Source organism: Pocillopora verrucosa, chromosome 1 (assembly GCF_036669915.1).
Source record: "Pocillopora verrucosa isolate sample1 chromosome 1, ASM3666991v2, whole genome shotgun sequence".
In the NCBI taxonomy this organism is placed as follows: domain Eukaryota; kingdom Metazoa; phylum Cnidaria; class Anthozoa; order Scleractinia; family Pocilloporidae; genus Pocillopora; species Pocillopora verrucosa.
In genome coordinates this window covers 10,999,943-11,067,708 of record NC_089312.1, presented here as the reverse complement: position 1 = coordinate 11,067,708, position 67,766 = coordinate 10,999,943, and the positions used below count along the sequence as shown (strand labels likewise).

The window sequence follows — 67,766 nt, the reverse complement described above, 5'->3', positions numbered from 1 at the left end:
TAGCAACCGCGCGGAGAAAAATTCAATGCCCAAGAAATCGCTCAGTTTTAGTAAAGCGCTTCCTTATTCCTCGAGGGATAATCGCGCCAGTTTTTCGGTGTCAATCAATGACTTAAATTGTGTCCCTTCTCGCCGCCGGTCAAGTACCCTATCATTCGATTACTTATCAACCGGGAGGCGACCAGAAACCTTCCTTGAATTCACTTCCTTCCTCGCCAGAACTTAGATCATAAAAACACTAATACTATTGCCGAAGCCCTTGGAAAGGATGGCTCAAACATTTTTCCTGTTTACCGCAACGCTTGATAAAAAATACTTCATGACTTGCTCTTCATCTTTCTTAGGCAAACTCTTACGCCCCTCTCGACACATATTTGGTGACGAAAAAACTTTTAGTGTGGTTTTTTTCCACCGTCCTCATTTCCATCTCGTTATAGCCATAGTCAACTTACGCTAATTTCAAGGAAAGCATTCTGTGGAGGAAACAATTTAAAGGGAATTTTTCATCTTGTGAACAGACAACCAGCCACTATCTCAAGCCTCGTCGCATCAGCACACAAGAAAAGCCACCAGCTATGTGAGATGGCCTGCTTCTGTTGTTTCATCACATTTAGAGTATTTATGCTCCCCGTTACATAGTAAATAGATTGTATCGCCTGCATAATATGCATCACATCTCTCACATTTAAATTCATTTTTTTGGTTCACTAGAGAGGGCTTTTTTTTCGTAATTTGCTTATGACGACTGGTTACCATAGTCGGGTTAAGCTTTCCAGCTGAGGGTATGAGGCTCCTTTCTTAATAAGTCGGCAATTTTCTAGTCTTTGAGGGGTAAGGTGATTCCTACAGTGCTCTGAATCCACATGCTTAAGGGGAGTGAAAGGCGGGAAGGGGGGGAGTAGGGGCTCCCTTATGCTCTGTACTTGCCTGGTCCTGGTACTGTTAAGAAGTGTGGAATCTGTTGTAAATAAAAACTCTACATCGCTTTAGATATTTCAATTTCTAGTACTTCATCTCACTAGTGATCAATAATGAAGAAATGTAAAATGGAAACTTATCTCGTGTTCTCCCAACCTCCCAAGTGTTTCGATTAGGCTATGTAAACACGGAAACCATTTTACATTTCTTTTATAAAATAACTAATGAAAGAGGAACGAAAACCGTGTTTACATACGCTCATGTAAAATGGTTTTATGGCCAATCAGAGCGCGCGTACCATTTGAATTATTTTATAATGCAAATTGTTCACATGGCTTTGTTAACCTGGTAAAAGTCTTCGGTCGGTCTTGTACCATGATACCATAATATATAGTTAAGCACTCTTTTTATTGTAAAAGATGGATGACTTAGTAGGAACAGGAAATTCAGAAATCAGATGATAGTAACTTCGACTTATTTTGATTAGAGATTCCTGGGTTTGTGTGCAGACGTCTCCCTTAAAGAGAATGGTAAACTTGTTAGCACAAATTTCAAGCCTTAAATGCGATAAAGCGGATGTTTTGTGGCTATTTCAAGGCTGTGGTGTTATAATGGTAACCTAATGTCATAAAAATGATCACAATTTGTTGAGGCGGAAATAATTGGGCATTTTTACACTGTATTGAAGAAACAGAAAGAAAAGTTCGATCATGTCGAAAGCTCAGAGCCATCAAGAATGGAAAATTAAAGAAACCTGTGCGTGCTCCTTGAGGTATTCAACAGTTCATCTGTAGTCAGTTGCACTTTTTTTATTAAATAAAAATTCGATTTTGTAAACTCACATAGCTTCAAAAACAAGCTTTGCAAACAATTTTCGATTTTATATTCTTTTCTCAATATTTGCTTGCGAAAAGGTAAGCTATTTTGAAAATTTTCACAAAACTCCCTAACTCTTTACTCTGGACTTCGCCTCCTTCCTCACTTTGCTTAATCTAAAAAGTTGTGTCTTCGAGCTTATTTCTATGATTGTTAAAAGCAAAAAGAAAGAATGTTTCTGACAAGTGATGTAAGCAGCAACCCTTGTTGAAGAGGAGATCATAAACTATACAACAATTATTATATTACATTTATACTCTTTTCAAAGTCAACAGAGCGTTGATAGCAAAGAATGTTATGAGCTGCCTGAACTTTTAAATTTCGAAGTATTTTCTTACTTAGAATTATAGTTCTAGCCATTTTCAACATTCTTGGATCCAAAAAAATCTGAATTAAATGGAAATATCACCCCTGGTCTCTTTGTCTCTGTAAATAATTCATTAGGGGGCGGGGGAAGGGAGGTGTTACTTACGTGACGACACACACACAACAGATGACCTAAAGGTATTTAAGTCCATTTCAGAATATCGAACGTGTCTGATATTACTTTTCTGGGAATCAACTTTAATCAATAAAAGTGGATATCATTTACTCAAAAGCAAAATTGGAATTAAACCAGACGTTAGTGTCTTGTTCAATGCACAGCTTTATTGCTACTTTCACTTTAAAGAGGCTGATAAACACTCATTTATCAAAGAGTCAATTTTCACAAAAAATCCCTAAATCTAAACCTTGTTCTTCGATTATTGAGCAAATACTATCACTACACCAATGCATAAGCAGCTAAGACCCTTGGTCATTACGCTTTTAGTTTTGTGCCCCTATTTCTACACCCACTTGTACAAAGCGCTGTTTATGTTGTATTTCTGATTGTAGTGATTTGCCACTGCCAGATAGGTGTGACCTTTGTACTCAAAGGATGTCATATCAAACGCTCCATGGGTGGAAATCTCTTGATACTTAATAAACTGTGCTCCAGAGGCCTGGTACACAACTGACTGAGTGTTATGTTTCACGCTGCTGTCGTAGTGATTGGCCATGCCTAAGTAGGTATGACCGCTGATCGCGAATGGATACAATGCAACGGCTCCACGAGTAGGAATGGATTGGAAAAGAACGAACTTGGTACCATCCCATTTAAAAATAAACGAGTCAGCGTTATGGGAACTTCCAGAGTAGTGGCAGGCAAAAGCGAGGAATGTGTGACCATTGATATTTACGGACTTCACGTCATATGCGCCATAAGTTTGAAGAGACTGTAGTTTGGCAAAGTGTCTTCCTGACCATTTGAATACAGTGGACTGAACAGAATGCTTCTGTTGAGAGTTGTAGTAGTTGGCGAAAGCGATGTAAGTGACATTGTTTATTTCAAATGCCGTACATCCCATGGCACCTTCAGTTGCTATCTCCTGGAACTTGTTGAACTTGACGCCATTCCATTTGTAGATGACTGATTTTATTGAGCGGGTACTTCCATCGAAATAGTTTGCTACTGTGAGATATTTTTCACTATTTAATGTGAAGAACTTGAAGTGTGCAGCTCCTTTTGTTGGTAATTTCTGAAACACCACAAACCGCTGTCCATTCCATTGGAATACTACAGAGTCAAGTTGGTACGTACCATCCCAATGACAAGCCACAGCAAGGAAATGTTTATCAGCGATAGAAAAGTACTCAACGCCATATGCACCTCCAGTTTGCAGGGTCTGGTACAATGTGAATTTTTTAGTCGGTTCATCCATCTTATAAACCATGGAACTTGTCTTGTATTTGTGAATATCTCCTTTATAGTTCCCAAAGGTGAGAAACAGACTTCCATTAATGGTGAAATGTTGAACAGCTGTAGCTCCCCTGGTTGGCAAGTCTTGAACTTTCTCGAAGAAGTGGAAACCAGTGGAACATTCTTTGATAAAAACAAAACAGAGTTGACAGAGTTTACCTCTTATCCTTTGTTTCTGGTTATTAGCCTATTAAAGGTGGTTCAAAAGAGTTTCGTTATTTTTAATCACCGTATTTTAACGTACCGAAGCTTTAACAGTTTGCTCTTTTCGAAATTTCCAAACGACATGCGAAACTGTTATTTAACAATTCTTTCTATAAAATATAATGTTACCAAAGCAACACTCCATCCTCTCAAACAACGTCCTTTTTTTCACTTTATTTTCCTGTAACTCGAAAATCACTGTATTGCAATCAGCATATAAAAATATGTAAGTTATATGGACAATGGAACAACTTGACTCAACTGGTTTCTTTTTATTTGTTTTGTTCTTTTGTTTTTTGCTTCACTTAGGAACTTAATAAGTTCATTTCTGCGAATGGAGGGAATGGTCAATCTTAACATAACTGACACACAACGGGCTTCTAATTTGTCAAAAAATCTATCCTCTATTGTACTCCATAAAACTGGAGCATCAAAAAAGATTTTCCCTCAGAAGTTTGATGAAAATCTTACATTGGAACGAAAACCACTTACAAAGTATATGTCCACTCGAGACTTATGGCAATTTTATTTCTTGTCCGCGATTTCAGCTTTCATTTGATTATTCTTACGTTTTGGAAGGCGTTTTTGGCACTTTTTATTAATTATAACAAGAATTCCCTGAAAGCTTTAATTTAAGCAGAGGCAATATAAAAAAAATTGATTAAACAAAACTAGTGTCCTACGAATAAAAAAAGTAGCTCGTGTCTGATGTATACGGCTCGATGTTGCCGTCTTTGATTTTGCTGCTATTGTTGTAGTGCTATTTTATAAAAGAAATTAAATCTAAGTCCTCTCAATGGTGAGAAATTTTTTCATCATAAAATTTTTCTCGATAGTTTCCACGATGTGCAGATAAAACTTATCTAGATATTTTGCAAGGAAATGCCTTGTTTTTAATAACGTGCTGGTAAGGCTACTGTGAATTATTTTGAGGTGCTTATCATCTTTTGTAGCGTGACGGCAAGGACTGAAAAAAAGGTATATTCCGATCTACTGGGCATAATTCGCTGATTCAAACGGTAAGATACTCCCCGTTTAAAGAAAAAATTTTTCCTGTAGGTTTTCATGTTGCGCCGATCACCTTATGTGATATAGGAAAAACTTTGGTTATTTTACGCGCCATCGTGAAATTATCGTAAGATGTTTCTCGTCTTCTTTAGTACTTCAGAACAAAGAGTGAGTAGCACAGTTAACATCGGAATTCTATTGTAACCATCACTCACTCACTCACTCACTCATTTTGACGACATAAGTAGCCTCGCCTCCTGTAGGAGACATAAGCCACAAAAACAAGTAAAAAGTGACTCCTACCGACTTTACAACACCCACTTTTCCCGGAGGATGACGAGGAGGTCTGCAAAGAATCATTAGAAATCTCGTTATCATTATCGTTTCGTGCTTGTGCATGTCAAAGTACTTCACACAATAACTGCCAAAAAATAATAATAATAAATAAGTAGCAAATTACTTGTTGTAATATTTCATTGCTTTAGAAGTACACAAGGACTGTTGCACTTTTAAGTGATGATTTCTATCCATTATATCTTTCCGTACCAGGTCATCACATGTTCCCGGCATTCCTTTCTGTCCTTTTAGTCCTAGTGATCCTTTCTGTCCAACAGATCCTTTCTCGCCCTCGATGAAAAAGCAAACTTATAAAAAAAGGTTGTATAGCACGAACTTTTTCGCTATCCATCATGAAATAACTTTGAGAAGTTACTGGTTTTCAAGTTTATCTTTAAGCTGTGTTCGACGAAAGAATTTTTCATACAAACCTCATGAAACTTTCTTTAGAAGATCCCCCCCCCCCCCCAACTTAATAATGACCAATCCCTACAAAGTCCTACCAGGGGTTCCTAGTCCTACTATTATCACATTTGTCTGTCAGTTTTTAGTTGAACCGAATGATTCATAGAACTAACTTCGGAACTACAATTACCATTCTTTCCCTTTATTCCTGGCTCACCCCCATCCCCCTGAAGAAATCAAAATTTAACGTATGAGCGCAACATACCTCATTGTATTCATTGACAGTCAGATAATTCTCCAATAGGGTAAAATAAAAAGCAAGAGAACTCTTACAGTTCGGAATAATGAAATGTTCTCCTTTGCCAAAACCTAATTCTATAACTGCATCTTTCTAGGCTGGGATACCTGCAGTAATCACGATTTAAATATTCCAACCAAATAATTGGTAACAGTTAAAGTGTCAATCAGATCAAAACCAAAGAAAAATTAGCCAGAAAACCACTTAATTTTTTACCAACCTTGATGCCAGCATTTCCATTCACACCATGCATGCCTGGTTCACCTTTCTCTCCCTGGATGAGTAAAAGGAATGGAAGTAATCTATCGGTAACCATGACAACAGTTTTGATTGATGTACTCATAAGTTCACCACTAACAAGAAGAGATACGTCATATACAGTTCAATGCATTTGTATTCTCAAGTCCGTTTCAATGTCATTTTTTTAACGACGGTTACATTATCGTTTTAAAAATACATAACCTTTGCTCTAACTGTCCCATCGCGTCCATCTCGTCCTATGTTGAAAATGTTGGCGATCAGTACAAATTGTGAAACACAGATAAACGAAAACAGCAACAAAAGTACAAAGTCACGGTACACCTTCGTTTCCCAAAAAATGTATTATTCATAGTAATTTTCAGTCATCCAAACTCGTTGTAATGTTAACTTGACACAAGTAATCATCATATTACTAGGTTTTCGTTTTTCTCTCTCCCCAAATTCCCATAAAGGACCAATCAGCGGGTCAGCCCGAGGATTTTGGTAGTGTCTCGCAAAAATTTACCTGGTCCTCCCCAAAGGCTCTGTAATATTCTTGTGATTCCCCACCCCTACCCCCCCTTGGCAGCTAATTGACAGTCATTTTGCTATATTCCCCCCTTGATATTCTGTTGTCGACGACTGATCCCCCATCAGTACCCCCTTAAAAACATGTGATCTTCCTAAAGTCCTCCACCAACCCTCCCCCCCCCTCCACAGCAAATCCATAATAAGCCGTCCCTACCACTTGTGTTTATGAAGGAATTCACGTTAAAAAATTTTCCATCTAAATCAAAAATTTACTTTGAATAAATAACTACATCACCGTTTATTCCATCGCGTCCATCTTTTCCTGCATAGAAAGAAATCAATTTTCTTGTGTTAGAAAGGTAAGTAAACAGTTTATTTTTATGATGAAAAGTTGTTCGTTTTTAAGTCAATAACTTGATGAATGAACCATAAAGTAACTTTTGCACACTCACCGTTTTGTCCATCTTTTCCGTCTTTTCCTGTCCAGAAATTAACAGAAACCAAACATCAATGAAGAAACTCAGATTTCTTTCTTTCTCGCCCATATGTAAATAAGTAAATGCGTGTTACAAGTATTGTTATTATTATTATTCTAAGGTAATTATAAATGTGCTGAACAAGGTGGGATTTTTGTTTGAAGTTTTACCCACCATCTTTACAGTATCCAACTTGTGAAACGCAGCAGTTTGATTTTGTCGCTGTTCCATGACTCTGTTGAAGGTTTGAAAGTAAAAACGAGCCGCAGTGTACACATAAATTATGAAATCAAGGGGTTGTTTGGGAAATCACAAGCACGAACAAAACACAAACCTTCTCACTTTCACTCGAATTCCGATTCGAATATAATTACTTCAAGCCTAGTTACCAATTTGGTTACCTGATTTGCAGATTTGTTCTGTGATTTTGCGAAGGAACTCAACAAAAAGGCAAGAGCCAACACAAAGAATAAGCGAAACATTTTCACTCTCAGCGCCCTCCGATATGAAATGGTAGACGAATCTGTCAGCATAGAAGGAACACTTTCCAACTCTGTTTATTTTGTCCCACAACAGGAGAATTCAGGATGTTCAAGGGCTTGTGTTATGAATAGTGTTTACAATGCACAATGAGAATTTGTAGTTTATGGATTATGATATGCTAACTGACCGACTACGATGAACTTCTTATATCTCCTTAAAACATCGTTATCTTGTACAGTGATCTGGTATGGAGAATTTAGGCCCTTATCAGCGAAGATTAGTTGTTTGATCTTTATGTAAGTTCTCACTAATTACTGTAGTAAAAAAAAAAGGTTTTGATCTGTGAAAGGAAAGGTGTCCATAGCAAGAACTCAGCTCGTTTGACATAATTTTGAGAAATTTTTCAAATATATGATGGTTGATATGAATACTGTGAGTTGAAAGAAAATTCTCGTTTGCTTTTACTAAGTAGGAAACACGCAAATTCATTCAATATAAAATACGGTTGAATAAAAATGAAATAAACTTAAGATAGTTAATTGCCGTGGATTTAGGATATAAGTGTGCAACTTTTTGATAAAACTATTCTCGTGGAGCTTAATAGGATTGTAACGACGCCATTCACCGTAAGCGAGTTTGAAAGGAAAAAAATCGGTTGACTGCAACCGTAGATCAGAACAATGTACCGCAATCACAAAAGCGACTGACGAGACTTAGTTCACCCAATTATCATTTTAACTAGCAAAATATTATCAGTGGCATAATTCCAAAGTTTCCTTTGAATAAGATAATTTTTCCTAATAGTGCATCCCTTGAATCTTTCGGTTCTAGAATCAAGCAGTATCTATGGGCCAAGCCTTTTTTTAAAGGCTTTTCTTTATTTCTTGGCTCCTTAGCCTGGTTTATGAAAAAGATGACGTGTAACTCAATATGAAGTAACCTTGTTGATATTGAATGCTATATGCGTATTATCCTGGTTTAAAATATGTTTATCCTGCGAATAAAAATACTAAAGGGAGGGGATTTACGAGATAGCTTTGCCAAGATAAAATGACCCTGCTTACCAGAGTAACCAGGTGTGATGAAAATAGCAATTATTTTGAAAATATAATATTCTTCTTTTTTTACGAGGCAGAAGACATAACTCTAAGAACAACATTAAAGAGTAGGGGGTCACTAAGGAAAAATTATGACTTATCGCTGAAAGGGTTACTTCTTAATAAAGTTGACAAGTGAAAGTAATTACCTTGGTCCGTTGGAAATTTGATCAAGTTGAGCAAACGGCTCACACAGATTGTTCTATTACGTACCCCGTTGTGTTTATCCCGTGTAGCGCTATGCTGACGTGTCCAGATGATCAGAAATAGAAATTGCTTATTGTTTGTTAACTGTCCGTTTACTCGGTTCACTAAAACAGCCTTTGCTTCACCTCAAGAACCATGCTCTACATTCAACATGTAATGAAAACGCTGAATATATAATATTTAGAGAATAACGAAAACAACCGCGTTCTGTGGCAAATACAGTGTAGTTCCATGATTTACTTAAGTTGTACAGAAAATGATATTGAGGTCAAATTCACTTCCATGATAGCCTTTTTTTTTTTACTCTGACTCTCGATAAAGCTATATCTTCAATTTCTTATGTTTAGAAATTCTTAGACTGGCGATCGGCATTTCATGTAATCGGTTAAGTTTCACATTAGTGGACGAACCAAAGAGGAAGGACCTTAAAACACGATGTCAATTTGTTTAATTTTTCGAGAGTTCGATTAAAATTCTAAGAATTTGGTTTCGCAATCGATAGGCGTACTTATTCATGAAAGTGATATGTAGAAATAAACACCTTGTCCCCGTGTCGCGCTATGCTGACGTGTCCAGATGACCATCATAAAAAATTGCTTATTGTTTACCAATTGTTCATTCACTCGGTTTAATAAAACTGTTCTTCAGGATCATGACAGAATCGATCTTTTCGCTAGGTTCTAACGAAAGTGGGGACATATTGCAAAATTTTCAAATAATTGCCCACTTTTCTCGAATAACCATTCTCTTGTTAACTGCCCGATACTTTTTACCCATCAACCGCTTCAACACTGTGGCAATTTTTAAATAAGTTTTCCAAATATCTACAGTCAAGAAACCTTTTTGTTATCATTTTAAGAGATGCACTTCTCTGATCTTAAGTGTGGTAGTCTATTTTGAGAGTAAACTAGTCTGTGATCAGGCTAATGCGTTGTGATCAAACACATGAAATCAACATGCAAATTTGGTTTTTGCAGAAAATACTTTTTTCTAATTTCGTCACAGAAAATATATTCTATTTGATTTCACTATATCCTCAAGAACAGGCCTTTTTTTGGTGAGTGAGAGCTCAGTGTTTCTTCCTGAAAAATTTGACCGTCGCTTCACATTTTTTAGACAAAGGAAGGTTACGCAATCACGGCGACTTTGTTGGCGGAGAACCAATTTGCGTGACAAACTATTCTATTTTGTGTGTATCTCTGATGGATACTTAAAATAACACAAGTAAACATTGCTTGGTTTACTTCATATCCTAGATAGACCAGCGGCGGGTAATCAGGAGACTGAAAACAGCTGAGTTGACAATTTGTTCACAATTAGAAGTAAAATTTATGAGTTGTGTCTTTTTGATGCGAGCGAGATGAAGAAGAGGCATGAATGTCTGTTATATGTAAGTTTCTAAATCAATAAATCAACCATTTTTGTTTTAAAATGTCTGTTTAAAAGACATATATAAGTGTCTAAATAAGTGAATGAGGCTTTTAAAACGGAAAACTGAATTTCAACGGAAAAATAAAAAGTGAATGGAGATTTCTAACCACTGAGTAAAGAAGAAATGAACTTTCCACAATTACAAATACTTTTGACTATGAATTTATAATGATTTTTATATCATCATCGATGACGCACACTCGATCTATTCGTTTCCTGGAGGAATAACTTGGAGAAACAATTTGGAAAATATAAAACATGAATTACAATGGAAAAAAAGAGCATTCAAAACATAAAATTATTGTTCTATTACAGGAGTTTTGCTGCTTCAGCTCGAGAGCAGGGCAGCTTGAGAACATAACAATGCCTTTTAAATGTATAAGGAAGCATAAAACATTTAGAGCCATATTGTTTTATTAGAAGCCTCGTCGCTTTAGCACACAAGAAAAGCCATCGGCTACGAAAGATAGCCTGTTTCTGTTGTTTCTTCAGATGTAGAGTATTTATGCTCCCCGTTGCCCATGAACAGTTAATAGGTTGTATCGTCTGCATAATATACATCACATCTCTAACATTTAAATTCGTTTTTTTGGTTCACTATAGAGGGCTTTGTTTTCGTAATTTACTTATGACGACTGGTTACTATAGTCGGGTTAAGCTTTCCAGCTAAGGGTACGAGGCTACTTAATAATAATTATTCCTACTGTGCTCTCCTTCCACATGCTTAGGGGGAGTGAAAGGCGGGGAGGGGGTAGCAAGGTCTCTCTATATGCTCGGTACACATCTAGTCCTGTTGTCCTTTTAGGAATTTCAATTTCTAGTACTTCATCTCAAAACTGATCATTTATACCAACTGTTAACATCACATAATATATTAAGGAACGATGTTTTTTCGTCTTTTCAACTTCTGAGTCCCCCATGAGGAATCGAACCTCAGACCTTCGGATTCCGCGCCCCGATGCTCTACCACTGAGCCACAGAGATAATATAATATATTGTTGAACACTCTTTCCATAGCGATAGATGAATGAATTAGTAGCAACAGGAAGTTTAGAAAATCAGACGATAGAATCTCCGAATTATTTTGATTAGAGATTCATGGGTTTGTTTTAGTGTGCGGGTGACTCCTTAAAAGAGAATGGGATACTTTTTCGCACAAATTTTCCAACCTTTAAACTGATAAAGCGGATGTTTTGTGGCTATTTCAAGGCTGTGATGTTGTTATGGTAACCTAGTGTCCTGAAAATGATCACGTTTTGTTGAGCCGAAAATAATTGGGCACGTTTACATTGTATTGAGGAAACAGGCAAAAAAGTTCGATCATGTCGAAAGCTCAGAGCCATCAATGAGTTTAATTCTGAAATTAAAGAAATCTGTGCGTGCTCCTTGAGGTATTCATCAGTTCATCTTTAGTCAGTTGAACTTTTTTCTTATATAAAACCTCCATTTTGTAAACTCACATAGCTTCAAAAACAAGCAAACACTCTTGTTTTAATTTGATTTTCTTTTTTAACATCTGCTTTCGAAAAGGTAAACTGTTTTGAAAAATTTCCCAAAACTCCCTCATTCCTTACTCTGGACTTCGCCTTCTTCCTCACTTTGCTCAATCTAAAAAGTTGTGTCACCAAGCTCACTTCTAAGGCTGTTAAAAACAAAAAGAAAGAATGTTTCTGGCAAATGATGTAAGCTGTAACCCTTGTTGACGAGAAGATCATAAATTACATAACAATTGTAATATTACATTTATGCTCTTGTCAAAGTCAACAGAGCGTTGAGAGCAAAGAATGTTATGAACTGTCTGAACTGAACTGATTTCTGTGACAAAACACACACAGAACAAATGAGCTGAGGGTACTTTAGTCCATTTTAGAATATTGAACGTATCTGATGGTACTGTTCTTGGGATCAACTTTTTATCAATAAAAGTGAAAGGTAATTAGAAAGAAACCAGACTTTAGTACATGTTCAATGCACAGTTTAATGGTTGATTTCACTCTTAAAAGGGCTGATAAACATGCACTCATTTATCAAAGATGTCAATTTTGACTATCCCTAAATCTGAACCTTTTTCTTCGATTTTTGAGCAAATACTATCGCTATACCAATGCATAAAGCAGCTAAGACTCTTGGTCATTACGCTTTTCGTCTTGTGTCCCTATTTCTACATCCGCTTTGCGAAATGCTGTTTATGTTGAACTTCTGATTATAGTGGTTTGCCACGGCCAGGTAAGTGTGACCTTTGTACTCAAATGATGTCATATCATAAGCTCCATGAGTGGAAATCTCTTGGTACTCCATGAACTTTGCTCCTTGGCTGGCTCCTTGGCTCCTGGCTCCTGGCTGCTGTCGTAATAATTGGCCATAGCTAAGAAGGTATGACAGCTGATCTCGAAAGGATGGCAAGCGAGGGCTCCACGAGTAGCAATAGACTGGAAAAGAACGAACTTGGTAACATCCCATTAATAAATAAACGAGTCAGTGTTGTAGGAGCTTCCAGAGTAGTAGCAGGCAAAAGAGAGGAATGTGTGACGATTGATATTAACAGACTTGACGTCAAATGTCCCGTAAGTTTGAAGAGACTGTAGTTTGACAAAGTGTCCTCCTGACCATTTGAAGACAGTGGACTGAACAGAATACTTCTGTTAAGAGTTGTAATGGTTGGTGAAAGCGATGTAAGTGACATTGTTTATTTCAAATGCCGTACATCCCATGGCACCTTCAGTTGCTATCTCCTGGAACTTGTTGAACTTGACGCCATTCCATTTGTAGATGACTGATTTTGTTGAGTAGGTACTTCCATCATGATAGTTTGCCACTGTGAGATATTTTTCGTTATTTAATGTGAAGAACTTGAAGTGTGCAGCTCCTTTTGTTGGTAATTTCTGAAATACCACAAACCGCTGTCCATTCCACTGGAAGACTACAGAGTCAAGTTGGTGCGTACCATCCCAATGATGAGCCACAGCGATAGAAAAGTACTCAACGCCACATGTACCTCTTGTTCGCAAGGTCTGGTACAATGTGAACTTTTCAGTCGGTTCATCCATCTTGTAAACCACGGAGCTTGTCTTGTATTTGTAAATATCTCCATGATGGTGAAATGTTGAACAGCTGCAGCTCCCCTGGTTGGCAAGTCTTGAACTTTCTCGAAGAAGTGGAAACCAGTGGAGCAATTTTGGATAAAAACAAAAAAAATGGTTAACAGAGTTTACCTCTCATCCGCTGTTTCTGGTTACTCGCCTTTTAAAGGTGGTTCAAAAGAGTTTAGTTATTTTTAATCGTTGTATTTTAACGTACCGAAGCTTTAACAGTTTCCTCTTTTCGAAATTTCCATACGACATGCGAAACTGTTATTCAACAATTCTTTCTATAAAAACTAATGTTACCAAAGCAACACTCCATCCTCTGAAACAACGTCCTCTCTCACTTTATTTTACTGTAACTCGAAAACAAGCCCGGTGACCCTAATTCTCAGTCACCGTATTGCAATCAGCATATACAAATATGCAAGTTATATAGAGAAGGGAACAACTTGATTCAACAGGTTTCTCTTTTTTGTTTTGTTTTTTTGTTTTTTTCTTCGCTTAAGAACTTAATAAGTTCATTTCTGCGAATGGAGGGAATGGCCAATCTTAACATAACTGACACACAACGGGCGTCTAATTTGTCAAAAATCTATCTTCTGTTGTGCCGTTAAACTATATAAAACTGGAGCATCAAAAGTTTGTTGAAAATCTTACTTACATTGGAACGAAAACCACTCGCAAAGTATATGTCCAGTCGAGACTTATGGCAATTCTGTTTCTTGTCCGCGATTTCAGCTTTCATTTGATTGTTCTTACGTTTTGGAGGGCGTTTTTCGGCAATTTTTTTTTTTCGAGAATTCCCTGAAAGCTTAAATTTAAGCAGAGGCAATATAAAAAAATTGATTAAACAAAACTAGTGTCTTACGAATGAAAAAATAGCTCGTGTCTGATGTATACGGCTCGATGTTGCCGTCTTTGATTTTGTTGCTATTGTTGTAGTGCTATTTTATAAAAGAAATTAAAACTAAGTCCTCTCAATGGTAAGAAGTTTCTTCATCATAATTTTTTCAACTGACCTTTATTTCGCTGAAAAAGCTCTTGAAATATTAGAACTGTTTCCTAGGCTTGCAACCTTCAGAAACTTTTCGTACAGAATATCACATCACTATTGCAGTGATAAACCAATTTGGCGTTGTATCTGTCCAAATTGAAGTAATCTTCAATAAAACATTGTTTGTCTCTTCATCTTTCATTAAACTTAAACTTAAAAGGGGTGTTTTACTGTACACCTATAAGCAATCATCATTAAAACTTATGACTGTAAGTGGCTACTGATATATCAAAATTTTTATTGCATTGAAAAGAAGTGGAGGTTGTGTAATGATGCTGGAAGGTAGTGTTGTAGAAGATTTGTCTCACCTATAAAACAGAAAACCTGCCGCATCTCACATTTATGAATATCCTGTTTCTCAAAAGTAAGATTATTCAAGAATATGGTGACTAATTGACATTCAACCAATAATTAAATTGTGACAAATAATCATATCAACAATATTAATAATAATGATAGCAATAGTAAAGGTATTGATGTTTTATAGGAGCTGGCTGAAGAACCTCACCGTTCCTCTAACGGTCTATCCTCTTGGTCCAATAATGATTAGACTATGCTTCTTTTAATTTTGCTTGTGAATTACAAATTACATTCTTTTTCCAATGCAATTCCATTTTTGTGAGACTTTCGTTTCATACAACAAGGCATTCTGCGTTAAGGGATATTCCGCCATTCGGCCATTCCTACAATTCGCCGTTCTGCCAATCTACCGTTCTATCATTCCGTTGAATAGGGTCACCCTGTTAAACTCAAGGTATGGTGTTTCGGACCTTGCTTGCTTCGCAAATTTAGCGGTTCATTGGCGCATTAGTCGCTGATTGAAATGGTAAAATGCTCTGTCTTTGAATAAGTAAAATTTTTCTCGATAGTTTCCACGATGTGCAGATAAAACCTATTTAGATATTAGATTTAAGGAAATACCTTGTTTTTAATAACATTCCGGTAAGGCCACTATGAATTATTTTGAGGTGTTTATCATCTTTTGTAGCGTGACGGCAAGAACTGAAAAAATATATATATTCCGATCTACTGGGTATAATTTGCTGATTCAAACGGTAAGGTACTCCCCGTTTAAAGAAAAAAGTTTTCCTGTAGGTTTTCATGTTGCGCCGATCACCTTATGTGATATAGGAAAAATTTTGGTTTTTTTTACGCGCTATCGTGAAATTATTGTGAGGTGTTTCTCGTCTTCTATAGTACTCCAGAACAAAGAATGAGTAGCACAGTGAACATCGAGTAAAAACTGGATCAAGATCGGAATTCTATTGTAACCATCACTCACTCACTCACTCACTCATTTTGACAACATAAGTAGCCTCGCCTCCTGTAAGAGACAGTAGCCACAAAAACAAGTAAAAAATTATTCCTACCGACTTTACAACATCCTCTTTTCCCGGAGGATGACGAGGAGCTCTGCAAAGAATCATTAGAAATCTCGTCATCATTATCGTTTCGTGCTTGTGCATGTCAAAGAACTTCACACAATAACTGCCAAAAAATAATAATAATAATAAAAAGTAGCAAATTCAAAAATGATGGTTGATAAGAATACTGTGAGTTGAAAGAGAATTCTCGTTTGCTTTAACTGAGTAGGAAACACGCAAATTCATTCAATATAAAGTACGGTTGAATGAAAATGGAATAAAATAAAGATAGCAAATTGCCGTGGATTGAGAAAATAAGTGTGCACCTTTTTGTTAAAACCATTCTCGTGTAGCTTAATGTGATTGTGACGTCGCCATTTACTGTAAGCGAGTTTGAAATGAAAAAAAGCAGTTGACTGCAACCGTAGATCAAAACACTGTACCGCATTTATTCAAAAGCGACTGACGAGACTTAGTTTACCTAATTATCATTTTAACTAGCAAAATGTCATCAGTCGCATAATTCCAAAGTTTCCTTTCATCAGAACTATTTTTCCCAATAATGCATCCCTTGAATCTTTCGGTTCTAGAATCAAGCAGTATTTATGGGACAAACCTTTTTTTAAAGGGTTTTTCTTTATTTCTTGCATCCTTAGCCTGGCTTATCGAAAAGATGACGTGTAATTCAATACGAAGTAACCTTGTTGATATTGAATGCTAAATGGGAATATAAATATTGGGGGGGGGGGACGAGACAACTCTACCATGGTGAAATGAACCTAATGAAAATAGCAATTGTTAATTGTTTTGAAAATATAACATTCTCCTTCTTTTATTACGAGGCAGAAGACATAACCTTAAAAACAATATTGAAGAGTAGGGTGTCACTGAGGAAAAAATCTTGACTTATGGCTGATAGGGTTCGTTCCTTTTTCATAAAGTTGACAAGTGAAAGTAAATACCTTGGTCCGTTTGAAATCTGATCAAGTTGAACAAACGACTTACACACACAGTTCTATTATCCTTTGTTTATCCCGTGTAGCGCTATGCTGACGTGCCTACGGCCTCGGGCGGTATCCAAGACCTCGGGCACAGTTTTTCCCAATACGAACCTCCGGGTGAATAACATATATTTACTTCACCTCAAGAACCATGTTTTACATTAGACATGTAATGAAAACTCTGAATATGCAAAGCCGTCTCGTCAGGATTAATGAATAACGAAAACAACCGCGTTCTTTGGCAAATACAATGTAGTTCCATGATATACTTGAGTTAAATAGAAAACGATATTGAGGTCAGCTTTACTTCCATGATAGTCTCTCTCTCTTTTTCTTTTTTACTCTGAGTCTCGATGAAGCTATAACTTCACTTTCTACTGTTCAAGAATTCGTAGACTAGCACTCGGCATTTCATGAAATCGCTTAAGTTTCACACTCTGTGGAAGGATTGACGATGAAGGAACTCAAAACACGATGTCAATTTGTTTAGTTTTTCGAGAGTTCGGTGAAAATTCTAAGAATTTGGTTACTCGATAGGCGTCCTGAAACACCTTGTTCCCGTGTTGAGCCGTGCTGACGTGTCCATGTGATCATCAATAAAAATTGCTTATTTCTGGGATACCTGTGGTAGCCCAGTCATAAAATGCCTTTGTTTTTTTGTCGTCTTTTTTTTTTTTTCCTCCGCCACAAAATGGAAAAATTGCGCAATAGTACCCAGTGGTCATTGGGCCCTCAACACCATGACAACTAACTGTGATCCAATGAGGGTGAAGGTGTTCACATGCTGATCACGTGTTATCTTGATGATGATTGACGTTGTCATGCACGGACAGGTCCGGGTCACATGACGAACACGAGATTTTTGCTTAGAAAACTCTTCTGTCGGTCGTTTTGTATTTCAACGTGTTCTGATTACGATCACCTGAAGCATTATAGCGCAAACGCTCGAAATACTTACAGACGCATACACAAGTCGTATTGTTCGCGGCCAATCCACACTAAAAGATGTTATTGAGCGGTAATTTTGGACTGGATTGAGTCGCGAATTGTGTATCCGTTGTAGTTTCTGGTGATTTCTGCCGTTTTAAGCTTGCTTTACCATCACTGTTATTCACATCACCTACTTTTGTTACGTTGGTAAAATCTGTACAGAAATCACACAAACCAACTCGCGCACAAAGTAAGAAGAGTATATCGAAGGCTTGAAATTATATTATGATCGATTTTCATCAAGAAATGGGCCAGGAATTTTCCACAATAGTGCAAATAATCGTGAAGGCTGATCGAGGAAAAGCGATTGCGTGACGCTCGGGAAGCTGTAAGATGACATGTTATTATTTACCAGACGTAACACTATTTTTAGATAAGTTGGCAAAAATCTACAGTTAAGAAACCCATTTTGTTATCATTTTAAGAGATGCGCTTCCCTGATCTTAAGTGTGGTAATCTATTTTGAGAGTAAACAAGTCTGTGATCAGGCTAATGCACTGAAATCAAACACAATTGTGAACATGAAATCAACATGCAAATGCAACATGCATGGTTTTGCAGAGAAAATACTTTTTTTTTTATTATTTGTTCTGTTATAATTTCGTCACAGACAGGATGTTTTAGCTGATTTCACTATATCCTCAAGTACAGGCCTTCTTTTTGGCGGGTGAGAGCTTATTCTCTCTTCCTGAAAAATTTGTCCGTCGCTTTACAGGTTACGCAATCGTGGCGCCTTTGTTCGAGGGGAGCTAATGATTAAATTTTACATGGAATGTATCCCTGATGGATGCTTTAAATAACACAAGTAAACATTGTTTGGTTTACTTCATGTTCTAGATAGACCAGCGGCGGATATTCAGAAGACTTATTGATAGTTTGTTCACAATGAGGAGTAAAATTTGTGAGTTGTGTCCTTTTGATGTGAACAAGATAAAGAAGAGGTATGAATGTCTGTTAAGTGTAAGTTTCTCAGTTAATAAATCGATCATTTTTGTTTTAAAATGTCGGTTTAAAAGAAAATCAGAAATATCATAATGCCAAACAGCTGATATTATCATGGTAGTATATAAATAAGTGAATGAAGCTTTTAAAACGGAAAACTGAACTTCAAGATAAATAAAAAGTAAACGGAGATTTCCAACTACTGAGTAAATAGAAATGAACTTTCGACAATTGCAAATACTTTTGACTATGAATTTATAATGATGTTTATATCATCATCGACAACTAACACTCGATCTCTTTGTTCCCTGGTGGAATAACTTATAGAAATAATTAGGAAAATAAAAAAAATAAATTGTGATGAAAAAAGGGACGCTCAAAACATAAAATTCTTGTGTTATTGGAGGAGGTTTGTTGCTTCAGCTCCAGAACAGGGCGGCTTGACGACATGGCAATGCTGTTTAAATATACAAAGGAAACATTGCACATTTACAGCCTTACTGTTTTAGTAGAAGAACGAAAGAGCTTTCGTTTCACAAAAATTATTTTACAGACTTTACCAGAGCCAAACTGTGATTGACTATTGTCGAAGTGACCATCAATGTCAATCAGTGGAGATCACTTATCAGTGATCAATGTGTGTTTTACTAGAGAGAGGAACACGTGAAGTTATTCAAAATCATTATGTTTTTGCTCACTTTTTCTTATTTGAAAATTATACATTTAACTATACACTAATTCCAAAACCTTCTTCAGTAAATTTATGGAGTAGATTCTCTTGGATCCTTCCGCTCAGTCTTTTCCTCTGTTTATTTGAACTGTGTACAGAAAATTATTAATGTTTTCTCCGGTCGTTAATTATGAATAGCTCAACTCTGATTCTCAATATATCAACATTTGTAGTTTCTGAATGAATAAAAGGAGAAAGAAAAAGTTAGCGTTTTGATGAAAGCTTTACTTGGCTGCGACTCATGCCTAAACTGAAATGACAATGTTACAGATGTGGCGGCGAAACAAAGACGAAATAAGTAACTTCAATTCATTTTGTTTTGCGATAGATTGATTATAATACGAAAAATATAGGCGTCGTCGTCATGGGTCTCGTTAAGTAACCTGTCCTGTCTTGGGTATCTTGTGTGAAAAGCGAAAGTGACAAGTTAGATTCGGAGGCGAGACGTGGTTAGAAACTTAAGCCTTTCGTCTTTTTTCCTCCCTTTGTTTGTCTTTCATAAGTGCCAAGTCCTTAGTCGACAGAAGGGCATAAAAAGGTTAGATCGGACAATAGAACTGAAACGCCTTCCCTCAGACTGTTTCCACTGAAAGAGTAAAAGGGAGGAACGAGAGAAAAGTAGAGAACGGGTGTAAACAATACCATAATAGGCCCAAATCGAGGCTTGGTGCTAAAACAAGGTAGTTTTACATCGCCATGAAATGTCTGGAAGGTGCATCCAGAGGAGATCTAGATCCTATGTTTGCACCTGCTAAAAGCAGTAGAGCGGCGTAAAACAATAGGGGGTTGTTAGAATGGTTAACTAATGAATCTTCTGCGTACTGGTGGCGATTTCTGCAGCCGAGCAAGTGGCGACTTGACATTCATCTTTTCATACCGGTTTTAAAACGAGTAACTCGACTGAGGGTCATGGACATCCTCTTTAGGTGTTCCGAACTCGCTGACTATCCGTGATTTTGTGTCCACGCAGTTGGGACTAAAAAGTTCTCCGTAATATCTGCAGCGAGGAGCCTTAAATACAGGTTTTCCTAACAGAATGATTGGTTATTCGTTTCCTTCAAGCTGAAGGTCAACATCCTTTGCAGCTGTGGATAGAGAGTTGTAGATAATAGGTGCGAATAATAGCTTAAACTATTTTAAATAGTTCAATTTATTATTTATAACAAAGATTTTAATTTACATCGATTTTTGAAACACATTAACTTACGGAAAAATACAATACTTCAGACCCGCACTATAGAACAGGCTACACAACTAGCTGGGCAAATAATTATTTAACCTTCAGTCCTCTCAAAACACCATAAGAAAACTAGATATCAGTAGTATTTTAGATCGTAACAGTAGGTGTTGCTGCCTCTATAAATAGTGATTTTATATTTTGGATTCAGATCATAGATTGTAGATTTTAGATTGTAAATATGAGATTAGACTGTGCAGTTGGTGTGAGGCTCTCTATTAATTTTTTTCAATGTTTTATTGTCAGCTAAATTCTATGTCGGCTATGTATGGTTTCCCCAAATAGCTCCTACCTAAATACATTTGATACTAAAGTAAATGTTTGTTAACATTTAAAACCTTCTGTCTAAATTTGTATTTGTTGAGAAAATGAATGGAAGGAGTACGAGGAATCCAGAAAGCAGATGCAACGAGCACCATAAAGTGACCCGTGCTCAGGATGCAAACAAGGCTGAGTGAAAAACAAGGTAAGCCATGCTTGTTGTGGTCGCACGGTCCTGGTGCATGTTTATAATCGGTGATAACTTTTAAATACAGCTAGGAGAGCGTTCAATAAGCACTCAAATGGACTCTCTTTCAAAGAGTTAATTCATTTTGCAATGAAAAAATCAAGGAGGCGGTTAAAGAATATCGATAGCAAAGAGTAAAGATAAACACAAAGCCTGTCAAGCGAGAGAGACATTTACAAGGGAACAATGCAAATGATAACTGCAGATTGTGTTGCTGCGATTTTTCCATAAGGTAAATTGGAAAACATTTCAAGCTACTAGTGGCTTTTGCCATGTTCTGCTTCTTCGCCAGAGTGTAGTAACCAACCTAGCCCGGAGAAGAATTCGGTGGCCAAGAAATTTTTCAGTTTCAGGAAAGCGCTTCCCCATTCTTCAAGTGAGAATGGCGCCAGTTATTCTGTGTCAATCAATGACTTTAAGTGCGTCCCTTCTTGCCGCAGGTGATAGTACCCTGTCATTCGATTACTTATCAACCAGGAGGCGATTAGAAAGAGGGTGGCAAAGGGTTTTTGCGTGACGCGTGACGGCCCCAAAATTTGCAGGATGACGCGTGATTAAACCTAAATGATCCGCGTGACGCAGGACCGGACATCACAAATTGATGCGTGATTTTCTATTTTACAAGTGCGTGACGCGTGATTTACAAGACTTACTAATTAGATTTCCGTGATAGTGAACGCACTTTGACCAAGAGGAACCCAATTATTCAAAGTAAATAGAGTCTTAACAAAGATCAATAAACCGTGGCAGCCTTCACACTGTTTTCTAGTCTTTTCCGTCCTTTGCTGACCTTCGCCTGACCTTTGATCTTCCTGGTAGGTCCAAACAATCGTAACATAATATGCATAACTTAATGTAGCTAACATTTGCCTAAAAACTACGATCTTCAGTGTTCTTTTTGTCGACCGCCTGGTTGTCTAGTTTCAACAAGTAAATCATCTTTATTTGTCTAACAAAAAGCAATATGACAAGTAAAACGCAGTTCATTCCAGGATAAAATCGTTGGATGCAATGTAATTTTCAATAATACATCCGATAGGTTGAAATCTTACAGTGTTAGCTTAGTGTACTTACTCCTTTTTACGTGACGCGTGATTGGTTAAAAAAGATTACCCGTGATGCGTGATTCGATAGAAAAAATTCAGCGTGCTGATTGGAACCCCACCTTTGCCACCCTCCAGAAACCTTCCTTGAATTCACTTCCTTCCTCGCCAGAACTAATAAGATCGTAAAAACAATAATACTATTGCCGAAGCCCTTGGAAAGGATGGCTCAAACATTTTTCCGCTTACCGCAACGCTTGATTAAACAAATGCTTCATGGCCTGCTCTACATCTTTCTTTGACAAACTCTAACGCCTTTCTCGACACATATTCGGTAACGAAAAAGCTTTTTGAGTCTTTTTTTCCACCTTCCTCATTTCCATCTCGTTACAACTGTAGTCAACTAACGCTAGACAACCAGCCACAGTCTCAAGCCTCGTTGCTTTAGCACAGAAGAAAAGCCCTCAGCTACGCGAGATAGCCCTCTTCTGTTGTTTTTCAGATGTGGAGTATTTATACTCCCCGCTGCCCATGCATAGTAAATAGGTTGTATCGCCTGTATAATATGCATCACATCTCTCACATTAAATTTGTTTCCAAGGCATTGTTGGTTCACTATAGAGGGCTTTATTTTTTCGTAATTTGTAAACATTCTGAGATGTAATTGTCTATGAGGACCGGTTACTATAGTCGGGTAAAACTTTCCAGCTGAGGGTACGAGGCTCCTTTCGTAAGAAGTCGGCAATTTTCTGGTCTTTGAGGGGTAAGGTGATTCCTACAGTGCTCTCCATCCACATGCTCAGGGGAGTGAAAGGACGGGAGGAGGGGGGGGGGGGAGAAAGGGCTCTCTTTATGCTTGGTACACACCTTGTCCTGGTACTATTAAGAAGCATGAAATATGTTGAAAGTAATATCACTACATTCTTTTAGATATTTCAATTTCTAGTACTTCATCTCAAAAGTGATCATTTACACCAATTGTTAACATCACATAATATAATGTTCAACACTTTTTTTATTGTAAAAGATAAATGAATCTGCAGCAGCAGGAAATTCAGAAAATCAGACGATAGGACCTCCGACTTATTTTGATTAGAGATTCGTGGGATTGTCTAGGTGTGCGGGTGTCTCCTGAGGAGATGTGATTTCTGTGGCAAAACACACACAGAAAAAATGAGTTGAGGGTATTTAGTCCATTTAAGAATATTGAACGTACCTGATAGTACTGTTCTTGGGATCAACTGTTATCAATAAAAGTGAAAGGTATTTATTCACACAAAATTAGAAAGAAACCAGACTTTAGTATCATGGTCAATGCACAGCTTTATTGTAGATTTCACTCTTAAAGGGGCTGATAAACACTCATTTATCAAAGATATCAGTTTTGACTATCCCTATATCTGAACCTTTTTCTTCGATTTTTGAGCAAATACTATCACTACACCAATGCATAAAGCAGCTGAGACTCTTGGTCATTACGCTTTTCGTCTTGTGTCGCTATTTCTACACCCACTTGTACAAAGCACTGTTTATGTTGTACTTCTGATTGTAGTGGTTTGCCACAGCCAGATAAGTGTGACCTTTGTACTCAAATGATGTCATATCATGAGCTCCATGAGTGGAAATCTCTTGGTACTCGATGAACTTTGCTCCAGCGGCCTGGTACACAGTTGACTGTGTGTTGTATTTCTGGCTTCTGGTGTAGTAATTGGCCATACCTAAGAAGGTATGACAGCTGATCATGAAAGGATGGCAAGCGAGGGCTCCACGAGTAGGAATAGACTGGAAAAGAACGAACTTGGTACCATCCCATTTATAAATAAACGAGTCAGTGTTGTAGGAGCTTCCAGAGTAGTAGCAGGCAAAAGAGAGAAATGTGTGGCCATTGTTATTAACAGACTTCACGTCAAATGCTCCGTAAGTTTGAAGAGACTGTAGTTTGACAAAGTGTCCTCCTGACCATTTGAAGACAGTGGACTGAACAGAATACTTCTGTTGAGAGTTGTAATGGTTGGCGAAAGCGATGTAAGTGACATTGTTTATTTCAAATGCCGTACATCCCCTAGCACCTTCAGTTGCTATCTCCTGGAACTTGTTGAACTTGACGCCATTCCATCTGTAGATGACTGATTTTGTTGAGTGGGTTCTTCCATCATGATAGTTTGCCACTGTGAGATATTTTTCGCTATTTAATGTGAAGAACTTGAAGTGTGCAGCTCCTTTTGTTGGTAATTTCTGAAATACCACAAACCGCTGTCCATTCCACTGGAATACTACAGAGTCAACTTGGTACGTACCATCCCAATGACAAGCCACAGCTAGGAAATGTTTATCAGCGATAGAAAAGTACTCAACGCCATATGCACCTCCAGTTTGCAGGGTCTGGTACAATGTGAATTTTTCAGTCGGTTCATCCATCTTATAAACCATGGAACTTGTCTTGTATTTGTGAACATCTCCATAATAGTTGGCAAAGGTTAGGAACAGACTTCCATTAATGGTGAAATGTTGAACAGCTGTAGCTCCCCTGGTTGGCAAGTCTTGAACTTTCTCGAAGAAGTGGAAACCAGTGGAACATTCTTTGATAAAAACAAAACAGAGTTGACAGAGTTTACCTCTCATACTTTGTTTCTGGTTATTAGCCTATTAAAGGTGGTTCAAAAGAGTTTCGTTATTTTTAATCACCGTATTTTAACGTACCGAAGCTTTAACAGTTTGCTCTTTTCGAAATTTCCATACGACATGCGAAACTGTTATTTAACAATTCTTTCTATAAAATATAATGTTACCAAAGCAACACTCCATCCTCTCAAACAACTTCCTTTTTTTCACTTTATTTTCCTGTAACTCGAAAACAAACCCTACTTCTCAATCACTGTATTGCAATCAGCATATAAAAATATGTAAGTTATATTGACAATGGAACAACTTGACTCAACTGGTTTCTTTTTATTTGTTTTGTTCTTTTGTTTTTTGCTTCACTTAGGAACTTAATAAGTTCATTTCTGCGAATGGAGGGAATGGTCAATCTTAACATAACTGACACACAACGGGCGTCTAATTTGTCAAAAAATTTATCCTCTATTGTACTCCATAAAACTGGAGTATCAAACAACATTTTCCCTCAGAAGTTTTATGAAAATCTTACATTGGAACGAAAACCACTTACAAAGTATATGTCCACTCGAGACTTATGGCAATTTTATTTCTTGTCCGCGATTTCAGCTTTCATTTGATTGTTCTTACGTTTTGGAAGGCGTTTTTGGCACTTTTTGTTAATTATAACAAGAATTCCCTGAAAGCTTAAATTTAAGCAGAGGCAATATAAAAAAAATTGATTAAACAAAACTAGTGTCCTAAGAATAAAAAAAATAGCTCGTGTCTGATGTATACAGCTCGATGTTGCCGTCTTTGATTTTGCTGCTATTGTTGTAGTGCTATTTTATAAAAGAAATTAAATCTAAGTCCTCTAAATGGTGAGAAATTTTTTCATCATAAAATTTTTCTCGATAGTTTCCACGATGTGCAGATAAAACTTATTTAGATATTTTTGCAAGGAAATGCCTTGTTTTTAATAACGTGCCGGTAACGCTACTGTGAATTATTTTGAGGTGTTTATCATCTTTTGTAGTGTGACGGCAAGAACTGAAACAAAGATATATTCCGATCTATTGGGCATAATTCGCTGATTCAAACGGTAAGGTACTCCCCGTTTAAAGAAAAAAGTTTTCCTGTAGGTTTTCATGTTGCGCCGATCACCTTATGTGATATAGGAAAAACTTTGGTTTTTTACGCGCCATCGTGAAATTATTGTAAGATGTTTCTCGTCTTCTTTAGTACTTCAGAACAAAGAATGAGTAGCCCAGTTAACATCGAGTAAAAATTGGATCAAGATCGGAATTCTATTGTAATCATCACTCACTCACTCACTCACTCATTTTGACGACATAAGTAGCCTCGCCTCCTGTAGGAGACATAAGCCAAAAAAACAAGTAAAAAATGACTCCTACCGACTTTACAACACCCTCTTTTCCCGGAGGAGGACGAGGAGCTCTGCAAAGAATCATTAGAAATCTCGTTATCATTATCGTTTTGTGCTTGTACATGTCAAAGAACTTCACACAATAACTGCCAAAAAATAATAATAATAATAAAAAGTAGCAAATTACTTGTTGTAATATTTCATTGCTTTAGAAGTACACAAGGACTGTTGCACTTTTAAGTGATGATTTCTATCCATTATATCTTTCCGTACCAGGTCATCACATGTTCCCGGCATTCCTTTCTGTCCTTTTAGTCCTAGTGATCCTTTCTGTCCAACAGATCCTTTCTCGCCCTCGATGAAAAAGCAAACTTATTAAAAAAAGGTTGTATAGCACCAACTTTTTCGCTATCCATCATGAAATAACTTTGAGAAGTTACTGGTTTTCAAGTTTATCTTCAAGCTGTGTTCGACGAAAGAATTTTTCATACAAACCTCATGAAACTTTCTTTAGAAGATCCCCCCCCCCCTCCAACTGAATAATGACCAATCCCTACCAGGTCCTACCAGGGGTTCCTGGTCCTACTATTATCGCATTTGTCTGTCAGTTTTTAGTTGAACCGAATGATTCATAGAACTAACTTCGGAACTACAATTGCCATTCTCTCCCTTTATTTCTGGCTCACCCCCATCCCCCTGAAGAAATCAAAATTTAACGTATGAGCGCAACATACCTCATTGTATTCATTGACAGTCAGATAATTCTCCAATAGGGTAAAATAAGAAGCAAGAGAACTCTTACAGTTCGGAATAATGAAATGTTCTCCTTTCCCAAAACCTAATTCTATAACTGCATCTTTTAAGGCTGGGATACCTGCAGTAATCACGATTTAAATATTCCAACCAAATAATTGGTAACAGTTAAAGTGTCAATCAGATCAAAACCAAAGAAAAATTAGCCAGAAAACCACTTAATTTTTTACCAACCTTGATGCCGGCATTTCCATTCACACCATGCATGCCTGGTTCACCTTTCTCTCCCTGGATGAGTTAAAAGGAATGGAAGTAATCTACCGGTAACCATGACAACAGTTTTGATTGATGTACTCATAAGTTCACCACTAACAAGAAGAGATGCGTCATATACAGTTCAATGCATTTGTATTCTCAAGTCCGTTTCAATGTCATTTTTTTAACGATGGTTACATTATCGTTTTAAAAATACATAACCTTTGCTCTAACTGTCCCATCGCGTCCATCTCGTCCTATGTTGAAAATGTTGGCGATCAGTACAAATTGTGAAACACAGATAAACGAAAACAGCAACAAAAGTACAAAGTCACGGTACACCTTCGTTTCCCAAAAAATGTATTATTCATAGTAATTTTCAGTCATTCAAACTCGTTGTAATGTTAACTTGACACAAGTAATCATCATATTACTAGGTTTTCGTTTTTCTCTCTCCCCAAATTCCCATAAAGGACCAATCAGCGGGTCAGCCCGAGGATTTTGGTAGCGTCTCACAAAAATTTACCTGGTCCTCCCCAAAGGCTCTGTAATATTCTTATAATTCCCCACCCCTACCCCCCCTTGGCAGCTAATTGACAGTCATTTTGCTATAGTCCCCCCTTGATATTCTGTTGTCGACGACTGATCCCCCATCAGTACCCCCTTAAAAGCATGTGATCTTCCTAAAGTCCTCCACCAACCCTCCCCCCCCTCCTCAGCAAATCCATAATAAGCCGTCCCTACCACTTGTGTTTATGAAGGAATTCACGTTAAAAAATTTTCCATCTAAATCAAAAATCCACTTTGAATAAATAACTACATCACCGTTTATTCCATCGCGTCCATCTTTTCCTGCATAGAAAGAAATCAATTTTCTTGTGTTAGAAAGGTAAGTAAGAGTCTATTTTTATGATGAAAAGTTGTTCGTTTTTAAGTCAATAACTTGATGAATGAACCATAAAGTAACTTTTGCACACTCACCGTTTTGTCCATCTTTTCCGTCTTTTCCTGTCCAGAAATTAACAGAAACCAAACATCAATGAAGAAACTCGAATTTCTTTCTTTCTCGCCCATATGAGCAGATGTAAATAAATAAATGCGTGTTACAAGTATTCTCATTTTTATTATTATTCTAAGGTAATTATAAATGTGCTGAACAAGGTGGGATTTTTGTTTGAAGTTTTACCCACCATCTTTACAGTATCCAACTTGTGAAACGCAGCAGTTTGATTTTGTCGCTGTTCCATGACTCTGTTGAAGGTTTGAAAGTAAAAACGAGCAGTGTACACATGAATTATGAAATCAAGGGGTTGTTTGGGAAATCACAAGCACGAACAAAACACAAACCTTCTCACTTTCACTCGAATTCCGATTCGAATATATTTACTTCAAGCCTAGTTATCAATTTGGTTACCTGATTTGCAGATTTGTTCTGTGATTTTGCGAAGGAACTCAACAAAAAGGCAAGAGCCAACACAAAGAATAAGCGAAACATTTTCACTCTCAGCGCCCTCCGATATGAAATGGTAGACGAATCTGTCAGCATAAAAGGAACAACTTTCCAACTCTGTTTATTTTGTCCCACAACAGGAAAATTCAGGATGTTTGAGGGCTTGTGTTATGAATAGTGTTTACAATGCACAATGAGAATTTGTAGTTTATGGATTATGATATGCTAATTGACCGACTTTGATGAAATTCTTATATCTCCTTAAAACATCGTTATCTTGTACAGTGATCTGGTATGGAGAATTTAGGCCCTTATCAGTGAAGATTAGTTGTTTGGTCTTTATGTAAATTCTCACTAATTACTGTAGTAAAAAAAAAAGGTTTTGATCTGTGAAAGGAAAGGTGTCCATAGCAAGAACTCAGATTTTCAAATATGTGATGGTTGATATGAATACTGTGAGTTGAAAGAAAATTCTCGTTTGCTTTTACTAAGTAGGAAACACGCAAATTCATTCAATATAAAATACGGTTGAATAAAAATTAAATAAAATAAAGATAGTAAATTTCCGTAGATGTAGGATATAAGTGTGCACTTTTTTGTTAAAACCATTCTCGTGGAGCTTAATGGGATTGTAACGACGCCATTTACCGTAAGCGAGTTTGAAAGGAAAAAAATCGGTTGACTGCAACCGTAGATCAGAACACTGTACCGCAATTATTCAAAAGCGACTGACGAGACTTAGTTTACCTAATTATCATTTTAACTAGCAAAATATTATCAGTGGCATAATTCCAAAGTTTCCTTTGAATAAGATAATTTTTCCTAATAGTGCATCCCTTGAATCTTTCGGTTCTAGAATCAAGCAGTATCTATGGGCCAAGCCTTTTTTTAAAGGCTTTTCTTTATTTCTTGGCTCCTTAGCCTGGTTTATTGAAAAGATGACGTGTAACTCAATATAAAGTAACCTTGTTGATATTGAATGCTATATGCGTATTATCCTGTGTTTAAAATATGTTTATCCTTCGAATAAAAATATTAAAGGGAGGGATGTACGAGATAGCTTTGCTACGATAAAATGAACCTGCTTACCAGAGTAACCAGGTGTAATGAAAATAGCAATTATTTTGAAAATATAATATTCTCCTTTTTTTACGAGGCAGAAGACATAATTCTAAGAACAACATAAAAGAGCAGGGGGTCACTAAGGAAAAATTATGACTTATCGCTGAAAGGGTTACTTCTTAATAAAGTTGACAAGTGAAAGTAATTACCTTGGTCCGTTGGAAATTTGATCAAGTTGAGCAAACGGATCACACACATTGTTCTATTACGTACCCCGTTGTGTTTATCCCGTGTAGCGCTATGCTGACGTGTCCAGATGATTAGAAATAGAAATTGCTTATTTTTTGTTATTTGTCCGTTTACTCGGTTCACTAAAACCGTCCAAATTGTATTATCAGAGAATAGGCTCATGAGTTTTCGAGCTGAGATTATGATTTATTGCAACAAATAAAATTAATTAACAAGGTTATCGAAGGCAGAAGAGAATGGTCAAAGTCGTTTGCTTACGCCAGCTATCCACTGTCACAAAACAAAAAATATTGGGAATAATTAAGTTTAGTGATATCTGAAAAGGATATGTTTGTTTTAGGTCTAAGTATCTAAATGACATAAATTTGAGTTCTCAAGCCCATAATTAGTAATAGTGCTATATTTTCATTTTGTTCTGGACCAAAAGGGCTCCTCGCCACACTTCACCGAGTTTCCATACAACATACAAGTTGTTTAACTAGGGATTACTTGACAAGATTGTTAAGACTCTGAAGAAAAAATAAGAAGAAAAACGGAAAAAGCACTGGTATCATATAACAGCCTTTGCTTCATCTCAAGAACCATGCTCTTCATTCAACATGTAATGAAAACGCTGAATATATCAGGATTAGAGAATAACGAAAACAACCGCGTTCTGTGGCAAATACAGTGTAGTTCCATGATTTACGTAAGTTGTATAGGAAATGATATTGAGGTCAACTTTATTTCCATGATAGCCTTTTTTTTTACTCTGACTCTTGATGAAGCTATATCTTCACTTTCTTATGTTTAGAAATTCTTAGACTGGCAATCAGCATTTCATGTAATCGGTTAAGTTTCACATTAGTGGACGAATCGAAGAGGAAGGACCTCAAAACACGATGTCAATTTGTTTAGTTTTCGAGAGTTCGATTAAAATTCTAAGAATTTGGTTTCGCAATCGATAGGCGTACTTATTCATGAAAGTGATATGTAGAAATAAACACCTTGTTCCCGTGTCGCGCTATGCTGACGTGTCCAGATGATCATCATAAAAAAATTGCTTATTGTTTACCAATTGTTCATTCACTCGGTTTAATAAAACTGTTCTTCAGGATCATGGCAGAATCGATCTTTTCGCTAGGTTCTAACGAAAGTGAGGACATATTGCAAAATTTTCAAATAATTGCCCACTTTGGTCGAATAACCATTCCCTTGTTAACTGCCCGGTATTTTTTTACCCATCAACCGCTTCAACACTGTGGCAATTTTTAAATAAGTTTTCAAATATCTACAGTCAAGAAACCTATTTTGTTATCATTTTAAGAGATGCACTTCTCTGATCTTAAGTGTGGTAGTCTATTTTGAGAGTAAACTAGTCAGTGATCAGGCTAATGCGTTGTGATCAAACACATGAAATCAACATGCAAATTTGGTTTTTGCAGAAAATACTTTTTTTTTTTAATTTTTCTTTTATGAATTTTGTCACAGAAAATATATTCTATCTGATTTCACTATATCCTCAAGTGCAAGCCTTTTTTTGGTGAGTGCGACCTTTGTTGCTAAGAATAGTGGTGGGGTGAAAAAGAAGCCAATGATAATCTTAGAAGAGTTTTTTCCGTTTTAGTTTCAACAAGCGGCGCCAGCGACTAGCAGGCATGCAAGGATTCACACTGAAATAACAGGACAACCTTCGTTTTGCATAAAATTGTAATTTACAGTCCTTGAACTTGAAAACAATCCGAAGATTCTTTGAAAATATCATTTACTGCGAAGCGTTCGTAGTTTACAGATGTTCAAAAGCTTTTTCTGTTATGGCGTGAGATTGAGGACAAAATCGATCATTACGTTTCGTATCGTGTGTTTTTCCTGTGTGAAGGAACAAAAGATGCCGGCGACTGACGAAATTACAAGTAAACACGAAAATCAAATAACACCTAAACAAACAATTTTAGCTACCGATTTTCAGTGAATTTTTAAAGAACACTTTTCTTTTAAGTTTCAAGACAATTTGAAGGTTCAAAATACATATTACGTACTAAAATGCGAAAGTTATGCACCACAAAATTGATAAATAGACCTGAAATGAAATTTTATTTTGTTATTGATTATACGTTGCCTAGCACGTGACAAAAATCTACCCAGGCGGAGATCCAAAATGACGGTACCAGTCTTGACTCAGTTATATCACTCAAAACTCGTTCCCGTTTGTCTCATTTGATAAAGAGGGAATCGTTTATGTTTTTATTAAGACAGTATTGCCTTGATTTTCTAATATTTACAATGATAGACAGTAAATTTCACTTTTCACCCACATTTACTTCCAACCTTTTCTTTTGAACCAGAAACAAAAATTATATATGTTTAAAACACATGACATCATCCACCCTTGTCAAATGTAATAGCATGATCATTTCAATTGTAATGCCTTCTTATCCCAACGTTACTTTATTTCTTTGCTACATTAGCGAACACTGAACTACTGCTCGTACTCTAGATATGGCAATCATCCACAAAATTCCCTAAACCAGATAACATTAAACATTATCCAAAAAATTATGTGTCAATTCACGAGTTTGCTCACAGAGCACTTTGATTAGATAAGTTGGCAAAAATCCATAGTTAAGAAACCCATTTTGTTATCATTTTAAGAGTGCGCTTCTCTGATCTAAAGTGTGGTAATCTATTTTGAGAGTAAACTAGTCTGTGATCAGGCTAATACACTGTGATCAAACACGATTGTGAACATGAAATCAATATTCAAATTTGCTTTTTGCAGAGAAAATACCTTTTTTATTATTTTTTTTTTTTATAACTTCGTCACAAAAAAGATATTTTAGCTGATTTCTCTGTACCCTCAAGTGCAGGCCTTCTTTTTGGTGAGTGAGAGCTCATTTTCTCTTCCTGAAAAATTTGACCATCGCTTATAACTATTAGACAGAGGAAGGTTACACAATCGTGACGACTTTAACTTCTTCGAGGGGACTGAGCTAATTTGAGTCTCGGGAAACATCAGAACTCTCGGGAAAACAAAACTGTTTCCAAATTTCTATAAAAACGCAAAGTAACTAACTTGTCGAGCTGTGTCAAGCTTATATTTCTTGCTGTACAGTAACAGTGAAAGAACTTAAGAACTCTCGAATAAATTTACCCAAACTAATTGCCGAGAAGGAATAGTTGCAATGTTTTAGCCTTAAGAAAATGACAAACAGGATCTCATTAAGAAGGTTATTGATTATTTCATTTACCTGAGGACGAAAACCACTTAAAAAGTTTGTAAATCACTTGCCTCTAGCTCATGGTATTCAACCTTTTCTTGTGTTCTCCATAAAAATTATAAAAGTTGATACCAACATTCTGTATGCACTTAGGAGGACGATCTTGAATTAAAAAGGGCGTTTTACTATGTGCACAGAACCAGTGATTATATATTCTTTCCAACTTTTCAACATCCTCTTTTCCTGGAAGGAATCATTTAAAACTCTGATATTATTATTGTGTCATGCCTGGGTATGTCAAAGACAATGACAATGACAATGACAATGATTCCAAAAGAAAACAAACCAGTACTCGTTATTAGATGACAGTACTCGACACAGGGACCGTTACACCTTTAAGTGATGTTTTTTCTACCTGTTGAATAATTATCCATCTTAACTAATGTCGCAGTTTTTGTCTGGTTCTAAATTCACTGAGTGATAGAACTTACTTTGGAACCAGAACTATCATCCTTTCCTGAAAAGATCATAATTTGATGTATAAGTAACACTTTTCATTGAAAGTGTCAAAATCAGATAAATCTCCATTACGGGAAAAATAAGAAGCAAGGGAACTCTTACAGTTCGGAATGATGAAATGTTCCCCTTTGCAATTTTATCACGATTTAATTATTCCAACCAAATGATTGGTAACAGGTAAAGTATCATTCAGATCAAAGCCAGAGAAATATTAACCCTTAAAATCAGTTTTTTTTGCCCTTAAAGAATAAAGATTATCACACACTTAGGTTAGATCTTTTTAAAATGAACTCCACCAACCTTGACGCCAGCATTTCCATCCACGCCATGCATACCTGGTTCACCTTTCTCTTCCTGGATAATCATGATTTTTGATGAAATGAATTGAAGTAACTTCTCAGTAACCATGACAACAATTTCATGGAAACGACCAGTATGAAGAGGTACGTCATTAGAAGTGCTACCCATATGTATTCCTAGAATATCGTTTCAGTGTCATTTCTTCAATGATCAGAATGTCACCTTTTTGGTTTAAAAAAATAATATCTGCTCCAACTGTCCCATCGCGTCCATTTCATCCTATATTGAAAACATTGGAGATCAGTTCAAAATGTGAAAATGCAGAAAAACACCAACAGCAACAGGTGATTTTTTAATTTCAATTTTGTTATATTTCACATTTCACATATGCCTTCGTTTCTAAAAAGATTTCATTATTCAACAAAAGTTTCAGTTATTCACACCCAGTAATTTGATATTGTCGCTGTTCCATGGCTCTGTTGAGTTTTTTTCGTGACAAACGAGAAGTGGACATTTTCAGTTCAAGTTTTTTTGTAATCAAATTTAGGGGTTATTTAGAAAAATCACACGCTAGACAAAACGAAAAATTCTCATGCTTTCACTCAAATTTCGATGCGAATACAATCTCTTTAAACCAGGTTATTAATTTGATTACCCGGCTAGTAGATTTGTTCTGTGATTTTGCGAAGGAACTCAAGGCAAGAGCTAACACAAAGAATAAACGAAACATTCCACTCTGCGCTCTCCGATATGAAATGGCAGACGAATAAGTCAACATAAAGAGAGGGACTTTCCTGCTCTGTTTATTTTGCCTCATAACTGGAAAATTCAGGATGTTCAAAAGCTTTTGTCATCACTGACGTTTGCAATGCTTAATAAGAATTTGTAGTTTATGGATTGTAATATGCTAACTGAACGACTGAATTAACTTCTTGTATCTGCTTAAAACATCGTTATATTGTACAGTAATCTGATGAATAGGACTTTGACCCCTATCAGTGAAGGTGATTTGTTTGGTCTTCAGGAAAGTGTCCGTAGAGAGAATTTTCCTTGCTTTACATTATTTTGCGAAATTTTCACAAATGGGATAGTTGATATAAAAAGTCGTTTGCTAATATTGAATATCCTGAGTTGACTGAGAAAGACAGGAATTTTTGGAAAACTGAAAAGGTTTTACTTGAAATTGTGGTTGCTTAATTAGTAAATGTACCGAGTAAGCAGAGGGCGGACGAAGCGCACACTTCGCAAGCGCTTTGGATGCAATCGAGGCTCAGCTCCAGAACGAGGTATACCGAGTTACATGTGTTCGCGGAAGGTGTAAGCTAAAAATCCTCCTCAATGCAGGTAGGGGAGTGTTGGATTGATACAGAAATCGACGTAGTGTTGTTCAAAACATTTAAACTTAATAGTGTGGGCTCTTCCCATGAGTGAGGCTAGGCTCATCGAGATATGTTAAATCTGTGGGCAGCGCGCGATTCAAAAGCATTATTGATTAGTCTTGATTTATACGAACGCACGTAACGGATCACTCAAGGTTTCTTGTAAACCAGACGTAACCTTGAGAGGCCTTGTGCATTGAAGTAGCGGTTTCAAATTGTGTCAATAAACCAAGATACTCCATATACTGGCGATACTGTTAAGGAGATCAACACTGAACGCATCGATAGCTGATATACATCTGGCATATGTGTGTTAAGGCTGTAATCTCCTCGAGCTAAACCACACATGCTGCACAAACTAGTCTTTTTTTTCAACCAACCAACAAAGATACTGGAAGAAACACATGAATAAATATACATGAACAAAGTGCACACAAAGGGCGAACAGAGACCGAGAGTCAATTTCGAAGCTTGCTTGGCAACTTATTTCAGTATTAAGATGTCAGTTTCTAATTTTCAGCAAATGAAATGCTTTAAAAGTAAGACAGTAATGCCCTGTTTTATTGGCATCTTTTTTGTCTGCAAAACTATTGAGGAATCCTGATCGCAGTGAAAACAAACATAAGCTTGCTTGGCAACTCATTTCAGTATTAAGATGTCAATTTTCAATTTCCAATTTTCAGCAAATGAAATGCTTTAAAAGTAAGACAGTAATGCCCTGTTTTTTTGGCCACCTTTTTTGTCTGTAAAACAATTGGGGAATCCTGATTGCAGTGAAAACAAACATAATTCTTGACCCTGAGCCCTATGGCTATGTTCTAGTACTTTAAACCTGATAATTCTTGTATCTCTGTAGAAGCGCATCAAGTTACCAGTGACTGCACTGAATGAGCACATCATCTGCAAATTATGCAATGGATATCTCATCGATGCAGCAACTATCACAGAATGTTTGCACACTTGTAAGTAGATTGTACTAGTCTGATATATATATATATATATATATATATATATATATATATATATGAATATGACTGTATACCTTTATGTAAGATTACCAATGTATAACTATTAATAATATTAATTTTGTAATCTTAGCGAGGTCCAAAGATATCAAAATTAACTCCTTTTCTAGCTTCCACTGCAGAAATTTCCTCATAACTTGATTTGGAGAATTTATTTATATTTAGATGCAAATTATTCTCCTCAAGTTTCTCTATCCTCATCAGATTTTTCTTAATATGATGTATTGATATTGTTAGGAGAAGTTAGTTAGTAATTTCTCCAAGGAGTTGAAAGGTGAATTTACCATTAGCATTTGGCAAAGCTTTTTTTTGAAGCCACAGCATACTGCACCTTTTCGCTATATCGTGTTTTTAAAAGCTTGTGAGGATGAGAAATTATTTTCATTACTTTTACATGATCTTGGTGCTAAAGGTTCAATATAAGCAGGATTTGGGACTCTTGGTTTGTGAGCAGTGCATAGGCAGTGGAAGCATATCGGTCAAGTAAAGGATTGTTCACTTGAGTTTAAAATCCTGGCAACCAACTTTGCCAGCTTAGGCTTCCTTGCCCTGAAAAAATTGGACTTCTCTCTTCAATGAAAGTTTTTTTTTCCCATAAAATTTAGTTTGCAAGAGCTGCTTGGTAAGACATATTGAACTTGTGAATCGATGTCCAACATGTAACAATCAAATTCATGAATCACAGCCACTCTACAACATCAGGTACAACCAGATAATCTTTGATATGCTGATATAGTTAAATTTAAAACAAAATGAGAAAAATCATTTTATATGAAAGTCGTATAAAGGATTAACAGATTATTAACTCACTCAGTAGTGTCACTTTGAAAAAAAGATTTTTTTTTCCTTAAATTGTCAGAGTATGCTTAGTGTACTTCAGAATCCATACAGTATATGTGTGTGATATCATAAGTATGTTGTGTGTGATGTGGTCATCTTCTATGACCTGATATATAACACATGTAAAACCTACATTAGTCTTTCATGTATATCAAACAAGGATTATAAAGAAAAAAGGAAAGCTGACCTCTTAAACTTTTTAGTTGTTCAGGGAGCTGGTTTCCTGTATCCATTTAATTTGAATTGTTGTAAATATTTTAAAATATTTTATGGATGCAACAAAGTGTGTTTTTGTTGTCAGTTATTAAGGTTATTGACTATTTACTTGAGGATTTTGATTCACCCAACATTTCCTTCATCTGTAAAGTTTTTATGTTTAGCTGTTAGTTATAATTTGGGTGTTGATAAAATTAAGCCAAGGGATAATAAATATTTTTCTCCAATGATAGGCTTGACAGAACCATGCAAGACATTGTTTACAAACTTCTTCCAAAAGTAGAGAAGGGTGCGTATACAAAATTGCACAATTAGATGTAACTATTGTAATATTCTATGGATTTTTTAATATCCTCTAAGTTGTTGAGTGCAATTTTTGTTACAGAGGAAAAACGCAGAGAGCGAAAGTTTTACAAAGACAGAGGAATGCCTTATCCAGACCCTAAAGGTAAAGAATTGTGCTTTTAATCAAACGAATAGTGATACATGTACATGCACATAAACTTTTTAATGCTCATGTTCCATCATTTGTTGTCCCAGATATTTTTTTGCAACATTAAGTGCTCTTTACCTGTAACAACATCTTTTAAGAGAATCTCTAGTAACTTCATATACCTGGTGATTATTTAAGAAAGAGGTCAGCCTGGAAACAGTAATGAGGTGGGCTCAAACATGAAGTAACATGTATAGGAGATTGTCTCTCTTGTTATTGTGTTGTTTCTAGTTCTAGGTAGCCAAACACCTACAAGTGCAGGCTCAAGGCCATTAAAAGCAACAAAGAAAGATAAGGGAGCAGCATCTAAAACAAGTAAAACTACAAAAGTCAAAAGTTATCACAGAACAGATGAGCAAATCTCCCTTCAACTTGAGACATACCGGTCAGTTGAATTGAAAGCAGTTAATTTCTATGATAAAAGAAAAAATATTTCATTCTTTTGTTTACAGAAGAGGCTTGACAAAGGGAAGGGAAAGATGAAAAGGTTCTGTGAATGCTCTGCCAAGCCTGTCCCTATCTTCTCAAACCTATCTCCACCGCTAAACCAAACTAAACAATGTTAATAGTGATGCTACACTAGTAATTACTGAGAGTTACAAGAAAGTGGAGTGCTGCCAAGTGGTTAATTTGGAATGAGGGAAGTGGGCTGAGTTAAATACTTAAAGGTGTAGTTGAGGGAGTGTGTAGAAGTGAACATCTTTTTGCTGTATTGCTAACATCATTTACATTACTGACAGTCTTCAAAAATTGTATTCTTACCTGAAATTATAATTTTAAAGTGCCGCTAACCCCCCAAATTATTTTTCAATAAAATAAATTTCCTTGTTTCTGTAGCTCACAGTATATTGACGTAGGATATCAGAATTCTGAACACTGTGTCAAACAGACAGGTCATGACGAGGAAGAATATTTACTGTCAACCAAGGGATTTTTGTTGGATATTTAAAACACCAAAGCAATGATTACTGGTTGGCTGACATAAAATTAATTATGTTAATATCATTACTTAGGAGAGTTAGCTTTTATTTGAATGCTAATATGACATGTAACTTGTGTTAGGGATGGAAGCATGTGTAGCTCAACAGAAATAGAGGTGAGAATACTTTGAATGATTGATTCATTACATCTACAGCACAAATGCATAACGTTATTGCTCTCCTTTCCTTTTCTATGCCTAGCTTCCTCTTCTTAGTTTGAATCTGAAAATGAATATTTATAGAGTATACAGTTGTATTTACTTTTTCTACTTGTCTATCATGTTTGATAATTGCTGGTACTCATACTCTCTACTTTTTAGCCTCTACCAAAGAAATTTATCAGGTTGTCAACACACGTCACCATTGGATTGCTTCAGAAGTTCTTGGCTTGGAAACTACACTTGGACTCTGAAAACATGGTGAGAAGAGTTCTGTATTAAGACATCAGAATTTTATTTGTTGCTAAACTGCTGGTATTTACTACTAGTACAGATAACAACAAAAACAAAACAGACTATTATTTTACTTGTAGTTGAAATGGTACCATGTATTTCTGACAGGAATCAATGCAACTTTGTAATTTTGTCCTTTCAGGTGGGCATCCTCTATGATAAAACAGAAATGGGAAGAGATCTTACACTGAAGTACATCAGTGATAATCTCTGTCCTCCAAAGGTAATTGCAGGTCTGATTTTCTAATATCACCTAAATAACATAGAAGAAGAGCTCCCCAAAAAACCTGTCGGCCGACTGTCGGTCAACTGTCGGCCGACAGTCGGCCGACAGTTGGTCGTCTGTCGGCCGACAGTCGGCCGACTGTCGGCCGTTTGTCGGCCGACAGTTGGCCGACAGACGGCCGACAGGTTTTGCCCGAAATATAGGCTACCTGTCGGCCGACAGTCGGCCGACAGTCGGCCGACTGTTGGTGATGTGTCGGTAACCTGTCGGTAGCTTGTCGGTAGCTTGTCTGTGACACGTTAACACAAACCTTAATGTTTTCTCTCGGTTTTCGCTTGATACAACATCCAACATGTGTAATACGTTGACAATTGACTTTCAAGATTTGGTGGCTCCTAAAGGAGCCGTTTTGTGAGTGGTGAAATATACAAGATACTTCACTCGTAGAATCGTGATTTTAGCGGCGCGCGCCTAAATCAATTATCGCATCACGCATCCAAGTCTAATTATCGAATTGTTGCGTATAGTAATTTATTACTTAACATAACGAGTAAAAAGATTCACAGTTGTATCATTTATTAAACTTGAAATTGGAAATAGCAATTCATCCCAAACCTGCAAGATAGAGGACGATGTTAGCAACACAAATGCACAAGGTAAACATCATTGATACATACATAACATACCATAAGAGGCAGCGTTGCATTGTTGGGCGATTTGAACGAAAGTGTTTGTATTGATACGTAGCTTATGGTTATCAGAGTTTTTGGCCGAGTTTTCGATTAAATTATCTTCCAATGCGATTCTTAGATTGTCTGGTGTGTTGTAAATTACGCAAGTGATATATCTTATACGCATCTGATAACAACATTTTGGAAGAAACGTTTCTTTACATACTTTCAACTTTGCCGTCGATCGGTAGTCTGTCGAGTCATACTATTACGGATGGTTATGTCACGTTAACTGTTCGTTTTTAACACAATTTTTCTTTTTCCTTAACCTGTCGGTAACCTGTTGGTTAGCTGCCGGTAGACTGTCGGCCGACTGTCGGCCGACAGTTGACCGACAGTCGGCCGACAGGTTTTTTGGGGAGCTCTTCTTCACAATTACCCAAACAGCCATGCATAGGTACATGTACCTGATGATACCATCCACTTTACTGCAGTAATAAAGAGGGCCTACTTAGGTACTTATAAGGCATTACCCCTTAGTACCCATTCTTTTTCTGTCCTGGTTGTTATGGAACTAAAATGTTACATGTCATGTCCTTATATTTGCTAATCCTGCTGCTATTTCTTAAGTTTCTAAAGGAATTTTCCTGTTTTAGGAACACTCTGTGCCCTTGATTCTACATTACAGAGCTATGGATGTAAGCTTTACAAGATGACCGGTGTTGTATGGTCAACTCAAAATTGATTGTTGTCTAATGTTTTAGTAACGTTGTAGAAATAAATGTTTTGTAAAGCTTAATAACACTCCGGAGGAGTGACGATGTTCATACTTCATGAAGTTTGAAAAAGTTTAAAAAGTTCAACGTGCTAGCGTTTTATAATAGCTTGTGTTTCGCCATATCGATTACGGTTCAGTGTATTTAGTATTTATTCGTGATGAGTTCAGTCAACTTCATAAGAGAACAAATGAGGAAGAAATTCAGTAAGACTATTGTAGTTGCATTTATGTTGAATTTATGGAAAAACTCTTATTAAAAGAAAATTTGTCTTTTATCTTTCGCTTAAGGTTGAGCGACAGTATAACAGCAATAATCGCCGTGTTTAATACGAAAAATATGATAAGGAAACAAGTCATTTAAATGATTCCCATTTGTCCTCTCGCTTCCCCCGACTCCGCATTGATGATGTAACCTAATTAAGTTTTGTGTTTTGTTGATTGTGGTTTAATTGAACCATCCTGAAGGTTACGGTATCCTTTTCATTGTTGAAGTCGCTCTGTCTACTGTCGAAACGTCAGCTTTAAAAACTCTTATAGTGGCCAATTCACAATGTCAACTCAACTGATTAAACCAAATTATCCTATGAGCTACACGTAGAATAATCTTCTTAAACGTAAAAAAACAAAAGATAGATTAGCCAAGAGCACAGGAAGCGACCGAACAAGCCCCCTGACCCAACCCTCTCAGCTAGTTTCCTCTCTCATTTCTGTGATTTGTCTTGGCGCTTAACGAGAGTTCGCCCAGTTTTCTTCATATGATCCTCAAGCAAGAACCCAAATAGAAGGCTCCGGAATTTCTTATCTCTCTCAATACCTCAGGAGATGCCGAGTTTTGTCTGTACCATAAACTGAGTACAGGTGTACCATACAGGTTGTGCTTGGGTGCTGCCCATGATCTATCAGATTACAATCGCACGACTTGTGTCATACAAAACACGTTGACTTGGCTTTCTCCAACGAGCCAAATCAACGAATATAATACACTCATCCGTGGATTTGTTTACTCATGAATCGCAGACAAAGTTGAATTGGGATGAAAACATCTTCAATTCACTTGCTCTGTAATTCGTTCCAGGCGCTCTCGCTCAATGAAGACGGGCAGAGCGCGAGCAATGCTTGGCAGTTGAAAATTGAGGGGTAGTCTTTACTTGAGTTATGAGCTAGTTTTTGTAAGCACATTAATTCATAACTGAAAAGATTCTGGGTAAAATAAAATTGAATCTAGCCACCATTTGACTCTTCCACACCCTATTAAGATGAGGCAGAAGATCTCAGCTGAAATTTCCGAAGTTTCTAGATTTTTTGAGTTCATCATTTAACAACTAGATCTTTCCCAATTTCATCCATTAATATTCCTTCCTGGTGTATTGTTACCTCTGTTTTTTTCTTCTCTCACTGAACCATTCAGGATATCGTTTTAATATCTTTAGCAAACTTTGACAAGAGGCAGACAATTGAACAATTGACAGGTTGAAATAAAAAAGCATTTAATGACACACTTTTTCACAAAGTGAATACTTGTAACATTTGATAGATAATTCTCGCGGTTTTCTCGAACACCAATGCGTACAAGTAATAGATAACTGGTTGCTCCTCATAATTTATTGTGTTTCTACAATCGTTATACTTAAAGAAAAGAAAATATCTCTCCACTAAGAGAGAGGATAGTTTCTCTCCTTAAACATTCAAACGCAGATTCAACATGCGAAACACCTAACTGTCAAATCAGACTCCGTTCTGTCCGCTAACGTTACCACTTCATTGAAAGACACTCCTCAAACAAGTCTATGATTTACACACGCCGCTTATCTGACTGACGCTCTTAACTTGTTAAAAAAATATATTTCCAAACAACGAAGTACTTTCCAAAACACTTCACGACACGCCTATTAACAGCTTAAAACACTCGCTTATGAACACAAGCATAAAAATCTGAACAAAACAAACCGATACATCGGTGAAAGCTAGCACTGACTACTATAAGAGAAGATACATAGGCCCCATATCGACACTTCGCACCTATATACCTCGTAATACCTCTATCTTAATTCTCGAGCAAAATAAGACGCGGTAACAACATCAATGACACACTCGGCTGCACCCCGTGTGCCATTTCTTTTGTTCTTAAGGTAATTTAGTGTTATAAACTGAGTTGAAAACGTAAATTGGCCACCGTAAAGAGTTTAAAGGCTGACGTTTCGAGTACTAGCCCTCCGTCAGAGCGATTGCCGAGGGGCTAACGCTCGAAACGTCAGCCTTTAAACTCTTTACGGTGGCCAATTTACATTTTCAACTCAGTTGATGACACTAAATTACCTTGTTATACTCTCCAACCGACGCAGTGCCACAGTTTCTTAAGAAACCAACCCCCTTTACTTTTTTGTCTTTTGTTCTTGCCACACTTTGACGTCATCTTTAATCTTTTACTGCACAGACGCGGGCAAATAGATCTATTTTTTTATACATAGCGAATAGCAAAACCAATCAGATTGAAGCAACTATGTTATGTCGCTAGTAGATTGCTACTGACAGGTATTATTCCCAGGTTCAGATTGAGACCAATACTACATGTAACAAGTCTGACTGAAACTAAGTTTTCTTGCGAACTAGAAATAATTTTGCATGACCTTCATCACCGCCCGACATACTTGTTCAAATGAGGAATTAGAACAAAATACTCGTTACGTTAACTGATCCACTGTGTAGCGAGCCTGTTTCCTTCAGTTTAACCCTTCGATGCACTTCCATAGGTGCATGGGAAACTCTATCGGAGAAACGTTTTCAGTTTTCCACCACCGACAGTTAACCTTGAGCTTACTGTGTATAACAATAGCATAGCTCAAACACTTGTTTCATTGCGAGGCTTTTCAGGCGTAGGAGGCTTCAGGTGCGGAATGGGTACAAATACTGCAGTTTTTGGTATATCAGGGGCCCACTCTTTCTTTGCGGGCTTAGGTCGCTCTTCTCGCCACGAAGACATGGATGACCGCGGAGTTCGCTCTTTTGGCGTTTCGCCTGGGCTTGATAGTACGTCTTTGACGTAATTTTTACGAGATTGTGATCGTTGTTCGGCTCCTGCACGGTTTGACCGACGTGATGTTCTAGTTTCAATACCAAGATTATGATGTATGTCACGCGCAATTTGATAAGGATTGCGTGACCTCCGACGAGAGACATGTATTCCGTTCGGCTTATCACGAGAGCCTCGTGGAGCATTTTGAGACCTGACTCCATTTTTATCGATTGGGACGTCTGGTCTTGTATCCGCGGTTGTTGAAATTTCACTGGATGGTAACGCCTGAGGTTGCTCACGCGGTCCTTCTCCAGCATATTGATCGTGCGCTCTTTCGACGGGTTCTGGCGATGGTCCATGAATGTTGTCATGTGCCATGTTTTGTTCGCCTCCTTTCTGTGATGAATCACTATGGACAAGGTTTTGCTCGAGTGGAACTGGAAGGTGGTCGTAAGGTCGATCAGCTGGCGGCTGGTCTCGTGGTATGTGATCACGAGGTCCCTGATATAGCTCTGGTGGCTTACTGGGGTCGATAGGTATGTGACTAAGTTCAAGTGATCTCTGCGGCTGATCATGTGACCTTTGCCCCACATTATCTTGAGGCACTTGATAATTCTCATATGCCCTGGGAGAAGATGCCAAGTCACGTGCCATCTGATAAAGGTCGTGCACCTTGTGAGCGGGACTTTGATCACGTGCAAGGTGATAAAAGGTCTGGCCTTGGGTCTGACTTGGTATTTGGTTAACATTAAAAGTTCTCGGATCCAAATTCTGATCCTCGGGTATTTTGAAATGATCAGGTGATACTTGTAACTGATTGTGTGGGTTATGACCGAAATTTTGCCCTCGTGGGCCTTGATATTGATCGTGCCCTGGGTGTAATACGTAATGATCCCTCCTGCTCGTGGGAAGAGGAAGTATTTGGTAATGGTCACGTGGTTTTTCCGAAAATGCCCGTGGTTCATATGGAATGTGATACCGTTCCCGCACTACGACATGATCACGTGGGATGTCACGCGGGATGCTGGTTGTGGTTTCTGGAATTGTATAATGAGTGAGGAGATCTTGAGTGTCAGATGCTGATGTGGGGACTGCTTGAACACCAGGGAGCGGACTTCGATTTCTCTTTGATGGAATTGGGGGCGCTACGTCAGAGCCTTGAGAAGAGGATCCGGGGACTGGAGGTCTCCTTTTCATTGGCGGAATTTCTATTGGAACAGACGCTTCAGATGCTGAACAAGACGTGTTAGCATTGCGTGACACAGGCTCCACACAGACTTGTTCGTCACGTACTGATGTGCGGCCTTCAGATGGAGCAGCATTAGAGGCAGTGTCCGTAGGCAGCTGAACACTTGATTCTACGGAGCTTGCTGTCCCCTCAGGTGGGGCGAGAGGTGCACGACGATCGTCTTGTGAAATAGGAAGACGGACGTTTCCACTATAGCTGTGTCGATGTCCTGGCGGATGCTTAAGAAGCCGCCCTCGGGGTTTGTGTGGCTGAGGAAGAGGAGCAGAGATACATGACTGTTTATCTGACACCGATGGTGCTTTGTCAGTTAGAGCATCAGTTTCTTTTGCCGTTACACAATCTTTCTTTTCGATGGTAATGACTGCTGAATACGGCAAGGACACATTTGACTGGGAATCTTCATCTGGCGAGAGAGGATTTTTAGCACCATGAATTTCACCCCCAGCGAATTCTGCTGCGGCTCCATTTCCGGTTTCAGCTGCCGTTTTAGCCGATGAAGTTTCATCAGAGGAGCAGGCTTGAGGACTTTCTTGTTGTAAGTGATATTCCTTTTTCGGTAAGCACTGACATTTGCAAAAATACTTTTTCCAGAAAAGTCGAGTCTTTTCCTTTCTGTAACAGTAAAATACGAAGACAAGGAACCCCAAAATAATCAGAGCCAACGCAAACACGCAACTCAGTATAACGTACCAGGTGCGGGAATGTTGGTAACGAATCATGAAGACTCCTCCAACCACACTGGCGATAATGAACAATAAAATAATACAGCTTCCCCTTAGTTGATCAAGCATTTCGTGTTTATCTGGCAAAGATGATTTGTCCACGTTATCACCGACCTCATCCGGATTTTCCAAAGGTTCACTTTGAATGACGAGCGCGTTTTCTTCTGCTGTGATATCAGCATCGTGTTCTTGACTGGTTTGCAGTGCAACTGTTGTTTCATATGTAATTTTCACTAGATTGTACACGCGGAGGAATACGAACAAATCTATGAGCACAATCAAACATGCGGGACCCACAAATCCTCCATAAAAGGGATGTAGCCTCAACCAACAACTGCAGGGCAAGACAAAAGAAACTTGGTCAATACAAAATCATTGTTATCTATAGTAAGTTTCTATTGTAGTTGAGACACTTTGTCTCAAAGACAGCTGTGATTTAAACATGTACATTATTCTCCATGACATCATGTTACCTCTTACACCCCAATTCAGTATTAAATAAGAACACAGTCTTGGGTATTAAAAAAAGAAAAAGAAGATGGGAAAAAATTAGCAAAACACAGCCGCTTTGGGGAGTGGGTGGAATCGAATAGGGGCGGTGCGGCAATCTGTCTAAAACTTAAAAAATTGGCAAGTGACACGACCCTTTCTTCCGATTGTAGTTTCTCGGTAATAATTGAATACCATGTCAGTGCTTTAGGAAGGATAAAAATACTAACCGAGTCGCGATTCCCCTGAAACGGGTTTAAAGCTAGGGTTAGATCTTCGGCGTCATCGAGCGACGCAATCTAGAGAATTTCGGTGTTTCGAAGCCTTACGTTCGGTATCCGCAAATTCTTCCCCAATTGTCATAACCCGTAAAAATTAAAGAAATTGGCTTCAAATAAACAAAAAACGAATATAAAGACAAACAACAACAACGAAATCAAGTGGCAATATAATTAAAGTTCTTTGTAGTTAACAATCGACACCTGTCAAACTCAGGGGGGGAAAATACACCACTAGAAAGAATTAGTGAAGATTTAATTTTTGAATTAAATCAAGTACTGTTGGCAATTTTGTACTCTGAAATACTTACTAGTCGTCAACATTGTAATTATCAAGGTTACCGGCGGTAGTAATTCCACAAATAATGAGTGGTATACCTAGCAAAATTAAAAAAAAACAAAAACAAAACAAAAAAACATAGAGAGGGATGAATGACCAGAATATAACAAAAAATCTTATCGATGTTCTATGAAAGGGGGGCTTTGTACTGGTAAAGATTCATAATTTCTAGGGGACGTTTCCAAAATTTCCTTGGCCTGTTTTCTTTGATTGCAGTGTCTTCGTTTGAAAAAAAGAACGTGAGTGACCACAGCACTCGTAAAACAAGGTTTCAATGACTCATTTTGTGCGATAACCTAAACACTCCATCAAAATTCCAGGAAGAATATTGCTACAGCATTGACAACAAACAACGAACTAAGAGGAAAACCACGATGAGAAAATCTCCAAGCAAAAGATATCTTCATGAAAGCTGTCTATACTTTTGATTCCAAAGAATTGAATTGGTTCACCGCTAAACGTCCTTTACCCTATCACTACCAAGATCTCATCAGTGATTCTCCTTACTGTCAACCATACGATTTTAATGACGTAGGTTCGGGAAATTTGGTATTGTATCAACTAACAGTCCCCTTGTTGATATTTCCCATAACTTATGTACGTGATATTGTATTGATATTGTATTGATCTTGTAAGGAGAAATTCTGTCTTGGTCAGTCATGGGAGTTAAAGGGTTAATACACTAAAAGCAGTAAAAGCGACCATACCCCAGCTTATCATATAATATCTCAGTACAGGGTTGTATTCCTCAGGCTCAATAGCAGTTCTTATCAGTCTGTGAAGACACACTCCACTACAGCCGATCCACAGTAATGAGCTGAGCAGGAAATAATGCAACACAATCCCAACAGAGCGGCACACCAGTACATTGGTCACGTGATTGATTCCCGTGACAAACACTACGATAGAGACAATGAGAGCGAGGCACTGATTCATCAACATGGCCGCATCATCTCTGTCGTAACGCAAATCGCTGAGGAAAAAATAAAGAAGAGGGTTTTAAACACTGAGTTAGCAGCTCATCGCTTAAGAAACAGAAAACCGTACAGTGCACACAAAATCACCACCCAGGCAGGCTATTCAGTAACTCTAAAAAACATTAGAGAACTTAAGCAGTGTAGTTTTTGAAACGCAAACTACAACCGGGGTAGAATAGAACTAATTATGACGGACTTTTACGCTAATATATAGGACCGTATGGTCGTCGTTAAACCCAAATTGTGCTGACCAAAAAGGCGTATTAAAAACTAGGAAAGGGAACTTTCAACCTCCGGCTGCTACGTCTAAAAAACGATGCGCTTAAGCTCCCTAAATAATTCGCTACGTCCTCGTTATTAGATTCTCAAACAATTCCTTCCGAAGATGTAGAGGGTTAAGTCAGAATTTGAAATACAACTCTTTAACACTAAAAATAACAACTTTTAAGAAGATTAATTTTAAATACCAGAAGAAATTTTATTACTGAAAAATTTGCGGTAAAAGCGGTGTTATTTAACCTAAGTGATCACAAACAGCCGATCAGATTAAATGAAAATATCCCAAAGACCCAATCAGGACAAATGAAAATATCCCAAAGAGCCAATTAGGTCGTTTGACACTCATTTGAACATCGCTTTGCATGCTGTTAGATTTAAACCTCTGCAGGAAAATAGCATTGCTAAGAACGCCGGTAATTTTCAAGATTACGAACATACCGAAAAATACGCCGCAGCACCCTGCCATCCGATAACCTTTATTTCATATGGCGGGAAATTGCCGCTTTGAGCCGGTTGGGACTACATATGCCCCATGTGACCAGCACAGAGTAGATGCTCTTACCGTATCAGTGCATACACTATCAGCGTAGCAAGGAGGAGAAGCACAGAGATTCCAGCACCTACGAACACAACGATCTCTATGGAAAATGGCACCACAGTCCATTCGTCATCAGTGATTGCACTGACCGCTGGTGTCTTCATAGTCTACAAAGAGAGTATTAAAACATTTGGTGAACAAACTATTTCAGCATGCTGAAAAATATAAGGAAAAACAAAGACGGTCAAATTACCATCATGACAGCAAAGTAGTCCTTGCTAGAAAGCTGAGAGCACTCTGTGATCGTATAGTTGCCTTGAGATGAAACCATGTTGCAGTCAGAATTCTCTTTCCAACTTCCAGGTCCATCTACAAACAATCAAATCACATCAGTTGCCACACATGAAATTCACAAACACAGTTCCACGGCTAAATAACAAAACTTACCATTGCCACCATGATCCCAATAAACTGGCGTAGGTTCGTCACCACTCTGTGAATATAACGGAAAGTTCGAGAGTCAGCTCTAAGAGGACTCTTTCGGAACAAGTTTCTTTCGTGTATCCATGGTAATCCAGGACTGCCCTTGTTTACTTCTCTAAGCTCCGTGGTTGTCTGGGAAGTCTTCTATCCCCTCAACCGAAGGTTCAATTGGTTACTGGCGTTTTCTCAATTTACAATGCAGGTGTCCCCATTTTGTGATTTAACATCTGAGGATATTTTTCTTTGTTACGATTGGCTGTTGTGATCACTTTGATTTTGGTTTTATCGAAACTCAACTGAGAAGTACTCTTATTGTCATTCCATTCATTTTAGACAAGAAAACCCTGAGGACAACACTTAATTTTGTATGGTGTGGAATATTTAAGGCTCACCTCGAATTAAGTAATCACATCAATAGTAACAAATCATTGAAGCACAAACCTGATGATTTTTGAATTCCATGATAATAGGGTGAGAAAAATTCGTCAATTGAATCCCCTCTGGAGCAAAAGTTATACACAACATGAAAAGTCAGTTTTAAACACATAACACAACTGGAAACAAATAACATGAACTGCGAAGCCTTGTACAAGTATCTTGTAGGTAACTATCTTTGTGATGGAGATTTGGAAAATCGCATTACCGCAGATAAAAAGAAAATCAATAAAATAACTACGAAGCATAAACTTCTGGTTCAATGATGCCATTTTTTTCAAGACATCTTGACATGCAAGCCTTCAAAAGTTCAAATGAATAAACGGTTCCTTTTAGCAAGAATTGTATTAGTGATTAAGACCATAAGGAACTCTTCTTGAGTCTTCTTCTTCTAAACGACCAACTCTACTCACCAAACTGTGTTGACATCACACTACTAGACACCTCTCTCCTGGTATGAACACCACTTGAATTGGAAAGTTCTGGGAAAAGTTTACTATTGGCATAGATTATAAACTGAAATTTTACACCAGCTCGGATTTGCAGAAAGAGCGATGGAGGAAGGTATATGGAGGTGTCTGTCATCTGCAGTAAAAGTAAAAGCGTTCAAAAGCTTAAATAAAAAGAGAACAAGCATTTTATCATATGACCACTGAGTGGTGAAAATTTCGAAAATTTTGTTTTACTCCGCACATGTATTAGCATACAAAAATAGGGCTCGACCTAGACAACTACAAAAAAGATACGACAGTTAAAACCTTCCTCTTTTTCTTCAAGTCAAAACAAGCGCGACCCGTTTTCTCATTTGTTTTATTGCAAGTCGAAGTCCACAATTTCAATGAACGTTCTCGAAAAATGCAATGGAGCCGTGTGAGTGCAAAGCCGGACGGTTTTTTTCACGTCAACCCATCCAGCTCTGCACGTCAGCTTTCACTATGGTTTGGGATTGCGCGGGGAGGAGGGGGGTGATTGCGCGGGGAGGGAAGGGGTGATTGCGCGGGGAGAGAGGGGGTGATTGCGCGGGGAGGGAGGGGGTGATTGCGCGGGGAAGGAGGGGGGGGGGGAAAGGAGCTACTATAATATGAAGATAATTATAGAATATGTGATGATACATTACTGCACATACCGGTTTCTTAGTACATGACTTATTGTATTCACATGAGATACAATTTACACGCAGCAATCTGGAGTTCTTGTCTGTCGTCACAAAACACATTTTGCCTAAAACATCGAGGGGTGAGGTTTGCACAACATGTACTGCTAAGTTGTTTGCCAAGAAGGACACGTCAAATTGTGATAAAACGTCCAAAGGAAATCTTGTCGCCAGTAAGCCCACACGAAGCACCATGCTGTAGGTAAACATCATAGTAGGTTTTAAGTACTCTAAATTAAGTTGATAGATTTCTAACCTGAAAAAGGGAATGTTCTGATTATTGATTCACAAATAATTCATGCTTGCAAGGTGCAAACCTTTTTTTTCTGACCATGTCATACAGTAGTGTATTTTCAACAGAAAGCCTTGAAGGTGGGAAGGTAAAGTGGTTTTAGGCACTAGATTTGACATTGTGAACTTATCCAGTGCAAATCTTCCACCACACCCCTCAATGAGTAAATCAACTCATCTGTGACATGTACTAATGGGTCTATTTCATGGAAAATTTGCCTCTCTAGTGAAATGAGGTATTCCAAGTCAATTCTGTATTTTTATCATTATCCTCATTACTTTCATTGCTTTTGTTATCATAATCATTATCATGATCACTATCCTTAGCATCATTATTACTTTTATTATTATTATCATTATTATAATTATTGGTATTATCAAAGCTCAAACATCTTGAATACCCAGCATATTTCTTAGAAAAGGAACATTGTTTGATAGTAAACTTTGTATTATTTGGTCTAGCTTAGTCTAGCTATCTGAACGGTTTAAAGCTATTTAAGAATACAAACCTTGAACAAGACTTTGACCTCCTCTGAGCTTCTTGTAACAATGACGTATCAGCGTCCATCATGTTACTGATGGTTCCAACTAAATTTTCACCAAGCTGTAACACGAGAAAAAGAAAAAAATCATCCTTAAAATTGATAAAATGCATGGTCAGGAGTATATTTTGGCACCATGGCAAGAGCATATATGTGTACAACATGTGCAGTGTATGTGAAGGCCTAAAGAAACAAGAATCAATTTAATGAGGTGATTTGTCCTGTGGTAGATAATTTCAAGACAAGTGCATTGTATTGTTCAAAAACACTTTCTTATAATAAGTGTGGATATGTATTAGAGTTTCTTCAGAACATCAACAAAACGCATTAAGGCCATTTTGTAAATTAGCACTTCCTGATTATTATAATTTCATACAGGGGAAATGCAAGAATATACAATGTAATACTCCATCAATCAGAGCAATTCCATCTTAAGAATCACCTGGCTCTGTTGTTTAGGGTGTGGATAACTTTACTAATGGATGAATCACTATCTGGTGGATAGTGCAGCATATTTTGTTCACACTTATCCACTGGATGGTGATTTATCCATTGGTTCACAGTATCCAACCTTAAACAACTGGGCTCTGGACAAGAATAAGCATGACATTATTCTTGACCTGAATAATCACTTCAGCTAGAGTCATCCAGTTTTTATAGCTGTGTGCTGAGTTGCCAAGCCCTTAAATAGGAGAGAGGCTATGGACGACCTTTTTCCAACACAAACCATATTGTTGTTTTTTTTTTTTGTCATTCATAACTTTGATATCACTCAAACTAGTTGGTAGTCTCTATCACATCAGGGTCTATCTCTGTATGCTCCTCAGCAAGGGCTTTTTAACTAAGCACATGACTGTAAAATAGGCAATTAAACTAATAGAGAATAGGTCATTTTACAGTTGTGTACTTAGTTGCCAAGCCTTTGATTTGGAGTGAGGTTGAAGGTGACCTTGCTGTGATAGAGACCAGTATCTAGTTAGCATGATAACAAAGTAATTTACATTTGAAAAGCAGCAAGGTTTGTATCATAACAAGGTCACCCTTAACCTCATTCCTGTTCAAAGGCTTGGCAACTAAGCACACAACTGTAAAATGGACTATTGATAATACTCCCAAAGAAACACTATGTGAACAGTGAAAACAATAGTGCAGAATGCATCAGAAGGGTGACCTTGGAAAGTTGATAAAAAAACCCACAAGCTCCTTACTTTTTTATCTCCTCCAATGACTTGTGCCAAATTCTTCACAATGTCAGCAGTATATACAACATCCAGTGGATCTGTATATTCCTTAGCTCGTCTTGATATGTTCAGTAAATTCCCGCTGACAGATTCAACTGTTGTCTCGTTAACTGTTTTCTGGTCAAAATGGAAATAAAAATAATACATGTAAACACATTTCTTACCCATACTAGAAAAAGTATAAATTTCACAAAGTTCTGAGAAAAGAGACAGTTTCCTTGCCCTGTTTGAGTCTATTTCAAAAAATGTTTCTTTGCTAACTTTATAATGCCAACAGCCACATGCAGACTCCAAGCTGTTACTTTCTTTCATAATAAAGGAAGTGAAATGAAATATCTAGCAAAATTTTTGCTTCACACTGACAGGAAATAATGGAGATACATAAAGAGTTGTCACAGGAAAATGGGCCATAAACTAGCTGCATACTCTCTAATTTATCTTGGAGATAAAAGAATAAGGTCCTACCACCAGAAAAGCAACCAGCTCTCAAGCCTGAAGTGTGTTCACCCATAAAGATTAAAAATTTGTCAAATTAAATTTAGAAAATACAGGCAGTATTTCTGGTAGTAATACTACAACTCCAGGTACTCCACAATGCATGGTTGCCACAAATAACAATTGGACCCTGTAAACATAACTTTAGTTTCCTGTTTGCCTAAAATTTCCCCCAAAAATATATTAATAACTAACAAAGTGTCTTGGCTTTGCTTAGCCCTTACACTCTTATGAGTGTCCAAGACGAACAATAACAAACAGACAAGCCATGAGAATAAAAGAAAAATATCAATTAGGGGATTATTAGTTTATTCAGTACCACATTCACTGATCTAAAATCATAAGAATTTTATGGCAGATGGTAAAGAGAATTTCTTATAAGATCTAGGAGTGGGTTAATACAGTCTGACAAGCCACTGGAGGTGGCAAAAAACACTTCTTACTCCTTAACCAAACCTATTCATGCACTTGACATAACACCATTCTCTAACAACTAGTTTTACCTGTTTTAAATCATACAAAGCACGAGTTATTTCACTGGCATGAGCACATGACTGTGCCTCTACAGGCATCCAGACACCTTCTCTTGAGCAATTTCTTCTGGCCATGATTTTATCTCCCATACCATCTATCAGGCTGCTCCTTACACCAACAGGGCAGGGCAAGAAGGCAATACCCCCAGCAGCTGTATGATGCCAGTGAAATGTTCCCCGTTCATTCTTTGTGGTAACTGCTCTGCAGAATTTACCATTAGATGGAATTATCGAGAGACGTGATGTCCAAATATGCAGATAGCCTCCTTTGTTTGTAACATTACAGCTGTAATGGCCCCCATCTTCCACAGTAAGTTGTTTTATGTGCAAAACAGATGAAAGTAAAAGTTTGTCATGGTCACGCTTCAAATCAATGCCTATCCGTTTGTCTTTAGTGACTGGTTTATTGTTCTTGTACCAACTTAACTGTGTGCCAGGAATCCAAGATGAGTTACATTCAAAGGAATAACTGTCACCATTGAAAGCAATTTGATCTCCTTGCGGACCAAATGACATGGTTTTTAATGCATGTTTATCTATAAAGAAAAATTAACAGTTAACAAGTGCTGTCAGCAGTATTTTAATATTCTTGTTTCTGAGTTATGGGCTCAAGCTTTGTGTGAAAAAAACAAATCTGTTTTGGCAAAATAAAATACTCAAAGGCACAATATGCCTTCAAGGTTCATTTTTCAGCAAAATCTTTAAAAAATGTCTCCTTGTTTCACATTTAGCTTCCTTGGAGCATATATTCTAAGGACTGCCCCCCCAAACCAAGCGTCTGAGAGACTCAAAATTATATAAACACCTTACCACATATCATCTCCTTCTTGTTAACACTTGCAATTGTTTTGTCCCTCAGCTTAACAGGGTCCTCACAAGTGCCTTTAATAGATGATCGTCTGTCTGGCCTACTTTTTGCAATCCATTTCACCATCCATTTCAGGTTACAGTCACAGATCAAAGGATTAAGTTCAAGGTCACTTCAGAAGAGATAAAACAGATAATTAGCCTGTAAGGTCAGTACACGGATCAAATAAAACCTATTTGTTTCTTTGTCATTTGGTTTTCCCACTTTACTTGATAATGTGAATTGGTCACCACAAGGAGATTTTCAAGCTGACATTCCAAGCATTAGCCCTTCATTGGAGGGAATAGACTTGCTCAAATGAAGGGTCCATAATTTCAATGTCAGCCTTGTAAACTTTTTATGGTAGCCAATTTATATCAACAACTCAGTTGATTAAACCAAGTTATATTGTAATCTTGTAAGACCCCTCTCCTCTCCCACTGATGTAGCACCACAGTTTCTTTAGAGACTTTCCCATCTATGGCTTCTTTCTTTTTTGGCAACAAGACTTTGGTCTCATATCCAAACACAAATCTTAGGAGAATCTTTTTTTTATTCTCAATCACAGTGTGTTTCATGGGAAAGATCACTGATCACTACTGGATGTCATGATGATTATATTTTGCTCTAAAAACTGTGATTTTACAATTTTCCTTCAAGCAGCAGATTTAAACAAGGAAGGGATAACAATATCTGAGTAACAGTCAGTGACACTAATACCCTTTTAATTAATACCTTCTGTAGAACTAGAACTGAAAATAAGACACTGGTAAAATCAATTGAAGTAACTAATTAAAAGTGTTTACAAAACATTCGATGTATGCAGGCAGTTTGTAATTTTCAATGAAATTTTTTCATTTATCCCTGGCAGTTAAAACTGACAAGGGTACAAAACTAGTTCAATTATGGACCTTAACTTAGGTTTATATTAAGGAGAAAATTGATAGTAATAAGATACAATGTACTTTAAAATGATACAAAAGCACATTTCTGAGGAACTATTTATTACTTGTAACTTCTCAGTGACAGCTCTATCATTGACTCACAAATTCAATAAAATCAATTGTAACTGTAACTGTTTCTGAGCATCAGGCTCAAAAATATTCGGCAAAGTTTCAAATTAGATTAAGTTCAAAATTTACTTGAATCACATTCTTATGCTTGAGTTATCATTGTTGTGACTTGGTTTTTTTCTTCTTGACCAGATGTTTGGTGCTGTCACTCAGTTGATGGTTGTATGGCTGTACAACTTTATTCAGCATATCTTTAACAGCTTCGTGTTCAGCTTTTAGGTTGTTATGCATCAGGAGAATGACTTTGTCAAATGTTAGAATCAACTGCCTCATAAACTGTACAAGTTTGTTGACATTATCCTCGATGCGCGTCATTGTATAAGTCAAAGTAATAACCATCTTTGCGAGACCCTCATTTGACATATTTCCCTCTTCTGCTTGGACAGTAATAAATTTAACAGCTTTTTTCATGACATTGAGAATTTTGACCAGTTCCTCAAGAGCTTTGTTCAAATCACACACCACATACCACTGCCCATTATAAATCCCCTCAATTTTTCCATAGCTTGTTATACTGAGAAGTTTCACAGAATACCTGTTTTACTGAGTTTTTTTTAAATTTAATTCCTAAAGAGCAAACAGATGAATTGATTTTTTTTTATTTTATTAATGAGTAAAAACCACATTTCCTTTTTACTTTGCATTAAAAATTAAGCATCTAGCCAGATTACCAGGAGGAAAAGTTGATAAAATCAAACACAAATTTCATTTCTAGTCTCAAAATATACTGTGTAAATGATAGCACCGGTTTGCTGCGGCAAAAGTGTTTTAAAATTTCTAGAATTCTTCTACAATAGTAATCTGATGAACCTCTGAAGACCAATTTCTTCATAAATCAACTTTTTTTTTAACTTATCATTTTTGTACATAACATATTTCTTAATATATACATCTGGACTTGTGTTCACCCCAGAAAAGCACCTCAGATAAAATAACCTTAACTATCAAGCAGCAATATCACCATAAATTATTAAACAAAATCAGAATATTAATGAAGTGTGAGTTTGTGTGTTCAGTATGTCATTTTTGGAGAGATCTAAATGCAATTTGTACTCACATTTTTTGTAAGTTACCAAGTGAGTTAAATAATCCTTCAGGAAGGAGAGTCAGCCTGTTGGAAGATAAATTTCTGAAGGAAAAAAAGGAAAAGGAAATGAAAAGTCATCCCACAAATCAAACAATGAATATAGTAAATTATTGATGACAAATTGACTGCAATCATCTTTTGGCCATAAAGAGAGCAGGGACTTGAGGTCAGGAGTCTTGATGCCTGACTAGGAGAGAACTCAAGCTCAAAATTTATAAACCAATCCAACAGCTGACTGTGAGTTACTGTTGCATGTACATGTACACTATAACCAGTAATTGACTCAACATTTTACCTCTAACAAACTTACATTATCCTAAGATTCTTGCAACCAGAAAATTGAGTCTTATTTAGCTTGAACATGTGATTGTTTGAAACATCACTGAAAAAAAAAGAAGAAGAAGGTTTATCACAAAAAAGTTGGCTACAAGGGGTAGGATTGATATTAAATATACAGCTAGTTAGGAGTACCTCTCAGACATGGACAACAACAACAATGTATTATAGCCTAAGTTTATGTTTTTTTTTTATAAGAGTCCAACAGCTTCTAAAAGCTAAAAGTTAGACGATCTCAGCTTATAGGCAAATAAATATGATATATTTGACTTGCTGATGCAAGAGAGTTAAATTGGACTGACAGAAGTGTCTCTCTATTTCCTTTGATTTGGTTTAAAGTAAATTATATCACTTTGAAAGTATTAACTTACTTATTCACTAAAAGATTCCTCATGAAAATAAACAATGACATGTAGCACAAGCTTTACACTGGAAACCTTGAAAAATATTGTTTATTCTTACAATCTTGGTTACAAGAGGAAAGAGTGATATTCCCTGTAATCAAATGTACATGTACTGGTGCATGGTAAAGGTATTAAAATGGTGCGTACAACTTGTAAACAAAACATAAAATACTTTGTGAATGTAAAGTATGAGAGTTTATCTATATTCATAAGTAAGTTTTGACAGTTACAGAATAAACATTGTAAGTGACTTAATGAGAAAAAATATCTCTACTAACCAGGTGGGCCATAAATCTGAGCAGAAAAAACTTTGCATAATAAAATGAGGTGGTTAAGATAATTATTTCATATATTTGGGTTCAAGTAGAGGGGGAGATTTCAATTCAAACAAACTTTTGAATTTTGAAGGCCAAACAGTTAAATACAGCTTACTAAATTGAACAATCATGGTGCACATATTAACTGGTAGGTGTCATAACTCACATTATTCTAATATTCCTCAGTTTCCTAAAGACAGCTTCATCCAGGAGGAATAATTTGTTGTGACTAAGATCACTGAGGAAGAAAAATTACAAATTATAAACTAAAATAAATAAAAAATAAATGTCAGTGAGTAATAAAGTAAATTACAGGTGTTATAAAATATACAGACCAAAATTAAAACGCCTCAATGAAATATTTCGTAATAAGAGTAATTATTCTATACAAGATACATGTATAAATGCAAAAGAGAACTGGTAAAAATCAAAATACAAATCTTATAGAGGGATAAACAGATCTTGTAAACAGAGGCCCAGTATATTGAATTAATAAACTGGCAAAGATTAACTGATAAGTTAGTTTAGTTGCAAATAAAGAAACCTCTCCTTTTCATAGCTTTTTACAGCATACACCGCATATCTATTGGAAATAAACACTGTAACTTTCCATACTGTATCAGTTTTTGTTGATAATTGTTCCTAATCAATAATCAATTTACGCAGGATTTTTATAAAAACAACTGAATTAATTCCCATTTTAATCAATTTTAATTCAATCCTCCTATTCAGAAAAAGAGAAAAATGCTCACATTTACTGTGTGGAAAGGATATCAATTTATTTTCACATGAAGTATTTGTTTGGTAAGCTTCGTGCCTCAATAAACCCTTTTACTTCCACAAATATGAAATTACCGTACCCCTTCTGATATCAAAGTCGAAAAAATTATCAGCCGGGGCATGGTAGGTTAATCAGTCTTAGACCAAATTCTTTGCACTGACAGGTAACAAAAGCTCTTACACTAATTAATAATGAGAATTACAACTCCACTCTTGGGACTAAAGAGGTTAAACTTTCTCAAATGTGAAGAGAGAGCTTAACCTACTGGAATGTACCATGATAAGCTTAACTAAATTCTGCTGTGAAGAGGAATCTAGAATTAAATTCCTAATTTTTACAATCTGAGAGGTGGAATTAAAACAAAAACAAAAAAACAAAAAACATGGACTGAGGAAGGGAATTGGTATGACCCACCCTTCTTTCTTTCTATCTTATCAGCACCCTCACTTGTTAAAGAAAGGGAGCAGTTGCAAGATAACTTGACCAGCCTTTAACATTTTGTCATCTTATCTCACAAGACATCTGAGAAAACCCAAATAATATGGGTCTCATATTTTCTTACTTTCCTACAAGAAATTGTGTACATCATATTTGGTTGAGCAGCAAGCTAAACCATGCATGATACTCAACAGGAAATCAAGAATTTTACACTATGTTAAAAAAAAAAAAAACTGAAAACCATTAAATACCAAATCTACGATGTACGCACATCCAATTCGTGTACATGCGAAGTCTTAACCCGCACTGCTGTTTTCTCAGTTTATGTGAGGATAGTATAGCACATTTAAACATACTACTCACAGCTTTGTTAATCTGTTCAACCCTGAGAACGCATCTGGTTCGATCTTTTCTAGTTCATTGCCAGACAAAAGTCTGAAAAAAAAACACACACACACACAACATCAATTAATACTGACGAGGATTTTCGAGTCAGAGGCTAAGTTGTCTTCTAATTACCATCGGAAGTGCCATAAAATTTTGTAAATTATCGTGAGCCTAACTGAGGGGAAGTGAGCACTACGTCATCGTGTACTATCTGCGTAGCAGGAAGCCACTTCGATTGATTCCCATTGACTCTTTCAATTATCGCAACAACCGGGCACGCAAAAATTCGAGCGACATAAAAAGCCAGAAAGATAAACACAATAAGTTTATTTTGAAAATAAGTACACACTTATACGCACAAAGAAACATTGTGGACAGCGTAGAGAAACGGGGATGGAGATTGGAAGTAAATAGCAAATTCCTTCCATATTAAATCAAGCAATCAATATTCAGAAACTTTCTCACAAGTATTTGTATGTTCTTTGGGGTTATTGATATTGGTCACTATAAACTTTGCAAATGATGCAACCATAGGATGTATAACAAATTGAACAATGGAAACTTTGCGGAAAATAATAGAAAATTCAATTAATGTGCATGCATGTTAATATCATTTGTAGCTACCCGGTTCATTAATCAAATGAACTTTAACTTTCCATGAAATAAAAAAAAGAAAACATAAAGATTCCACTTACAATCGCTTTATTTTTGTGAGATTTTTCCTTTTGAAGGCATTGTTTTTGATCGTCTGTATCGCATTATCTGACAGATCGCTGCAATGGAGGCAAAAAGGCAAAGGCTTCAAAATTCCTACTATGCTCAAAAACCATGACTAACTTGGCTTTTCATAAAGTCAGTTAGGATATTAACTGCGGCTTTACAATTGGAGAAGAGTTCTATGTCGAGAAAAAATTACACAGAAAACACAGTAAAGACAAGAATAAAAACATCAGCGTAATCCTAAAACGACAAAGCCCATAACATACGATCGGTCTTACTCACAGTTCGAATGTGTCGTCCGGCAGATCATTAGGGTTTATTGGCGTTTTCAATCCTTGGTTCGCACAGTTTACTGAATAACCATTCGCTTTTTGTTCACATCCACATTTCGGTGGGCAGTTAAATGATGGCATCACTCCATAACCAAACAGCATCAGCAACGCAAAGATGAGATTTGTAAAAGCTGTTTTCATTTGCATCATGGCACGGCGTAAAAGAACTTCGCTCGAATACTTTTAGGTGACTGATGAACGGATAATGGCCGGCCTTTCTACCGACATACAGAAGGCAGTTTATTTCAGTCCTGCTAAAATCTTCCGAACATGATATCACAGGATTTCGGACCCAAAAACCGCCTTTAATGAATTGCCCCCGTTTGAAGTGAGATCAAGCAAGCAACGTTCTAATTTGCATTTTCTTTTGATGCCGACGACAAATACCTCCCTGGGGACTCCCACGGGGATAGCATGCTGTACAAGTATCTTGTTTGTTTGTTTGTTTCTCCTTCTCTCTCTTTTTCGTCCATATAATTTACCAATCGTTTCAAAAACTATTATAAAAAATTATTGATTATGGAAAGGCAGAGTTAACGGGTTACAAAAATATAAATGAAAACATTGGATATTTATTTTTCGGGGAGCTTGTTCTCCCCATCCCGATGGGTATGACTTTGTGACTCGGGCAAGTAACTACTCTGCGAGTGGTCGGTAAGGAAGATTTTGTAACCCTCCTACTTGCCGCACGTGGGAAGGTTCCAATATGGCAGTAGCAAGGGTTTTGGTTTATGGCGGGAAAGGAGCCCTTGGAGCTACCTGTGTGACTTATTTCAAATCCAAAGATTGGGTAAGAAAAAACAACATTCTTAGCCTAGCAATATTTACGGGTGGAAAGTAGTTTTGTGCCTGGAACTTTTGACGATCGCTTTCTATTTTATGGTGATAATCAGCTGTAATCAGGCCCTGCTGTAATAATCCGTACTTTTCTAGGTCTGTACATCATCAGTAAAAAAACATGCTTTTAGATAAGTATCGTCTGATCCACATTTCTGAAGCGGCAGCTGGAATTCCAGAATTCGTCGGAATTCTTAAATTTGAGTTGGTTTTGTTTTCAGTTAACATTTGTGGCACGAATTATGTCAAAAATTTCCAATAAAGCCGTCGCGTAATTAAGCTAAAGGGCTTATCGTTAAATCTGTGAGCGGAGAAATCACATTTTAGTCTTCGTATTCAATAACTTTACACCTCGATATGAGTAGATACTTGCTAATAACATTATCGTATGTGGAAGAAAACGTGCATTGTGCGTCGAGGAGAAATTAAAAGAGAAGCACTGTGGGTAATATCTAATAATCTTTGGAGGCCAATGTTATTTAAACAGGGAGAAATCCCTGTTTGGCAGAAGGAGCTGTTTCCCCTTTGTAGATTTATTAAGGCAGCAAATAGTTTTGTGCTGTCAGTTAACACAGTTTCAGAGGGTCTGTAGAAGCCGTGGTTTAGAGGAAGCAGATTTAAGGTCCAAACCCAGTGAAACAAGTAGAGTGATTCATTCTGATAGACGTGGTTTAAGGAAGCAGATTTAAGGTCCAAACCCAGTGAAACAAGTAGAGTGATTCATTCTGATAGACAACAACTCCTTACGAGATATTTACCGTGGGATTTTTTGCAACCAAGATGTCATCAGAAACATGAACTGTGAAAAGGTTTACTGGGTGTCTTGTCTTGTTCCCTTTCATTTGGGGGCAATGTCTGATTTAACACCAAATTTCAAGAATATCTTTATAGGAAATTTATGAGAGAAAGTAAGACTTAGTGTATTGATCTTGAGAGTGAAAATGTCAAAGATAACCCTAGTATTCAGTCTCCTATATCATTTTTGGTTAGAGTGGAGTGTATGGGAGTTCTCTGTTTTACACACAGAATACAATGGTATAATTGCTCCGGTGATTCTAGAGATGCTAGATGATTGGTCAAGGATTGCATCATATCTTGCTATAATCACCTTGTACAAAGTGATTATAGTAGGAGCGATCAATTTCAAAATGGCTGCCTCATCGTTAGTCTGCATGACGGAGGAAGTGATGAACATGATAAAGGAAATTCAAATCAGAAGAGTGTAAATGATGCTACTTAATTTGGAGTAACACTTTTCAAAAGAAAGATATCAAGTTTTTGCTGATTGAATTATATTAAGTTATCAAATTCTAGAGGAAAGTGGCTCTTTACTTCAGTAAAAGAAATAAAAGCAATTGATACTGAATGGTTTTTACATCAAAACAAAAATTTACAACAGAATTTGAAAGCAACTGAGCAATTATACTTAAAAAATTATTTGCCTCAGAGTCGGTGATTACTGTTGAATAATCCCCTTGACCTTGTCTCAGGGATCATTTGACAAAATTCACTTTGCCTTCTGTGAACAATTGTTAAACAGTGAGACAGTGGTCTCCTGTTGGTTGCATCTTATCTTCAAGCAGTTCTGCTCTTCTTTTTTTTTTTTTTTTACAGTGGGTGGCTTCTGTTGACTTGTTTCCTAATGAAGAAGCACATGCAAATGTGGTTGTTACCAAGACAGACTCATGGACTGAGCAAAATGAAGAGGTGTGTAATATTTGTGTTTAAAAAAATTTTTGTAAAAATATGGCTACTGCATGGGATGGGATGATATTTGAAAGATTAATGGATTTTAATAAACACAGTATATCACTGATTGTTTTGTACTTTGCAACTTTTAATTAGTTTTCATCTTAACGGTTGAGCATATTAAGATGGTAATGGAATGTCACTTGCATATCATTTAATGCATTTGATGCATTGTATTTGTTTACAATGTGCAACTCTTAGTTCCTACTTTCCCCAGTCTCCTTTCCTGAGAATATGAAAATAGAACATAGTATAAAAACATTCTTCCAAATACCTGTGTGACATTCTCCACCCTTTAGTGGCAATGGGTTTGTCCATGTACAGTACAAACACTAAGGTGCCTTACTCTAAAGATCAAGCAGCTTGTTATTCATCCATCATCGTTTCTTTGACATCAAATACTTGCCTGTGGCTGTTATTTAACTCTGCATCATCAAAATCAAAATCAAAACACTTTTGGAGTCAGCTGTTGCCTTTCGACATATTACTCACAATGTACAGTTACAGATGCTGGTAATTCATGAATGATTAGTAGTTAGCCACTTTTATGTGCTTGTTCTATTTCTTTTGTGTGGCTAAAGATACTAGGTCATCTTCCCAGTGAGCTTCTTAAATCATTTGATGAAATACGAGGTAGTATCTGAAGCTGAATGTCACAATAAATAACCAGCTTTTGCACAGAACAATAAGAGTAAGACATCCATTGTTTTTTTTTTTTATCATTACTGATGAGCAGATTCAGCCCAAGGTTGAGGAGATCCTTGATGGTAACAAGTTTGATGCAATAATCTGTGTTGCAGGAGGCTGGGCTGGTGGCAGTGCCAAAAGCAAAGGTGAAGTAAAATCTACATATGCAGACACATGCCACAAGGGCTTTGCCAGTTCCTGCTGTTTGATGCAATTTGGATCATTGTTTCTCAAGTAGAATGTTATTGATTAGTGGTATATTATCAACTCTGTTATTCCTTTGTAGCAAAACAATGACCATTCTAAGGCTGCCTTCTTTCAAGTATGATTATCCATTAATAACTCTTAAACATGGTTGAACACAGTTATAGGTAGAACATTTGTGCTGAAAAAAAATCATTCACCAAATTGTATTGTCCAGTTTGTTTGCTGTAATTATCCTTAACTGTTTGTGGCTTTTCATTTATCAGCTGTTGTCAAGAATGCAGACTTAATGTTCAAGCAGAGTGTTTGGACCTCTCTTATTTCTGCCAGTATCGCTTCTAAGCATTTGAAAGAGTAGGTATCAGACTGTATGTGAACGTTCTGCAAAATGGCAAATGCTATACTTTTTACATAATTGAAAGGCTTTTTTTTCGCTGGTTTGCACTTCGTTTTCGAGAAATAACGTATGCAAAAAACCTTTCTCCTGTCGCTCTGTTTTTTTTTTGTTTTTTTGTTTTTTCTGGCACTAAGTCTTAATTTTATAACAGTTGACTAGCTCCTCTTACCAAATTTATGTAGTTCTTCTTTGTATCAGATGGAATAAGTAAGAAAAAAATTATTTATTTACTGTGTTAAACTCTAAATGAACACTAGTAGCAAGGTGCATGTCTCCACATTTTTGTGATTAATTTTGACTGACACCACTCTCTTCATTTAAGTTGGGAAAAGGGGATAATCATCAATAAGAGGGAGATATTTGATAATAAACAGATAGTCTCTGATCAACCAGTGGTTATCAAAACTAAAATATAGAATCACAAATTGGATTTATTCAATAATTTGAGGCAAGTAGATCTAAAGATTATGGTCATTGTACTGATGAAAACTTACAAATCAATTGAAAAGTAGTTAACAAGACATAAAAAGTGGTGGTCGGTAGTTTTGCATTTCAACCATTTAATTTATTTTTTCCCTAATTTCAGAAATGGTATGTTGACGTTGACTGGAGCTCAGCCTTCTCTGGGGGCTACACCAGGTAAAACTGCTTCTTTTGATAATCTTGTATTAATTGGAACTTTTTGAAAAAGATACTTTTAGGAAACTTTGCTATTACAGATGGCATTGCACTAAATTAGTGCTGACCCATCCCTCCCCCCACTCCCATCCCAGCCACCTGCTGGACTCAAGGAGGGAGCCACTCATGGATTCCTGAATTCATTGTAGTGTATCTTAACAGCAGTATGTCATTCTTTTTTTTTTTGTGCAAAAAATTCAGCTAACAGGATAAAATTTAAAAGTCTACACCTCAATAATGTATTATAAATTAACCAGGAATTGTTGGGTTATGGTATTGGCCAAGGCTGCTGTGCATCAACGTGTCAAAGGACCTTGCTGATGAGGAAAAGGAGGTCTGCCAAGCAATGCTTCTGTTCTGAGATATCTTGCCGTAAGTGGGTGGATATCGTGTTAGTTTTTGAAGATTACCCTCATTCCTGGGCTGGTGGGAGACTTCATGTCTTTTCTAGTTGGTAGCACCATGAACCTCTGCCATATCGCTCAAGGTATTGAACCTAGTGGTCATTGTGATTATTTGCACAGCACCGCTCCTTGCCTAGGGCTGTTCATCATACTGCTCAAGTAAAAATGACAATATGTTGGCAGGATTGTCTGCAATAGACAACCATCCCATCCAGGAGGAGTGGATGTACTTGTTGTACACTCTCTGGCCTGAGCAGTAGCGGGTCTTAAAGCCCACTTGGCTCAGGACCTAAATGTCTAGTAGTCCTGGACCTAAACATTTCTTACCCAACTACAAGGGAATATGTTCACTGTGCTGATAACAGAACACATGTGTCAGATTACTTGGAGGCGAGTGTTGTTTGCTGGTCCTTGACTTTTTGTGAATTGGTTAGAAGGGCAGGCAATGCAATACCTTTATTATTCTTAGCTTGTGAATGTTTTCCTTGTTACACCAGACTCTATTAGTCAAACCCTAGTTCCAACAAAAGCCAGAACATGACACTAGTTCAGATAGAACTCTTTCTTATATCTTCCACATTGGAAATCCCTAAAACTCATCACAATTTATTATGTAGCGTTCAGTATTAAGCATTGACCAGTTTACATTGGACTTACAGAAGCAACCTGACTTAATCTTCTCTTAACAACAGCATGACATTAGACACACCTGGTAACAGGAAGGGAATGCCTAATGCTGACTTCAATCAATGGACACCCCTTGAATATGTTGCAAAGTAAGTCTATTATTTGATTTTGTTATTAGAGTTTTTTTAAAATACACAATTTTCGCGTCAATCTTTTGATAAAACGCGTTAGATCAGGACAGACAAGAACATAGCTTCTGTAAATCTGCAAATGTTACTTTTTCTGTTTCGATAACCGAATTGAATTTATTTGTGATAAAAGTGGTACCACGACGAAGAATAATTTTTTCTACTTCTAAATCTTTAGAATTTATCACTACTTGGCGAATAACTTGTGTCAGGCTATTGTTACTAGTTATTAAAGGGGTAAGTTTCTAAAGAAACTGTGGTGTTGCGTCGGTGGGAGATTACACACAGGTGATTTAGTATTATCATTGAGTTGATAGTAAATTGGTCACCGTAAAGGGTTTCAAAGCTGACGTTTCAAGCGTTAGCCCTTTGTCAGAGCGTATGACGAAGGGCTAACGCTCGAAACGTCGGCTATGAAACTCTTTGCCGTGGCTAATTCAGTTGATATATACCAAATTACCGTATTGTTGTCGGTAAACACCGTGCGTTCTCTCTGAGCGCCTTTGTAAGCTAATGTATGTCGTCTTTGTATTCTTGGCAGCTTGTTATTTGAATGGACTCAAAGTAGTGATGTTCCACCGAGGGGAAGTTTGGTCAAACTAAAAACCCAAGATGGAATCTCTTCTTATGAAATTCACACCGGCGGACTTCTTTGATAGAACTGTGACAGCGCTAACAAAATGATCTTCTTTGATTCCTATGGCAATGAAACAACCGTTTCTACCAAGAGGTACTAAGCAAGGCCGAGCCAGGATAATCATTTAGGGAAATATTTCCAAATTTGTACTGCTATAAGAAAAATTTCACAAGACGGCAGCCTTTCCAGTTTCATAGGAAATTTGTTAGGGTTTACTACTAAGGTGTACATTAAAGTGTGGATCCAGGTTGATCGGTGATTAAAGTAGGGTGAACAGTTCTTACAATTTTTGTCTTTTCGTAAGCATCAATATTGTGGCCACGAGGGACCGTAAATGGGATCTTACCATTTCATCAGCACTTAAGGTTTCTGTTTTTTCTTAAGATTTATCTGTCAGCCCTTCCTTTGTCAACGTCAAATGCAGTTCAGACGTTCGTTTTTTTTTTTTTAAGAATGAATTTAGACAGCTTTAGTGGCGCAGTTAAATGTGACCATTTTTTTGTTTGTTT

General features: G+C 37.0%; 6 protein-coding genes across 7 annotated transcripts; 2 read left to right on the top strand and 4 right to left on the bottom strand.

Moving 5' to 3' along the window:
• Positions 1-2,435: 2,435 nt before the first annotated feature.
• LOC131774752 (thrombospondin-type laminin G domain and EAR repeat-containing protein-like) lies at positions 2,436-8,838 on the bottom strand. 2 transcript variants are annotated; one of them, XM_066166895.1, is made up of 10 exons: positions 8,802-8,838; positions 7,474-7,595; positions 7,247-7,307; positions 7,049-7,075; positions 6,892-6,918; positions 6,288-6,322; positions 6,046-6,099; positions 5,333-5,413; positions 5,090-5,132; positions 2,436-3,697 (listed from the first exon to the last, which is right to left on the bottom strand). In XM_066166895.1, the coding sequence occupies exons 2-10, from the start codon at positions 7,552-7,554 to the stop codon at positions 2,622-2,624; spliced, it is 1,485 nt and encodes a 494-aa protein (XP_066022992.1). In that variant the 5' UTR covers positions 7,555-7,595; positions 8,802-8,838; the 3' UTR covers positions 2,436-2,621. The 2 variants fall into 2 exon arrangements, with proteins under 2 accessions (XP_066022992.1, XP_066022985.1); XM_066166888.1 differs by lacking the exon at positions 8,802-8,838 and having other exon boundaries at positions 7,474-7,614.
• Positions 8,839-12,423: 3,585 nt separating this feature from the next.
• LOC136281505 (thrombospondin-type laminin G domain and EAR repeat-containing protein-like) lies at positions 12,424-13,337 on the bottom strand. Its single transcript, XM_066167931.1, has 2 exons — positions 12,995-13,337; positions 12,424-12,719 (listed from the first exon to the last, which is right to left on the bottom strand). The coding sequence occupies exons 1-2, from the start codon at positions 13,335-13,337 to the stop codon at positions 12,424-12,426; spliced, it is 639 nt and encodes a 212-aa protein (XP_066024028.1).
• A 10,210-nt stretch (positions 13,338-23,547) lies between these two features.
• LOC131774753 (thrombospondin-type laminin G domain and EAR repeat-containing protein-like) lies at positions 23,548-30,017 on the bottom strand. The gene is made up of 10 exons (XM_066161655.1): positions 29,954-30,017; positions 28,647-28,768; positions 28,423-28,483; positions 28,214-28,240; positions 28,058-28,084; positions 27,455-27,489; positions 27,212-27,265; positions 26,498-26,578; positions 26,253-26,295; positions 23,548-24,821 (listed from the first exon to the last, which is right to left on the bottom strand). Exons 1-10 carry the CDS (start codon positions 30,000-30,002, stop codon positions 23,746-23,748), a joined length of 1,575 nt encoding a protein of 524 aa, XP_066017752.1. The 5' UTR covers positions 30,003-30,017; the 3' UTR covers positions 23,548-23,745.
• A 5,176-nt stretch (positions 30,018-35,193) lies between these two features.
• LOC131774767 (polycomb group RING finger protein 3) lies at positions 35,194-41,546 on the top strand. Its single transcript, XM_059090842.2, has 10 exons — positions 35,194-35,353; positions 36,245-36,350; positions 37,019-37,115; positions 37,703-37,758; positions 37,855-37,917; positions 38,194-38,347; positions 39,025-39,058; positions 39,263-39,361; positions 39,537-39,617; positions 40,948-41,546. The coding sequence occupies exons 1-10, from the start codon at positions 35,348-35,350 to the stop codon at positions 41,005-41,007; spliced, it is 756 nt and encodes a 251-aa protein (XP_058946825.1). The 5' UTR covers positions 35,194-35,347; the 3' UTR covers positions 41,008-41,546.
• A 993-nt stretch (positions 41,547-42,539) lies between these two features.
• On the bottom strand, positions 42,540-61,208 carry LOC131774760 (adhesion G protein-coupled receptor A3). The gene is made up of 19 exons (XM_059090833.2): positions 60,800-61,208; positions 60,493-60,570; positions 59,774-59,845; positions 58,358-58,429; positions 57,445-57,516; positions 57,105-57,176; positions 54,938-55,107; positions 54,098-54,663; positions 53,067-53,216; positions 51,826-51,920; positions 50,999-51,221; positions 50,286-50,457; positions 49,879-49,937; positions 49,402-49,447; positions 49,208-49,323; positions 48,979-49,121; positions 47,868-48,133; positions 47,132-47,198; positions 42,540-46,387 (listed from the first exon to the last, which is right to left on the bottom strand). Exons 1-19 carry the CDS (start codon positions 60,997-60,999, stop codon positions 43,909-43,911), a joined length of 5,118 nt encoding a protein of 1,705 aa, XP_058946816.2. The 5' UTR covers positions 61,000-61,208; the 3' UTR covers positions 42,540-43,908.
• A 321-nt stretch (positions 61,209-61,529) lies between these two features.
• LOC131774761 (dihydropteridine reductase) lies at positions 61,530-67,536 on the top strand. Its single transcript, XM_066162024.1, is given in 9 exon segments — positions 61,530-61,639; positions 63,301-63,393; positions 64,172-64,268; positions 64,593-64,680; positions 65,310-65,365; positions 65,663-65,676; positions 65,678-65,781; positions 66,498-66,581; positions 67,162-67,536. Coding segments are annotated over 9 exon segments (735 nt in total). The 5' UTR covers positions 61,530-61,555; the 3' UTR covers positions 67,277-67,536.
• The last annotated feature ends 230 nt before the right edge of the window (positions 67,537-67,766 follow it).

Excerpts from the sequence above, each read along its gene's own strand:
- LOC131774752 (XM_066166888.1), bottom strand. The coding sequence starts at position 7,605 with ATGCTGACAGATTCGTCTACCATTTCATATCGGAGGGCGCTGAGAGTG. Across the intron at positions 5,133-5,332 it reads CGGGAACATGTGATGACCTG|ACCTCCTCGTCATCCTCCGG; the intron begins GTACGGAAAGAT and ends GATTCTTTGCAG. Across the intron at positions 3,698-5,089 it reads AAGTGGGTGTTGTAAAGTCG|AATGTTCCACTGGTTTCCAC; the intron begins GTAGGAGTCACT and ends TTTTTATCAAAG.
- LOC136281505 (XM_066167931.1), bottom strand. The coding sequence starts at position 13,337 with ATGGATGAACCGACTGAAAAGTTCACATTGTACCAGACCTTGCGAACA. Across the intron at positions 12,720-12,994 it reads AACTGAAGGTGCCATGGGAT|TCTATTGCTACTCGTGGAGC; the intron begins GTACGGCATTTG and ends GTTCTTTTCCAG.
- LOC131774753 (XM_066161655.1), bottom strand. The coding sequence starts at position 30,002 with ATGTGTGTGATCCGTTTGCTCAACTTGATCAAATTTCCAACGGACCAA. Across the intron at positions 28,769-29,953 it reads CAAATTTCCAACGGACCAAG|ATTCGTCTACCATTTCATAT; the intron begins GTAATTACTTTC and ends TTATGCTGACAG. Across the intron at positions 27,490-28,057 it reads TGGACGCGATGGAATAAACG|GACGAGATGGACGCGATGGG; the intron begins GTGATGTAGTTA and ends TTTTCAACATAG.
- LOC131774767 (XM_059090842.2), top strand. Across the intron at positions 37,918-38,193 it reads GCCTTATCCAGACCCTAAAG|TTCTAGGTAGCCAAACACCT; the intron begins GTAAAGAATTGT and ends TGTTGTTTCTAG. Across the intron at positions 38,348-39,024 it reads CTTCAACTTGAGACATACCG|GGATGGAAGCATGTGTAGCT; the intron begins GTCAGTTGAATT and ends AACTTGTGTTAG.
- LOC131774760 (XM_059090833.2), bottom strand. The coding sequence starts at position 60,999 with ATGATGCAAATGAAAACAGCTTTTACAAATCTCATCTTTGCGTTGCTG. Across the intron at positions 57,177-57,444 it reads TGCAAGAATCTTAGGATAAT|AAATTTATCTTCCAACAGGC; the intron begins GTAAGTTTGTTA and ends TTTTTCCTTCAG. Across the intron at positions 53,217-54,097 it reads CTTTGTATGATTTAAAACAG|AAAACAGTTAACGAGACAAC; the intron begins GTAAAACTAGTT and ends CATTTTGACCAG.